The sequence below is a fragment of the Pempheris klunzingeri genome, chromosome 7 (assembly GCF_042242105.1).
Source record: "Pempheris klunzingeri isolate RE-2024b chromosome 7, fPemKlu1.hap1, whole genome shotgun sequence".
Lineage (NCBI taxonomy): Eukaryota > Metazoa > Chordata > Actinopteri > Acropomatiformes > Pempheridae > Pempheris > Pempheris klunzingeri.
This window is the reverse complement of record NC_092018.1, coordinates 22,073,278-22,145,366: the sequence shown is the minus strand read 5'-3', so window position 1 is coordinate 22,145,366 and position 72,089 is coordinate 22,073,278. Positions and strand designations below refer to the sequence as shown.

Below are 72,089 nucleotides of genomic sequence, written 5' to 3'. Positions count from 1 at the left end.
GGATGAGGTGTTGAGATAGATTTATTTTGGACTGAGGTTGAGGGAAAGGGGGGCGGCTGACAGGAGTACCTGATAGAAATTCTGAGCATGCACTGGGGCGGCGGTGAATCCCAGTCCATATGTGTCCTGTAAATGAAAGAAGCCGTCATCTTCTCACTGTAATCTGACCTATTTACAAGCTCTGAGAGAGGAAGTCTACGATGAAGAAGGCCACTGTTTGATTTTAAAAAGAACAAGTGTGCAGCCCCTCAGATAGACTTTGAGAGCCTGAAGGCTTTAATGAGCCCACTGCACAGGAGAAATCGTATTGACGGTGGAAGTTTGAGCTTTCCCTTTCTAATGGTTTGCTCTTTTGCACTTGTGTTGAAGTTGTAATTTTATTCTGCTCACGCACTCTGTCTTTCTAACCGGCGAAGTGCCATTGCTTATCTCTTAGCAGCCAATAAGCACCTGCAAAAACCAGATGTCAGGAGGTGAAATTGAACCTGGGTTATAGACAGCTTTGTGCGTTTTGGCTGATTCGGGTGTCTGTCAGGTGTTGAGTTATGGGTGTTATGGGGAGCAGAGCGGCAGTGAGGTGTCCCCTGGGAAAACCTGGGAAGCACGTGGTAACTTCAGATGGTAGCCTGTAGATTAGGAGGCAGTTTGGTGTGTGAAAGCGTTTTTTTGAATCGCTAAACGGGAAGGGAAATTTAATAAAAAATAATTAATGACATCAGTTTATCCCAGAGAAGGGCATTTGATATCTGATGATGAAATGTGTGATAGTGAAAGAAAGTGTGATAGTCCTTGTTGATAGTAGTTGGTGCAAAAATAAACTTTGATAGCATCTTCTGTTTATTTGACTTGTTATTGACGAACAGTCAAATTTGCTTCCCAAAGGAGAACTTAATGCTAAAGATCTGCACAGACTTACTTCCCATCAGCTGATTGTGGAAATGCACTGATTTAGCCATTTTGTTTTTGAATGCTGGTGTGACTGCACCTTTAAGCAGAATCACTGGAGGATAGGTTATTTTGTTGCACTCATAAAGGGTAATTAATAATCGACGTATGCATTCATATGTGATGACTTAATTTGAAAAGAACGCAGCTTCTTGTCGTCCTTTTTTATTTCTTACAAAGAAAATCAGGTAATTTCCCAAATATCGCAAAATCCTTAAACATAGAATAATATGCATAGTGAGCACGTAGTAAGCACGGCTTACATATAACATAGGACTAGCTATAGCAGCGTACATCGCTGTATGGTTACAATCCTTGTAATGAATATAACAATATTGTTCAGTTAATACAGGACAAGACAATATCTGAGCAGGAACAGATCGAAGAGTCCTTTAGCCTCTGCCCAAATGGTCATCTGATCGTTTGTGGCATACATGTTTATTTGGGACTCAATAGAACTGCTCTTATAAGTACTATTATTTAGCACTAAATTATGTAGTTGTTTCCAGGAAATGTCCTGAAATTTATTTTGAAAATCATTGTGAAATTATGGGCCAATAAAATTTTATCAAATCAAAAAGTATGGTCACTATGAAATTTGAGAGGAGGACTTTTGAAGAGTGTTAATGTGAAAATAGAGTCATTTAAAGAAACAATATCACATAGATTAACTGACTGAATCACATACTAAATAGATACTTACAAATAACTGGCAAACTCAAAGAAATTGACCATGATTTAACTTGATGATGCACAGGTATAAAGAAGTAATGTAGTTTGATTGCTTTGATATATCTCACCTACATACTGTGACAAATAAACATTCCACTAGTGACTTATGGAGGCTGATTCTCGGGTTCAGCAGGCTTATTTGTGGAGACAGGGGTCTCTCCAGCCTGAAGTCACTGCTGATCTGGCATCAGCCTGTCTGGGGACAGGATTAGAGCAAGAGTGTGGAGGTGAGGACTTGCAGATAGATAAACAGCCACTGACTGAGCCTCACATGCAAACAAGCGCATTATCAACAGGACTGATTTACCAAACATTGCTGAACACATGTCCACTGAAGATCGATGTGCTGCTTAATCCCCTCAGTGCACATCCTCAAATACAATGTGATTACTGCAAGATTATGAAATGAATGAGCTGTTGGTTAACCATACGAGTCATGTGCTACAATAGACAGATGAGATTGTATTCTATAGTGAGCCTCTTGATCTCTTTGACCACATTTGGTTCACACTGGAGAGAATGCACTCAGCTTCTCCCCCGTTTATCCCAAAAGATTTTGAGTAGATTGTTATTGTTCGGAACGGCTACTTATTGCATTTAGAGTTAGTCCATCTCATTATCATTTTGTGGTTACAAAAGACCAGATCAGCCCTCATCCTGCTTATGAGACATCCAAATAAGAAGCTGGGATATAGTCTAATTAGATGGGATGCTGGGCATGCATAAACCTTATCCCATTTAGGGGTGGATTTTGCCATTTCTGTTAATTGAGTTTCTGTGGCAACAGCCAGAATATCCGTAAAGCTTGTTGGTAACTAATTAACTAAAATAAATGAATGAACTGTCTGGAGCTTTATGTGCAGGCACTGCTAAGCATTAGCAAGTGTAGGATGTGCAGTCAGATGTGTTCGCTGTTTAACTTTTAAAGCTGCCGACGAGCTGTTTTGTCCCATTTATAGACTTTCAGTGAAATCATTTCTTTAATGTTCAGCCCAAGGCTGCACGCTGATGCAGTGGTTAGCACAGTAAGAAGGCTGCAAGTTCGAATCTGCCAGCTGGCTGGTTTGCCGTTTGAACCTGGGGCCTTTCTGTGTGGAGTCTGCATGTTCTCCCCGCGTGTTCGTGGGTTGTCTTACCTCCCACAGCCCAGAGAATCTAATTTGCCCATAGGTGTGAGTGTGAACGGTTGTCTGTCTGTATGTGTCGGCCCTGTGACTGACTGCTGGCCAGTCCAGGGTGTACAACGCCTCTCACCCAATGGTAGCTGGGATCGGCTCCAGCCACCCCTGTGACCCTTAAGGATAAGTTTGGATGGATGTTTAGCCCAGTCACTTTAACTTTTTAAACACCATTCCTATTCCCATTTCCTGAATTTGAAAATAACAAGTAGTCTGACAACTCAAAGGGAATCTTACACATCTACAATATCTATATGCTACAATATCTCTGCAATATGTAGGCATAAATATGATTCCAGAATTAAATGTAATACCTGTCCAGCTCTCTTGCTCTCTTAGCTCTGGCTTGGTGTCCGCCAACTCCTGAGGGAAATATCTAGATCTTTAGCTGCTAAGTGCTTGTCACTAAGCTTGTCACTCTGTTGTTTGGTGCTGAGCAGGTAGTGTACAGCTGGTCTATCAGAGCATTTTAGCTCGTTGTAGCTGAAAATTGTGGATGAGTGAGCCAAAACAGCAAAGTTAAAGGCAAAACCAAACCTATTAGTGGAAAGATGCTTAAACGCTCCACAGAGAGGAAGTGTCGTGTTGAATGATAATTGTCATTCCCAGCAACCCTTTTCACATTACATGTGCTCAGTTGATTCACTTTGAGAATAGAAATACTAATAAATACTCATAGATACTTTAATTAAATCATGCCCAAGTGCCACTCTGAACACTGGATCTTGCCTTTGCACAATGCATGTCAGCAAATTTCTAAAATCAGATAATGTGTTACCCCAGAGTTGGTCATTTTGACCTTTGACCTCTGCTGGATCAGTCATGTCACTCTGTCTGTACTCAGATACTCCCATATGTCCATGGAACACTTGGTGGTTTGAGACTTGACCGCATGTAACACACTCCACCACACACACGTCTGTCTACCTCCACACATATTTAGGTGTGTGTCAACAGCTACTTTTGTTTTAGCGCTTATCACCAGAGAATCTACAGGGTGAAGTTTAGACTAAAACTGTTTCCCAAGTCTTTGAGCATGAGTGGATGTGAACAAGGGGAAGGATGAAAGGGGAAGGTTAAATGGGGGGTGAAAAATGCTGTTAGCAAAGCCTGTTTGAGGATTGAGGAGGAGGCTGACACACACACACACACACACACACACACACACACACACACACACACAGATGCATGTATGCAAACACACATGCACACACCCCTCTAGCAAGCAGATATGCAGGAGATTTAGTTCCCTTTTGAATTTGTAATGAGTTTAACATGCATGATGAGCCGGTGGTTGATTCCTGGCGAAGCAGCTGTGATCCATGCAGCATATTCAGGATTATCTGCCACCAAAGATAACGGGCAGAACAAAGCTGTGGAGAGTGCTGCAGGCAGAGGAAGCCCTCGCCGCTCAGCTGTGCTAGCCCCTCACAGCTATTCAATTGGAGAATTTTCCCCACATAACCTTTGCATGCCTCCAGGCTGCACTTCACGCTTGGGGGTGGGTTGCTCTGGCGGAGGCATTGTTGGCCTGGGAGGCGACAAAGCATTAGCTAACACTGTGTTTAGAAAGAGTTTTTGGAGTATAGAATATAACTTCTTAAAACTCTGCTTTTCATCAACTCAGCTTTGACCAGTGTTACCACTCCAACAATTAAGAGTTGCGCTGGCATAAAGCAGGAGCTATATCCTGACCTTTTCCCCATGTGTGTAACCACTCATCATGCTGAATTATAAGCCTTCAAACATGCTCTGAGGTCAAAGTTCAAAGGTCAGTATTACACAGCAGGAGCCATGTAGAATCTTCATACTGACCTCTGTCACCCTCCAGGCCGACACCTTTCTAATGATGTATTTAGTTTAACTCTATGACAAAGTTTTCATTTTTTTCATCTCATGGACACAAGGCAACCAAGGTCTAGTTTCAGAGAGCACTTTGAAGACACACTTCATGAAAGGAAAGAAATGAAGTAGCCCAATATTAAAACTGAAATAACAAATGCCAATTGTTGGCAGAATGTAAACGGTGCTATTATACAGCTGCACCAGCAATACTATGAGGGACACCACAGTGGGAGTAGTAGAAGGTGATGTTTAACACACGCTGAACCATTTTCTGTTCCACCAAAACAATCAATGTAAATAAAAAAGATAAAGATAAAAGATAAAACTTTTTTATTGATCCCTCAGTGGGGAAAGTTCGCTGTTACAGCAGCTCAAAGGACAGACAAAAGCACACAGTTAAAGAAATAGAAAATTAAATAAACATAATATATACAGAAAATACCTTATATACACAAAGAAACATTATGTACACAAGTAATACAATAATTATAAAGAAACAACAACAGGGTGAGATGGGATGGAAACGTGATGTGGATTATTGCACAGTTGTCCATGATTGGGTAATAATAAAGTGCATATTGGTAGTGGTTGTGCTTGTGATTGGTGAAGCAGGCTTTAATGCAGCATTGTACAGTCTGACTGCAGTGGGAATGAAGGACCTGAGGAAGCGCTCCTTCTTACACCTGAGGTGTATCAGTCTTTCACTGAAGGAGCTGCTTAAATAAATAAATATTTCATATTAGTTGAGATCAAGCCAGGAAAAATATAGGTTCTATCCTATTTGATGGCAACATGAGCAGTATTTCAGAGGAAATGCGAATGAAAGATCAACAACATGAGGCTTATAGCACAGTGGCAAACATCCTGTCAACAATCCTCGTCCTTCTAACCAGAATCATTTTGAAAGTTTAATGGATCGGCAGGTGCTCACAATCTCAGCTGGAATCTGATTTTAACCTCAAGCCAATGTGGTATAAGGTGATGGTTGCAGAAGTCATCTCTTTAGGGCCACCGGCACCTCAAGTGACAGCCAATGACTGAATTTGTCCAAAGGTGAGTTGGCTGGTTCTGTGGAGGTGTATTTTCTGTTGAGAATGTTTCAATGGAAAAAATGGGGGCTTCAGACTCCAGATAAGACTCTTGACAGTGACAGCCATCGGGTGCATTTCTGTAAAACAATCCTCAGCTTGAGGACAGCATGTCAGGAGAATACTCACCTTGCAAAGTTAGAAAGAGCCCGAACAGCATATCAGTTTAAAGATTTATATAATGGTGCTCTCCATACTGAGTCCATCACAGTACATGATGCAATGGATAAACTGTGCTCTTTTTGTCCTGCGTGTGTTTTTGTTCTAAAAATGAAATTAGGGTTGCTCCATTTTTCCTCTCTTAGTTTTCTGTGGCATTTTAACAATATCTCCAGTGGTTGTTGAGGAGGAGTTTAAACATTCAGCCTTCTGTTGCCTCCAGTCTCCTGCTGGACTTGAATAACACAGTGACCTAGTTAAGAGGAAGCTGATGATCCCCCCCACCTTGTTATCAGCAGCCTTAGACTAACGGATGAAATAATTTCCTGCTACACACGATGCGAAGAAAGAGTAGACTCAGGCCTATCCCAGGCTTGTGAGACACATAACAGCTATCTAATCACGCCAAAAGCAAACGATCCGGCTCCCTGGCGGCTTGGCGCTGGGTGCTGGCAAACCCTTCCACTCATGTGGCTCCCGGCTTTCTCTGGACTGAGCTAAAGACCTGCAGAGAGGGAGGCCTCAACTCGCTACAGTCAAGTGCTGTTGGCAACCAATTAATGTTAGCAAAGGGGGAAAAGAAGGGTAGGAAAAAGCACCTTGCACAGCGCTTTTCTCAGGCTCTTGTTTCCATGGGTACGAGCTCTCCTGGGGGCTGATGTCAGATAAGGACGGGTAGCTACATCACGGCGTGACCTCCTCTGTGCTCAGTTACATCTTTGTAGGATTTTTCACCTATCAGCTGCAAACTTTGCGACCTGGAGACTGCTGGAATGTGTGATTTCTCCTTTTCCCCTCTGGCCTGGTAGCTATGTGATGGCGGATTCTGTCCGAGAGTTTCTTTTACTCCCTCCTCTGTCCCTGAGAGAGGGCGGCACTCTGCCACCGGATGATCTGCCAGCAGATCTGCACCAGTGCCAACTCCTTTTCATTCAAACGGAACAAACGCCTGCATTATTCAGGCTGCCATCTCCCTAGAATGGACAAGCTCTCGCTCTGCCAGGCTGCTGGGTACACACTTACCAACAGATATGTTTGCTGTTCGCGTTAGAAGATATAACTTTTCAACAGTCTGGGATACTACTTTAGGGTTCAAATCCAGAGGCATGTGCCAGAAAGCATACCAGAGGATCAATCCCAGAGCTTAAAACCCAGCAGTGTTGGATGTTTTCTGCTGATCTATTAGACATCAATGAGCCTGAGTGATATCTGAGTCCTGCTGTCAAGTGTTGATGCACTTTACTACAACTCCAACACCAGCAAACTGCCAGTGAAGTAGATTTAAGCATGTCCACACGCCACACATCCCGGGATAAATGTGTTTACATAGCACGCTCGGCTCCACAGTGCACTCTCACTAAGTGGCTGTTAAAACACAGCCCTTCTCCTCCCCTCCACCTGGTTAATGGCCAAGTGATGATGTGCGGAAGGTCAGACGGTGGGCCGCCATGCCAGTGGCCCAGTGTGTCGGTGCAACCTGCCTGCCTGCCTGCCTGCTGATCAGTGTCATTCTCCCCACTGTTGTATTGCCATCAGTACTAATGTTGGGGGAAGTGCTGCGCTCCAAGACTTAATCGGAGTGTCTGGTCCACTCTGAAGGCTACACAGGATTTTGCCTTATTTCTGCTGTACTAACAAAGCAGCCAAGACGACTCTTTTGTGCTGGCAAACTGCATTGATGAGATCATTATCCTCTAGGGCTGCTTTTAACCGGTGTGACAGGTCAGCTCATATAATAAGCTACTGGATTCAGACATGGTTTCAGTGTCTGTGAATCCACACTGTTTGCAGGCTTTTTTTTTTTTTTAAATTGTATATTTTATTGCCCAAACTTAGTGGCTAAGCTCAGATTTGACAACAACATGCAGATGTGTCTGTTCTGCAGCTGCATGACTCATCTCCTTAGAAAACAGTCCAAATCTTAAACTGCTATTAAATCTTCTGATGTCGTCATTAAGTCTAACCTGGAAGTGATTCTCTTCAGCAGAAAGCAGAGCTGCCACATGTATATATACTCGTCATCATGTCATATGATAAATTGGATCGTATAATCTTTGCAGGAGGCAGGAAAAGATCTCTGAGCCGCCACATACCTGCAGTGTGACATCAGGTTGTTGTACTTGTGCATCTTGAAAGTTCATCCAAACCCAGGGTGTTGAAACACTGCCACTGTGTCACACTGTATAATGACTTGGCCTTAAGGAGGTCTTGCTGATCATTTCCTTGGAGAACTTATCCACACAGTGCTGAAGTATCACTTCCAAAGACAGCTATAATGTGTCTTTGTGCGTAACTTAGGAGAATAATAGAACTGCTCCGTCATGTCATGAGCACTGAGGGTGATGAGGCATCGGTGTGTAAGGAGGGAAGCGTTATAAAGAGGTTGTTCTGCTTGGAAAAGAAATGTGTTGACCTGCTCTTATTTGGGATTTCCTCTTTAGTTTCTTTCATATTGCAGAAAAAAGTGTTGCTTGATTGTATTCTTGTAACCTCCTGCCTATTTAAAGTTACATCCGTGGGGTAGCCTAAACATTGTTAAGTATGGTGGTGTTACCCTGAGATCTACCATTGTCTTAACATTATTGCTGTCCTTATGGAAGAGATGATGATATATTAATCAGTGCTTTTGTATAATTGCAAACAGATTGTGGGAAGGACTAGCTGACAGCTCATGGTCCCTGATTGGCCTCACCTGAGAAGGTGCTGGTGTCTGGAACATTTTTTGTTCCTCAGCTTTACCTGAAGGTCCAAGGACCAAAACGTATCTCGAGTAAGGTGTATTGGAGTTCTCCTGTTCACCTGTAACAACAAACTGAAGGTGTGCATGAACCTTTACACTCAGTATTTCAAAATGTTGTGAGCTCCTCAAACAACACTCCATTCACCTCCTCTGTATCGAGGTGGAGGCGGGAATATCAAAGAGAAATATCTCCAACGGTTGGAGAACTACAGTGCCATCACAGATATATTTCTGAAACAAGACTGAGAGAGGATGTTGTTTTTCACTCTGTTACACTGACTATTTGTTTCCTGTCAGCTCATAGAATACATCACAGAACAGATACGAACAATGGTGCTCTATAGCAACACACACTTTCAGAGGCTTTTTTTCTTGTCTCTGGCAATGTGCCTAAAGGCTCTCTTCATACATTACAACCATATGTGAATATTTAAGGAAGCCTGGGTGGCTGCTCCAGCACACATGCTAAATCTTTGACCATACTGTATATCCTGTTACCGTTTATTCTCAGATGAGGATTATATTAGCTAAGTAGGTTGGAATTTAATACCTGATATACATTCCATGGACTAATAAAGCCTAATCTAAATATTAATATGTTATTCTATGCTCCATTTCTGCTAATACAGGTTGGAATTCATAGCTTAGTTTGACATGTTTGTAGGTGTACACTGGCTTTGCAAAATGCGAGGAATCATTGCACCACAAAGGATACAAACACCAAACATGCCCAAACAGAAATGGTTGGTCAGGTAGTGGCGGGGCTGCTGTCAGGCTGTTTATTTGGTTTCAGTCGGATAAATGGTCAGAGCAGGACTGATACAATAATAGCTTTAGGGATATGATAGCTTTATGTGTCCACAAATGCTCCTGCCAGACGCTATATTACAGCCAGTTGCCTGTCTGGAGGGACTGGAATAAATGTGTCTGAGAGTAAGGAGAGAGAGTGCAGGGCTATTCCTCCATCATTTCTCTTCTCTCCTGTGCCACAGCAATTGTGAACTCTTATAAGCGTTTTCACTGTACGTGTTTGAGAAAAGAAGAGGGAATAGATGATCCAGTCTTGTGGACATTGAGGAGACGTTGGGCGATCCATCGAGGCTCAGGCTGATGTCTCATCACGGAGAATCGGTCCCTGCAAAAAGGCCGTCGCTTAGTCAGTGAAGAGCCCCTCAATCAGGCTACGGCTCGATGCTCCCAGCAATTTGATCTAGCTGCTGCAGACCCACACTAGTAGAATCTACCTGGTACTCACTACAGTAAAAGAGAGTGTCCAATTTCCATTTATTTAGGATTAGGGTTATTTTTATGGTAGCAATTGGCAATTTATTGGTGTATATATATATATGTGTGTATAGAGGTGCAGGCGCTTATTGATATATATCGCGGTTGCTTGTGGCCTCCGTTTTCATTTTAAGTTGAGATTTACAAGAAATATTTTAACTGCTACTGTGTAAAGGGAATGCTGCTGCAAAAAAGCACCTTATTTTTTAAAATGTTTGCAAACCAAATGTTATTGCACTTTTGTTCATATAGCAGTACTTTTAAAATAAATACACTACTTTTGAATTCATTATTGAATTTTGCGCATAACGCATTGAAAAATTGCATTAAAAATATTCATCGTTGCCCAGCACTAACATATACATGTAAATACGTTGGGCAGTGAGGTGGCCTCACAGCAAGAAGGTTCCAGGTTGGAATCTGCTGGCCAGCAGGTTTGCGGGGTTTGTGTCTCCCCGTGCTTACGTGGGTTTTCTCTGGTTCTCCAGCTTCCTCCCACCATCCAAAAACATGCAGGTCAATTGGTGACTCTAAACTGTCCGTAGATGTGAGTGGTTGTCTGTGTCTGTATGTTGGCCCTGTGACTGACTGCTGACCAGTCCAGGGTGTACCCCGCCTCTTGCCAAATGGCCACTGGTATTGGCTCCAGCCCCCCCTGTGACCCTTAAGGATACATGGTATAGACACTGGATGGATAGGAGCAACATTAGCATTCACATGCTTGTGGCCATCTCCGTCAGATGTTGAGAGAAACGTCAGATTCTTTAACTGCTAAATACTTCACTATGTTCACCAGGTAGTCTGTAAAGTTGTCTTTCATTTGGTGCCATTTGGTGGATTTTTTTTGGCAAAGACAGCTGTTTGCTGCTGCTTGAAATGGGATAGATGACAGAGGCGAGGCTGAACCACAACAGTGAAGTTGTGGTCCCTAAAAACCAAAATAATGAGCTCAAGGACACTAAAAGGTTGTAGAGTGGGAGGATGATTCTCTGTGGGTTTGTCACTACAAGACCCCTTTCACATTAACCATCGTCATCTGACCCACTGTTCATACAAACATATTTATTGGAGCAGCTTTAAGTTATAATTCACGTTGTACTGCGCGACGTTTGGTTTTCATAAATTGTCTTGCTACAGTGTCTCTTGTTGTAGTGTAAGCTGCTCACAGGATTAAATCGATTTGTTTTGGGTCAGTTGAGTGTGAGATTCACAGGTTGTGGGGGGGGGGGGGGTCATAACTCTGGTAGTTATATAATCCTTCAATGCAACTAATCATCAAGTGTGTGTTTCCTACATTTTGAAAAAATTAATAGCAAGGTGTGCGTTGTGGAATGTTAAGTCATATGTCCTTGTGTTGACCTCAGCTTCCTGTATACAACTACATCATTCCGGTCCCTCTTTTCTCCACCTGGATATTCACACTCTGAACTCTTTGTGTGTCACCCTCCATCAGGCATTAGCACGGTCGTATAGCATAGAAGGGGAAATCAAAGTAAGGACACGGCTACTCTCCATCCATTCAGTCCTGGGACTCTCCCAGCATATCAATGTAAAGGCCTTATTCTGTTTGACTCCACAGATTGCGCCAGTCAGCCATGCAATGAGATTACAGACGCAGCAGTGCTTGCCAATCACACAACAGGACCCACAGCCATACCCAACCCTCCTGGGCTCTCAGTGATGAAAGGGCAAAAGAAAGATGTTTCTCCAGATTCCAATGAAATATGCAGTCTTATCGAAGCATACACCTTAGAAGATGCACACACACACACACACACGCAGAAAGGCATGAATATTAAAGGTTGATTCAAGCACAAGCTTGGTCATATAAGAGCAGTGGTTTGGGAAGCCAAGATTGACATGTAGCACTGTACTATCTTTAATGTGATGAAGTTGAGGGAAAAGTTATGTTTTGCCTCTGCAGGGTTTTGCAGAAGTTCACTTAAGTTTACGCTTTCAACTGTTGCTGTGGCCCAACGGGGTGAGATCACACTGTGAGGCTCCAAAGCCCATTGCAGACAGAACTCCTGAAAATATTTGGATTCAACAAATCCCCGCTGGTTTCACGCTTTACCCAGTTCTGCCGCAGTGTTCTGGTTTTCAAGCCCCGTCCGCAGTCTCAGTGCTAGCAGTAGTCATAGAGATTGATGCACTGATACAGATCTTCTCCAAAGAAGCAAGTCAGGTCAAAATGTATTTGCAATGTGTTTGTTTACATGCTCATCCCAAAGTGTGTTACAGAGAGCATAAATGGATATAAAACACAAGTGACTATTAGAGTCTGCATAAGCTTCCAGGCTCTTCTCCTGTATAATCAGTGTGTGTGGACCCTCTGGATAAAAAAAGTGAGACGAGTCAAGAGAGCTGTGTCGACAGCTGGGCTTTAGCCCTGAAAAAACAAGAGTGCTGCTGAAGCCTGAAAGGAGCTGTGTGCTGCCCTCCATCTTTTACATTCATGTCAGTGTCTTTCATAAATCCCTCATACAAGTGCTGAACCTGATCTCCTTCATGCTCTCAAGGCTTTGGCCTATCCTGCGTGGCTCTTTGTTTCAGTGCCCTCCCTGTCTTTTTGGGGCGGAGCAAGCGAATGCGATTTACTGCGATACGCGCTGAGGATCCTGATGTATAACCAGTTTTTTGCTGGGCTGGTGAAATGGTCCAGGGTCAGAACGGGAAGGATCGCGGCCACTTCCCTGTTGTTTTATTGCTCACACAGCTCAAAGACTTCTGCTTGTAACTTGAGTGGTTGTGTGTCAGCGCAAATGAGCACCCAAGAACACACACAGCCTGTACACAGCTCTAATAGACAGTCCCACACAGGAATCCAGACCAGGAATCAGGCTTTTTTTACAGTTAGGCATGTAGTTCTGTAGTATAGATATAGACGTATAGACAAACATTTACTTTGAATAGTTGGATGTGTTTTTGTTATGCATCTGAAACAAGATATCGTTTAAGGGGAACCCCACCGGGTTTACATATGAAGATTATTAACTGAGGGAGGGGTTGGCTGTGGCTCAATCTCCTCCTGCCTACATGCCCATGTGTCCTTTAGCAAGAAGCTGAACTCCCAATGGCGGGCCAGTGACTTGCATGGTAGCTAGTGGGTGTTCATAAACTTTTTCCAACAACTGCTTATCCAATGAGCTTCACTCTAGGTGGGTGTGTTGTATGGAGATCCCAAAGGAGTGCAGTGTCAAGTGTGAAGGTGTTTGGATCAGCAGCAGTTTTGTAGGAAACTGTTGCAGAGGCTTAAAATTGTCGGATGCTGAGGAAAATGATCGTGCAAATTACAACACACCACTGGGCCACAAGCTGAGTTTGTGGATGATCTCCACAACACTCCAACACGCTCCAGTTTCCATGCCCAAAACAGGTACTGCACCAGTTAATGAGTTTGTCAAGTCACAGGAAATAACCCAGATGATGCAATTGGCATTGGAGACTGCACTGTCTTAACAAAGAAATTCTGTGTTACAAACCGGGGGTGTGGAGTTGTTTGACAGGAATGTTCAGTGGTTCAGTGGTGAAAGCAGTGTGCAGATCTGTTCCTTCAGTGCCAAAACAAGTAAAAGTCCTGCATTCGAATTTCTACTTCAGTAAATATTATCAGCGACGCATACGTAGTGGATCAGAGTGGAAGTACTCATTCTGCAGAAGAATGGCCACTGTGACAGCGATGCTATACGATTACATTATCGCATTGCTATTATTGCTGCATTCATATGTAAGTAGTAAGTAAGTAGGATCTAGTTTTAACTACTGTGTTTATGGTTTAGTTTAGTCCACTGGTTTCCCAACAGAGGGGTCAGATCCAAATGTTCTAAGCATTGGGGGGATTTTATTCATTTTGAATTAAATTAATTTCTGTTTCATATTCAATTCATTCAGATTAAGGTATTACGTTTTCAGGTTAAACAAGTATTTCGAAGAGAGTCAGACTGTGTCACAGGAGGCTGAATAAAATGGAAAGACTCAAAGAAAGTACAAGTACCTGAACATTGTATTCAAGTACTTGAGCACAGCTCAACAAAGTCCCAGAGCAGTACTGCATTCACGTACATCCGATTCGTCATCATTTATATCAATACGATTGCAAACAAATGCATTGTCCAGCAATTTCAACTGCATTTTCTGAAATAAGACATAATAACTACAAAAGAATAAAAAAAAAAACATCTTTGTGTGGGGTACCCAAACATTGCATAGCTTATACAGGAAACATAAAAATATAGCCTATACAATTTACATTTCCAGGACCTCTTTTAGGTGTCAAGAGGTATTCTTGAGAGGAAATATGGGTATCAGAGGAGGCTGAGCTAACATGACCTATTTCAACTGGATGCACTATATTAGCTGAAGAGATGTCATCTACAACCTTAAAAACCCAGCTAACTTACTACAGACGGCTGTGTTTTTGCTCTTTGACTAGCTGTCCGCTGATAGCCCCTCAAATTTGTAACAATGGAGCCGGTTGTATATTTGAGAAAGCAGATTTCACTTGCAGTAAATTGTCAGCCCCCTCACAAACGGCTGCAGCCCTCTGCCAGCCGCTGCGGTCCTGAGGGATGTTTCAGATTTTACTGGCTTGCCGAGGCATGCATGTGTGTCTGTGTGTGCGTGAATTTATCGCCCTGTGCTGTAATTAACTGTCCAACATGCTTTGAAGAGGCCACACCAGATGGACAAGGCTGACTGCTCAGTGTTGCTCGGTCAGGATGTCGCTAACACAAAAGAAAGAATTCACTTTTCATCCATCTTCATTTGTTTTCCTCACATGTATTTTACCTACAGTGTGTTTGCCATCGGTGTTGATATTTGGCACAGATACATCCAGTAGAGGTATTATTTGTAATACACAGTTATATGCTGCCATATTTGAATGGAGAAAATTTAATAGGCAATTAGTTTATCTTTGTTTACTGCAAACTCTCAGAATGAAGGGATTTGGCATTAATGGGTAAGTTTACCAATTTACACATGGAGGTCAGTTTACTTGTCACGGGGGGAGGCACTCAGCTTGAGACAGCAGTTGTATAAAGTCCTCCGAGGCTCTGGAGGAGCTTTCTAAAGTCTAAGAAAATAGAAAATTGTGTCATCATCAGGGCAGCACGGTGGTGCGGTGTCGCAGCAAGAAGGATCTGGGTTCCATGGGACTCGAACAACTGTTTTGGAAGCTGCCTCAAGTGCCAGGAGCAAATGCTTCTCCATTACAGATGATCACACACTTTCTTTACTGGCATTCCAGTGAGCCTAGAGCTCACTGGAGAATTTGTCCAATATGTCTTGCTTTGACTAAAAATACCAACCCAGCTCCTATTCATTTACATGTGGCCCATTTCTCACTCATATCGTCATGTCAGTGTAGTCTCCTATACAATCAAAATGCAAAGTGTTGATTATAATGTTCTCATAAAGGTGACTTTTTCTGCCGTTCACATGCTGCAATCAGACTCGCAGGGCTACAAGTATGTGAGTTTTTTTGGGCTTGCTCAATTTCTGGAATGGCTCGACTTGATCCATTTGAATAAGTGCTGGACGTACAGGAGCCATACTTCCTCTGGTGCTCTTAGTGGCAATTACCCAGCAGGCTCTCTGCTCTCACACCAAAGCTGCCTCTGTAATTATAGGCTGCTGGAACTGAGGCTATCAGTAGCCCAGGCTTGTGTAAGCAACATCAACGTACACACAACGCGCGCACACACACGCACACAGCTGACAAATGTAAAGAAAACTATGGACACGCATGAAAACTCTACATGCACAAAAGCAGTGTGTGAACATAAAGGAGAAAAAAACATGGCTGAGACTGATGATTGCTCAGTGCATTCAGACAGCAGCCGCAGCAGAGGCACATGTTCCACAAGCACATGGAAGCCATTACATCCCTATGCTACTGTTCCATCTCAGCGGTGTGTTATAGCAGTGTGTAGCACAGAAACCTTATTCCCTCTGTTCCTTCCAGGCTGCAGTCACTGTGTTTCAGGCTGGCAGTGCTGGTGGCATACAGATGTGCAGCATAGCTGCTGAGATCCAGGTCAGGCAAGGGTGAGCTGTGAGAGGAACAAAACAATATAATAACAATAGGGGATATTTAGGAAGGATATTTAAGTACAACAGTGACACATAAAATCAAGTGGATTCAAACTGGAGGTAGGATCTTTAATGAAGGGACAGCAAGCGCAGTGATTGTACCTATATCACCAGTGACTTAAACCTTACTGATGATAGCTTCATTCCAATTGTCGGATTATCAGTCCATCATGTAGGCTGTGTAGACCTGAATATAAGTCCATCTGATCAAAATGCAGACTAGCGGACCTTGTGTGCACCCTGAGGTTTAAAAACATGTTGAATACATTTCGTTCCTCATCAAACATTTGCGCAATCAGTTTGTGAATATTTTAAGTCTTGCGTTGTTTACATCCATCTGTGCTCCCTTGCAGTCTTCTTTGCTGCCTTTGTGGCTACATTGATTTGTTTATTTGGATGTTAACTGCTATCAAGGCAATACTGTGAAACCGGAGCGGACGAGTGTGTATCACATCAGTCACATATTTGTGGCCGTGCATGTGCACACTCGTGCATCCACAACACAAACAAACTGGGGCTGAGCACTTCTATTGGTCAAGCTCCTTTATACACACATTCTGAACTTTTTAGCATCTGTCATCATCATTGTTTTAGTTTTATGGCCCGTGCAGTTTCTCTTTTAGTTCACCTCCACCTCTCTCAATAGCAGCAGCCAGTATGCTACTTTCCCAGCACCAAATGGCATACAGACAAAGTTAGTGGCAAGTTAGTGAGTTAGAGTCTAGTTAGTTAGTTGGTGAGGACTAACTTATCTTATTTTATTGCTCTGACCAATAGGCTACATTTCCAAGAATGTGGTTTACTTTTATAACCATTATAACTCAAAGCCTGTATTCTTCTTCTTCACTCTGTTTCCATCCCTAATGTATATCCATTTGAATTCCAACATTTACACAAACATTAAAGACAATCTCTGGGGTACATTTGGATGTAATGCGTGTTTTGCGAGACATTTGCGAGGCTCCATAAGTGAGCACAGCAGGGCTCCGGATACATTTTCTCTTTGTTTCAAATGGCGACAGGTTGTGAGAATAAATAGAGCAGATTCTACACCTCAGGAGATCGCTGGGCCCTCTGGAGTCTCTGGAGCTAGTTTATCATTAATAAACACTTAATAGTCCCTATTTCCCTCCATCCTCCGCCCTCTGCTTCTGTGCCTCCATTTCTCCACCCCTGCAGAAGATGAATCATTACAGATGCCAGTTTTGAACACCTGCAAAGATATCGCATCCTCACAAGTCATTTGAGCATGGCAAGTTTAAGTTTATTTGTAGGGCGCATTTCATGTACAAATGCAATTCAAAGTGCTTTACGTAATGTATTTTAAACACGTTAGAAAACAACAACAGCATAAAACACGACACGGCAAATCAAAATGCTATAAAAATGCGATAAAAACACAGAAATAAACAATAGTTAGGTAAAGATGTAAATGCAGTGAGTGTGATCATGTCCGTTATTTTACACATCTTTTCTTCTATTTTATGTTAGAGTTATCAGTACTTGTTTTTTTTTCCTTTCTTATCTGTCTTACTTACCTAAATACTAAAGCCGATTCCTTGTATGTGAAAACAACAAAAACGATCTGATTGTCTGACTCTGATAAGCATCAGTGATTGAGCATCCTGGTGGCCTAGCACTTTTGCTATCGTCCCTTGAAAAAAAGAGAAATATGTTTTCCAACACCTGCTGCTTTTTGTATTTCTCTCTTTCACATCTCAAGATGAAGACTTTATTGTAAATCAGGTTATTATTTCAACCCACAACACAGTCCAACACAGCATATCAACTCTCCGCTCATCTGCAGAAAATAGTATTTTAAAACAACGTTTGCCGTCTGCGGCGCTCTCCATCAGGTGTGCTTTAATATCTGTGGGGACACTTTGGCAGTTGATGGGCTGCTGTGAAGATTGAAACTGTGACCTTTCAGCTGCACAACTGTGTCTGCAGCCAGTCTGTTGCTGCATATTGCCACAGGCTGGCTTGGAATATCCTCCCACCCAGACAGTGGAAGCGAGCTAGCTAACTTGCTAACGTTAGCACTGATTCCCACACGACATTACATTTTGTGTTCCACCTGCAGCTTCCGCACATGGGCCGCACTGTGATCTCTCAAATAACAACAATGCAGGGAGCGCTCAAATCACTGATGGGGCTAAGTGTTGTCTGACCCCATCGGGAATAAAATGTTTATGCCAGTGGGTGGAGACGTAATTTTTTTAAATTGCTATTCCCAGATTGGTTAAATATGAGAATTACGGAGCACGTTTTCAGGAGAAGACATTCATTCACTGGTCTGACACATGAAAAGTCACAGAATGGCTCAAACCCTGAATGCTCCCTCGCCGCTGATGGGCTGTCCCATCACGTCATGATGTGGCTGTGAATGTTGGACAGTGGCTTTGTCATACAGCGAGATGCACAGATTGAAAGATACAGACTGATGGCTTGTGTGGCCATTCGCAGTGACCACACAGATTCAAAGCACCAGTACCAACGCTGTCAGTCAAAGCCAAACAGTTACATCCACTGGAGAGCACTAATGTAGGGGGGGGTGCACAATCATAGCAGAAAAATACGTAAAAAACCTAAATGTATTCTTTTGCAGACCAAAACAGCCCACGTAACCATCACAGAAACTTTTCTGATCTGCCACCTGTGTGGTTGAGGTTTTGGTTAAATGAAGCATTTTCACTTGTTCGACAAGTTTTTCTGTGCAAAGATGGCAGTTTATGCAATACGCAATTTAAAGGCTGACAAGTGGTTAATTACCACCATTTAGAGAGCATCACTCAGCCATCATTTTTCCTGAGGAGCACAATGATGACATAGAGGAGCATCCTAATAGCTCATCCTTGAAGCTGACTGAGAAAACGCATTGGCTGCAGGGAGCAGCACAGCGCTCGAACCACTTCACAGCTGCTTAATGTGATTTGTCCGAAGCTGCCTCTTAAGGCCGAGCTCCACACTCTATTGTCCGGGGGACCTTCTGCTCTCGGCTGACCTGCCCGCCCTCACCTCTCACCTCTATCCATCACAGCTGTTCCCCCAGAGGTACAGGCTCCCCTCTTCGGCTCGTAGGTTCAGTCATGACAGATAGCGGTACATAACACAGAGCTTTGCATTAGCATTAGGAAGTCTGGCTCATGCTGGCTTTTTCACTGTTTGACAAAAGCAAAGAGAGACAAGACGGTTGTGCAAAGGTTAGAAAGGCGAAAGTACGGCTGGGAGAAAGAAGAGAAGGTGGTGGAGGATGAAAAGACGAGCCTTCCTCGCTGTGTGTCTGCCTCCAGCTCTACTGCCGGGTAATATAAACAGTGGAGATAAGCTATAAAAGTTAACATCCCCATGCCTCAGTTTCCATTACAAACACCTCTTTCATTGTATTTCTAAGAGAATGGGACTCATTAAAATTCATTGCACCACAGTTTCTCTAACAGATATCCTCACAGAGCTTGAATAGATTTGCAAAACATGGCATTTTTTAATGCTATCGCTATCACTATAGCGAATAAAGATGTTGTGGATGGCTGCGGCATTGTGACATGACTGACGCGAGAGCTACATTTCATTCACATTCAGGGGACCTCCAACGGCCTATCAGAGCCTAGTCCCGAGGTGGGCATCAATCATGGGAGCCCAGGCTGTGCTGCCTGCATGCAAGCTCTTCTAAGGCAGAGGAAAAGGCTTTGACAAGGGCCCATTATTCAGCAGCTCATCTCCTGGTGCTTCACACATCACCTGTCATCCGGCCTCGTACCCAGAGGTCGCTGTCGGTCATCAGTCATATCAGTGACATCATTACAGACAGCTCCAGACTGTGTTTTCATCTGTGTAACAAGATGCTGTTAGATGTCACTCAGGAGTACAGGACAGTAAGAGAGAATCAATTAACTCCAGAGACAACAGTGGATTAAACAGCTTTAAAAAAGCCGATTTAATTAAACACATACATATGTGTGATTTATGTAAAAGCCTGAAACGTTCCATCAGTGACCCCAAACACAGTTGAAACGGTTGGAGACTCCAACAAGTCAGTGAACAACCCATATGACTGTTACAAAAGCATGTTTTCAGGTGTGCCCCCTCCTCTGTGGCAAGACATTGAACCCCAAATTGCTCTTGAAGCAAAGTTTCAGTGTGTGAGCGTGTGAATGGTCAGTTCCCTGATGGCAATCTCATCAGCGCATCAGTGTGTGAGCGTGTGAATGTGAATGTTATACTATACAAGTACAGTCCATTTACCATTAAGCCAGGAAAACGTATTCTTCAGGAAGACCATGGACCATTTTATTATTACTTTCTGTGAAATTAGAGGTTGCTTAACCAAATATGTAACCAGTCAAACCCTCATCATACAGTATCACAGATAGACCGTATCTGTACCGTAGGGGCTAATCAATGCATTTGAAAACAACACAGATTGGCAAACAGTCCTTCATCTTTTTCTTCTTGTTCCGCTATAAACAGCTAATATTGTGCTGATGTGGGCTCTGCAGTAAACTTGCGTGCTGTGCGGCTGTTGGCAGGATTAGTGACACAGGAGAAGGGCTTATACAGGCAAGCAGCAGCAGACAAGGAAAACCACAAGGGAGTTGGTGGTGGGGGGGGGGTGACATGGGGACGGTGAGGAGTGTGTGTATGGGAGGAGTAGCGGTGTGCACAAAGAAATGTTTTTTTTACAACAAAAAAAAAAAAAATGAAAGCGTGAAGCAGCAAAGGCAGGCGGAAGAGTGGAAATCAAATGGCATTTGTGATAAGGTGACATTTAAAGAAATCTCATCTCCATCTCCTTTGAGCGAAAAGGTCTTGTCTCGATTCCAGAAAAAAGGTCTGGCTGTTGCTCACAAGTTGTAGTGATGAAGGTCTATACAGCAGCATATGAGGCATCTGAACATTTGGATCATTTAATTGGCAAAAGAAGCAAACAATAGGCATAGAGATTATAATCACTTTTTAAACTGGGAAAACTCCTCGTACCTGTAATCACACAGTAGTGGTTAGTGAGTGTTGTGATAAATAAGATTTGGGTGCAAAATGCAGAAATAAGTGCAAGCTAGTAGACTTTGTTGTGATGATGAGCAGTGTCATGAGAGGTCATGGTTCCCCCCTTTTTATTAGGCTGACATCAGTGATCAGAAATCACAGTTGCCATAGAGAACATGCCATGAGCTGGTGTTTCTCACCCTTTCACCACCCATACCCTCCGTCTCGCTCTCTTCCTCCGTCTGTAGACAGTACGGCCCTGTTGTTGTCAGCTAGTGATGGAGCATGTGCACTGTGTGAAGGGGGATCTCAGCTGTTCATCCTGGAGGACTCATCTCCCCTCCTATTCCGGTCCTAGGTGAGCCTCAATACTTCCCCAGACCTCCCTTTCCTTTTGGCTGCTATTACCCAAACTAAGCTCATTTGTCCCCCCCAATGGACCCATGATCTGCCTTTTGTTCGGGCCCCAACCTCCCATTCATGTCCCCCAGGAGAGCAGACAAAAGAGGAAAAGACACAGGCCTGAACCCTGTGCCCAGACAGACTGTGGTAAAGAGACCATAAAGAGATGCGGGGCTTGAATGGAGCTGCACTGTGACGGAGTTCTTGAGCTTTAACTATAGCTTGCTCCTGTCAGGGTGTTGTCCCTGTCCATATCTGCAGAGTGTGTTGAAGGAAGCTTCAGTTAATTTGTGCATCCTTATAGATTCAAGATTCAAGATTCATTTGTTTTTTATTGCCATATGCACAGATAAGTCAAGTTTCACTGCACAATGAGATTCTTGCTTTGCCCTTTCGCCTTTAAGATAAATAGAAAAATAGAAAAATGAACAACTCAAGTAGTAATTGCACACAGATTTGTCTATTGCACTAAAAGAATGTCTTGCACAGGGAACTTGTGTATGTGTGAGAGGGGTGGGGGGGTTATGGTGGGGCCTGGGGTAGTGGATTGCGTCTGTTGATGAGTCTGATGGCTTGTGGGACCAACCTGGAGGTCCTGGCCCTCACACTAGAGTGTGTGCTGGGGGTGGGAGGGGGTCCCAGATGATGCTGCAGGCTCTCCTGTGGTAATGGCTCCCAGACAATCCTCTCAGCCGCTCCCACCACTCTCTGCGGTCGGCAGCGGTGCTGTTCCCGTACGATGCTCTCGATGATGACGGCGTACAATGTCCGCTGAGTCCTCTGAGACATCCCAAACTTCCTCAGTCTCCTCAGGAAGTACAGCTGCTGATGAGCTTTCATGACCAGCTGGGTGATCCAGAGCGTCCAGGTGAGGTCATCACTGATGAGGACTCCCAGGAACTCAAAGCTGCCGACCCTCTCCACCTCATTTCCCAGATCATCAGTGGTTGATGCAGCCTCCTCTTCCTCCTTGTGTCCAGGTCTTGTCCATGTTGAGTGTCAGGTTGTTGCCATTTCCTTTAACTTATGGCGTAAGTTAGGGTATACCTGAGAGCTCAACGCACTGCAACTAAAGAAAACACAACCAAAAAGAGAAAACAGTTCACAACATGCTGCAAAGATACACAAGCAAATACAGAAACACGCTGCCAGTGCAGACAGAACACCAACATAGAGAAACAGAGTGCCAACACTGTACACTGAGTTTCTAAATGATTTCTCCTCAAATTCCTTATGATCGATGATGATATGATGTGTTTTCTTAGTTGCCGGTGTGCTGATCCTTTAGGGCCACCATAGAGAGCAGTGAGGAGTGCGGGAGCTCAGAGTTGGTATGCTGAGGAAGCAAGACACAGGAATTTAAATTCCTTTTTTGAGACGATGCAACTCGCTTCTGATAGTAGAATATCAGCTCTGGATCCTTGTTGTCAGATTGGATCCTGCAGCTTACGATTCTGTTATGGTTTATGGCACAAATCATATCATATTTAAACCATAAGCTATATTAATGTAGTTTAGGCTTTAAAGGCTTGTGGGAATCCTCTGAACCCCCGACATGCTAATCCCCGAAGCAATAAAGTCTGACACATATACAGTAGCTGTGTATCTGTCTCCACCTGTGTGATGTTAAATACGAGCTCAGGTTCTGCTAGCAGACAACGGGTGGGATCTGCCATACTGTTCTATAGGGACCGCTCTGCACGGCTTAAAATAGAAGAGATAAGGACCAAGTCTCAGAAGGCATCAATGCTGTTACATATTATTAAAAATGATATGTGTTCCATGTAGAAATGAAGGGTGCCGAATTGAGAACTGAACATGAGAGGTTTTAAAATAAAAGATAATCCCTGCTCATACAAATAATGTTGGTGTAGAAGTAAAAATCAACAAGAAGAAGTAAATAACCCCCTGGTGCGGGCCTTTCGTGATACACAGCACCCTGTTTGCATCATAGCAATATGAAAGAACATTCACCAATTAGCTGTATACGAAATGAACTCCCAGCGTAGCCAGTCAGGCATGACGAGTGACTGAACGTCTGCCCACTAGGAAATAACAAACCCATGAATGAAACAATAAACCAGTGAAGTCAATTCTCCTCCCACACCACCAACAACTCCTCCTGCTCATCACCATTTTCACTCACGAATATCAAACTGCATCACCTGCTCAGGTTTCTATGAGTTCTGATCCATCGGTGGGCTCCCGCAGTTTGACCCCACAGTTAATCACTATTGGTGCTGGGAGATGGAGACTCTTCCCAGCCTTGAACAGTTTTATTCATGGACTATTTAGACCACAGCATCCTTATGAGTTTCGGAGGAGCTAAACCTAAAATTTGAACACATTTGGCACAGTGTAAATGTTATTTAATGTATTCTTTAATTATATCTTTGTTTGTTTTTGATGAAAATTTGTCACCGCTGCATCACTTACAATAAAGAACGTCATTTTAATAAAAAACACACTTTCTTAAAGATAAGCACTTAGTTTATCGTCTGTCATTGCATGACGTAGTGCACTTTACTATCTTCTCCACCCCTTTCACCTTCAGTTTTGAGCTCTGTCGGCACTGTGTCACCCTGCGGGAGAACAGAGGAGCTGAAGGATGAGAGTCACTTGGATGTCCCTGTGTGGCATTGCTTTCTTCAGGGGCATCATTTCCCTCAGGAGGTCCCCACCTTTAACTAAACACATTCCACTCAGTGCTGTCTGGGATGGGACAGGACTAGACGGGATTTGCATTGAGATTATTTAACATTGGCTTCCTGCATCTTAGCCAGGTCGCTGGTAATAAAATTCCCATTCACCCTAGAACCCAGAGCTTTTTGTGGATAAGATCAGGTATACTTGTCTTGATATAATCTGCTTGTTTATAGAGGGACGGTGGTGTTCAATGGTTGAAATGGGCCATTTTTGTACAGAAAGACAAATAAGCATAATCATGGAATACTTGAAGGTTTAATAACACGTGGCCTGTAAATCAGTCTGCAGTCTGAAAGGGCTGCTTATATTCTATGTCACCTTGTAGCATTAAACGTCCTGTTTATCGAACAGATCCAGAGAGTAAAAGGATCGTATGTGCACCGTCAGCTTGGATGACTGAAGCAGCTGTCACATGCAGGCCGAGTCAGAGGAAACAGGGTGCCAACTGTAGCAACACAAAAGGTGGGTGGAGAATGGGTGTAGAGTCAAAGGTCAGGGAGCACAGCACAGATACAAGGTCCTGACACCGCACTAGGGATAGTTATTGGCTGTTTATACAGATGAGTGCAGCAGTTGAGGCTGTGTGTGGCCTAACGCGACAGCTCCTTTTCCTTAGCGCTGCCGTGTTTCCTTCAGTGGTGGATTTAACACACACACAGAGAACAAAGAACATTTTATGGCCGCAGTGTACAAAACATGTATATGAGGTAGCCAGATTTAGAGAGACAGTTGCATGGGTTTTGGTTAATTCTGGAAATAATACACAAACAAATCTTTTCTTCTCTTCTCCAGTATAAGGCTATATACTCCGTATACTCGACTGACTGGGCTGCTGCTGGTACCAGGTCTCCTACATACTCACAGCCCTTGGTTCTTCCTGTACATGTTGAACTGCAGCCCGGATACTGAAGAATACTAAATGCTGAAGAAAAAGAGCTTGGGGGCTTCACACCTGTCAGATCTGTTGACGTACCAGAATCAGACAGTAGACTCGGTGCTCCTTTAGCCTGTGGATACTTTAATCTGTATCTGTAGGCCTACGTTGCTTTACTTCCGATCGATTTCAGCCCTTCTTGTTAGTGTGTCCCGCTCTCTTGGAGAGCACAAAGTCACAGATTCTGGTAGGAAACTAATTTTGCGCTGTCCTACGTTGTACAACGGGTGTAAAAAGTTGAATATATTTAGAGGTCCACATTAGATTTCTACTGAAGCAACTCAACTTTCCAGCACTTGTTTGGACTGAAGAGGGCACCACAACCGGCATCGCTGTGCACAGTGACAGCGCTCTGCTGTTGTTCACCAAGAAAAGGGTCCAGCCCTCTCTCACATCCCAAATCATTGTGTTCAGCAGCTTCTGAGGCTTTTGTGGACAGCCGGATGGATGTTTACCATCCCTCCAGTCTTCACGCTAAGCTAGACTAAGCTTAACTAAGCTAAGCTAAAGCTGACTCTAGCTCTGTACAGACATCTCACTCTCACTAAAAAGAAAGGTAATACATTTGGTTCACAAAATATTGAGCTGTTCCTTTTCTTGTAGGACTCTTGACTTCTCCCTCTCTTGAGTTTCCCCGGCCAGAGATTCTACCCTGTGACCTTCAGATCTCAGATCTCAGGACCTTTAAACTACAATTAGATGAGTCCATTTCCTTCACAATTATAGTGCAAGTAGCAACGCAAACAGCTGCAGAAAAGCAAAACAGACACACTTGATTTCTCTGAGCCTCCGTGTCTCATGAAAGCTATCATGGGGCCCACCTATTCCCTGCGGTATGAATTATGGATCACTGCTAATAGGCTGCTTCTCCCTTGTTTAACTTACTGTGGACACAGGCTTATCGCTGATGGCTGCCTCTACTTGGACTCCATACTTGAGCGCACATCACCTACATTGTGCTCCTCATCATTGTGTTATGCTCTCATCTTTGCATTACAGAAGCATTGGGACTCTGTAGCTCAGGGAGGAGGAGGCAGACTGGGTCTGTGTCCAAGTGACCCTCCCTGAGGACTTAACCTACACTATCCCACCTCGCTGCTGCATAATGGATGAAGGACAGACATTGGGATGGAGGGGGAAGGGATGTGGGGCACTTATTACCTTGTGATTCATTTTTAATGAGGTAAACAGGTCTTTCCAGGTCACCTGCAAGCTCACACACACCCATGGCGGGTGGCGTGTCTTCCCCATCGGCTGCCTTATTGCTGCCCGCTTTGACATCCTCTATGGCTGCAGGGGCTCCATAGTATAATTAGGTCTCACTGTCATTGACAGAACGTGTCTCACTTCACACAGAGTCCCTTTCCTTTCCTTTCCCTCCCTTTCCTTTCCTTCAAGTTAGATGCCACCAATTATACAGCGGCAGGAAGACCTTATTATAAGTGCTCCAGGCAACCTTTGCCTCAGTTTTCCTCTTGCTGCCACTAGATAAAGTTTTCCAGCACTAAGATATACGCTGTGAATACCAACACCACAATGAAGTTACTTTCTACTTCTTCTTCTTCTTCTTCTTTGCACGTTGCAGCTCATACATTCAATTGCAAATAGGTTGTGTAGTGGAAACCTGTTTTTGAAAATAGCCTGTCCTTTTCCAGTCGCTGGTGATGTTTCCATCCTTATGCAACATTAGCACTGTAACATTCAGTGCAGGTAGTTGTCCTCCCTCTTCGCTTGACGTGTTATTGTAGCATTTGTCCATCTGTGTATATGTTAAATGACAGCCGATAAAACCGAACACTGTTGTGCTCTAATGGAAATAACATGGGCTCCCTCAAGCAGACGTCTGGTTCCGGAGAGGCAGAAATTGGATGACAGGCGAGGATGCACGTACCGTGTGTCATCTGGGAAATCAAACCCGCTCAGTTCACTCGCTCTGAAAGTCGGTGAACAGGTACGCCTTCGCAAACAGGGAGGTGGAGAACTCCCACAGCAATTCTCTGCAAAACCTGGTGAGGCTGTGAAGGAAGGAGAGAGAAAGAGAGGGAGAGAGTGTGACAGGAAGGTGAGAACAGGAACAGATGGAGAGACGCAGGGAATCTACATTTACAGTCATTTAAAACAGGTGCTATACATAGCCGAGCCATGCAAGCCATCATCTCATCTAAATGATGTCATTACAGCCAGAAGTCATTAAAAAAAGATCTATGCCCCCGGACTGTATAGATTTCCTCGCTCTCCCCAGGGAGTGGAGATGAAAATGAATTTAAGGCCCCTCAAGTCATTGAATTTGCTTTTTACCGCCTGATAGCTGTGCTACATATGTGCCATTGTGCCGTATATAGGATTAGAGAGGATCTTTTCTGGCTGACTAGCTACTGACTCTCAGCAACATGATGACGATCATTTCCCCTGCGGAGAAAAGACTCACTCAGGCTGGACGAAAGCATCAGCACGCACACCCCACCGATCTTAACACGCCACCTCTTTATACCACCTTCATCAACATGTGGAGCATATAAGATTGGAAAATCGTATCTCTTTCATTTGAGTTGGACCTTGACACACATTATTAATACCTTTTTTAAATTTGCTCAAGGAATGATACATGAAGCAAAACAGAAGACACATATTTGTGAAGGTCTTTATCGCTCTTCGCCATCATCCCCACCAGCAAAGCCCCGTATGATCAGACCGGGGGGTCAGATTCTGATGAGTGTCACGCCATCCTCCATATTGGCTCTCAGGGAAAATCTTTTGATGTGCATTTCTCTGCCCTTTGAAGTCAGTGTGATTTCCCTCAGACTGAGTGGTTGATGTGAGCTGTGTGGCAGAGGATCCTCCTTAACTCTTTGCTCCTGTGTTTAGTTAAGGCGGTTCTTTTCTGTTTACATCACATTCTTGAGTCCAGAACAGCTGCTAATTGCAACCAGCGTACACTTGGAACCCTGAGCAAACTCTAACCAAGAGATAGTCAGTGGCATGACAGTGTGATCCCGTGTGCGAGGTTTCTACTTGGTGGTCATCACATGAACAGTTGAATGGATGAGGCTAATAAGCCACTGTTCACCTGACATAACACAAAGCGGCTTATGCTACAACTGCATTTTTCCACTGTGTCACAGTGGATGATTGACAATGTCGTATTGAAAAGCATGCTGTTTTTCTTGCCTTCTATGGGCTACGTTCTGCCAACTTCTGGGACAAGTTCTGGGACATAACCCTTTCGAGGACGTGGCGCTCTTCCTCAAACAACTGTCAACAAAGCGAGACAGGAACGGGGTTGTTGGTCACTGCCACCAAAACCAACTTATTTCAATGGAAGGGTGCAATCACCAGATTCACTTGTGGGGATAAAATAAATCTGCGCTAACAGGTGTCACCAAATTTAACTTGGTGACCACCGACACGGAAAATTAAGTTGTCGACCGACAGCGAACAAACAGTGGCAACCTCTACGGGAGAGGATACCAAAACGGAGGAAGCTAGCATGCCTTGTAACCTGTGCTGCACCATGCACATTTATTGAATCCTACAAATCCATCTTTTTGAACACACTGTGAACTGTCACCTACAGTGGTTCACCGAGTGCTCACTACATCATCAAGCTTGTAGAGACAGTTATTTTGTGAAAATGCGAACTGAACAACTCAACTTTTTTTTTAAAACTTTCATTCTGGCAATTCCAACATTGTTCTCATACATATATTCATTGTTTGGAGGGATGTGCATCCTTAACAGTCTCATAGCCGGAGCTGAGAACGCCCTGTTCACTCGCTGCTTTTAAGTTCTTAAATGCCATGTTAATGCAGGCCTTGCATTCACTTATATCTTGCTTTCCATTGGCTTGCCTGCTGCAATTTGCTGCTAATGGTCTAACCAACCCCCCCCCCCTTCCATCAACCTCCCCACCCAGCCCCTTTCACCCCCCATTTTCCTCTCCTACCCTCTTTCTCTCAGTCACTCTCTCTCTCTCTTTCCAGCCTTGAGGCGTCCCGTTTCAGCTCCTTCGCTTTCAGTCACAATGCTGTGAAGAGGGTGAATGGGTGGGGGGCATTTAAGAGAGCAGTAGGTGGGAGTAGAGTCTGACCGCAGAGGGTCTACTGTTTAAGAGAAAGGGAATTCTCTCTTTCACTTAGTCTCCCCCCTCTCTGCAGCTATCCGCCTCTCTACCTCCCTCTCTCTCTCTCTACCTCCCTCTCTCTCTCTCTCTCTCTCTCTCTCTCTCTCTCCTCACTGGCTGCACAACATCAGCCAGCTCTCTAGGTAGACTCGAGTAAACACTCTAAGAGAACAGAGAGAAGAGGGAAGATTACAGAGCTGTCAGCGCTCTGAGAGATACAGACGGGTGAGAACATTTGTCAGGGCTGGCTGATAAGGCTTTCTTCAACACTGCTTCTGCTTCAATTTTCTAATCAGTGGAGAGGCTGAGGGCATTGTGTGTGAGGTAAGTCAACTCGTTTACCTGCATGCAGCCGCCGTGCTTGGATTGGAGCAGAATGAATGGGCTGATTGCTTCAGTTAATTAAGATCATTCAGAAAGTTGAATTGCAGAGCTTGACACCTTGATACTCTTGATATTCTTTCAGCTTTTTTTCTTTTACCTATATTCATATGAGTTGATGTTAAAACTTTATAGAAGTGACATCTTCAAATTACTTGTGTTGAAAAAATGCACAGTGGTGCAAACATGAAAAAATGTGAAAAGTAGAAACCAGCCAACATTTGACATGATGAATGGCTCAAACTATTAACTGATTATTAAAACTAATGTTCAATTAATTTTCTGTTAATTCATCCACAAACTGTTTCATGGCTCATCCAGTGTTTGTGACCAAGCTGAATGCTGTATTACCACCTCCAGTGAAACACATGTTTTTCAAGTGAGGACTTCAGAGACTTTTCTTAGATTTAATTTTTCTCTTTACTTGTGCGCCTGGGTACCGGTTATGTCTTTACCGTGAACGTTTTTGCTCTTGCTGGTTCTTTTCTACACATGTCCAGAGCAGGTAAAAAGAGTGATGTCTTCAGGGATGGATGTCTGTGATGATGTCCGGAATTATTCTGCTGGCATTAGAGTTGATGCCGCATTGTGGTGTGATGGGATAACAGAAGAAAGATGGGTAGGGTCAGTATGTGTGTGTGTGTGTGTGTGTGTATGGGTGTGTGTGTGTGTGTGCTTCTTGATGGTTTAGGTCCAGCTGTACAGTTTATGGTTGCCAGCAGACAGTAGGCTTGTGTAACCCAGGAGACAGACAGCTGCTCTGCATTAGATGCTGCTGGTTGGTTCCTCTCCCAGATCTCCAGCATACACACTGCCGGCTGTAAACTGGCAGCCTCACTGATACACACACACACCTACACATTTACACACACACACACACACACACACACACATACACACACACCCACACACACTGCACTGCACACTCGAAGAGTAATAATTAATACTCAGGAGTATCAGTTACACTGTATATCTAAAGTTTGCGAACATTAGCCAACATCAGCTACTGGTCATACCAGATCAAGTGATTACGTAGCAGCAACATGATGATGATCTTTAACCCCCCCGAGTGTATTGATTTTAGAAAGTGTGTGCTTTACTCTTCATGATTTCAACTTTTTATTTGGAAGAGAATGAACGCGCTTCCAAAATTGACGTAGTCTCACTTTAAAGTTCGAGCCTCAACTCTAAACCACAGTGAATTCCCCACTGAATGAGTTCATGAAGCTCTTTAAGGTAAGTTAGCATTTCCTGAAGGCAGTGTACAGCAGGATTCATTGCAGGTTTCTAAGATTTACACTTCATACCCCCCCAGAGCCGTTTGAGAAAATCTGTATCCTCATGGTACCTGATAACAGAACCCCTATACACATCTTAGCAAGAGAGGATTGGACGGAGGAGAGGGGTGAACGGGTGAGTCCATGAGGAAAGAGAGTTGGTGTGTATGGAGATTTAAGGTGGGCTGTGATGGAGGAGACCCACAGGATACCAGGGCAGCGTCTGCTGGATGGTGATTGTGTGTGACGAGGAGATGTGGACACAGTGACGGAGCCTGGCTGTGTTTCATAGCTGCGTCTCCAGGTTCACTGCAGGCTTGTCGATTGATCTGAAGTCTCTTGGGAGATTTTGATTTATTTTCGCAATCTAATGATATTCAAACATGCATTCCCGCTCACATGCTGTCTACTTCTGCACAACAGACGTGCTGTCCGATTGTAGGTGGCAGTGCAGGCTCGGTGCATTAATATTTCATGATGCTGTGGCTACGCATAGGAGTAGCCGCTGACAGTGACACTGACACTCGGCACAACGATGAGTGGGAAATGGGCCTTTGTTTGAACAGCTGTTAGCTCCCAATGCTCCATGCCCTACAAAGCTCTGTGAGAGGGTGGCTGTCTTTAACCTCACTTAGCTCCTCCACTGGTGATTGAAAGCAAACCATAATCATGGGTATTCAAGATGACCCACGCTGGGCAAGACTCAAGAGAGATGCAGAGATGTTTTGGTTAAACTAAATGAATGTCATCTTTAATTCAGGCTGATCCAGACTCCCATTGCTGCCTCCCCTCCTGCCCTTCCCCTTGTCTCTCTTCTTCAACATTGTCACTGGTTTCTGCTAAAATGTCTTGCTGGCTCAAGATAGTGTAGTATTAAATGAAATGTGAATGCATCTTAGGATAATTTCACCTGGACTGTTCTCCTCTGTGCATACGAGCACCTGTCGACCAAATGAGACACTCAGCACAGTGAAACTGAAGATAATGTTAAGAGAATGTGATGTTTGTATTTTTGGTCAAACAGTAATACCCAAACGTATTGCCTAGATATTAGAACATGTTTGTACAGATTTCATGGTGCCCAGAGGATACATCCTACTGAGTTTTATGAAGGTGTCACTTCTTTGTATGAATTAGCTCATTTTAGAAAAAGCTTAAATTTGTGGCCGAACTTGAAGGACTGCATCAAAGCGTAATATGACTTTTTCTCCACTGGCTTTGTGTTCAAATAAATGTTTGTAAGGTTCAGAATTTATACCAATGAATATATTATTCCTAGAAAAGTCACCACACAGTCCCACTCAGGCCCAGTCAGATTAATCATCACTGCACAACAAAGACCCCCTCAAAGAAATCCAGTGTTTTAATCATCCCAGATGGTTTGTAATGTTCCTCTGATGCTAATGTGCGACGGGGAAAGGAGTGGAAGTGCTGGAGCTGTGAGATCCGGGATGCCTTTGTATTACCCAGCCCTCCATTGGAACCATCCAATAGATGAACACATGTGGTAGACACTTCGCTCTGACACTTTGCCTCCACCACTGACCTTGCACATTGGAACACATGAGCCATACTGTTCTTGGCACAAGATGGGGGCCCTTTTGAGAGGGGCAAACAATTTAAATTGGTTAAAATGGTAAAAAAAAAAAAAAAACGGGAAGCCGGTGAAGAGCCGACCCCGGGGACTGGGGTCATTAGGCTCATACAAGTGTTTGAATGGAAGGCACTCCCAATTTGGACACGCAACACGCTTTGGGCTTTCATCACAGACAAGGACAAACAGATGTCCGGGTATCACAGCCAATGCTCGCTCCCATTTCTAGTTGAGAGAAAAAAATCCATTCCATCCGGTTAGAATGGAAGTAACCAACAAACCTCAAGTTTTAAGTGCTGAAATATGCAGTTTGCAATAGGCCTTACAAAGTCTTTTTATGTTATGTCTGGATGCCACAGAAAATACAGTGGTAGTAACATGTTCAAAACCTCACAAGGAAAGAAATTTGTGCAAAATGAACCAAGATGCTCTATTCAGCCAAAAGCTCTTTTGAGATTGCAAGGAGATTCTGCTCTTACCTTGCAGCTGATTACCTGAGAGGGAAGGTGTTACTTACATGGTAAGTTTAGACAAGTCCCAGAAGTCGAAATCAATACCTCTGTGTAGCATTACGACACAGGCAGCAGCCAGGTACAAGCCAGATTTTTTATAGTAATTGCAGTGTAGTGCGAAAGTTGAGGAGAGGAAGTAGGTAGAATGGAGGGCTATGCATTTACAAGTGTCTGGAGAAAACAGCAGGTGGATGTGCTGTAAAGGCTGCGCATGAGGCTGCCAAGCCTCCACAGCACCAGGGGTTAGGCTAATAAACACTAGGTCACCAGCACCCGGCATGTTAAAAAGCTCATGAACAATGACTACCATCCAAACTCTCCATCTGGACCCAGCAAGAACAGCAGTGCAAGACGGAGGCACCGCAGGGAAAGAGCCATAAAGAATATTGATGGGCCTCACAGTGAGCCACAAGTCAAATCACAATGCAGTAAAAACTAAATTGAGATTTGACTGTCTGATGTACGATTGGCCCAGTGAGTGCTCTAAACATTTGTTTCCCCCGTATCTTAATGTCAGAGTCGGAAATTGGTTTTGGTTGAAGAAATAGACTTTTTTGGGGCAGTATCAGTCACACGTGTCAACTCTGGCTCCAAATCACTCTGGCGGCTCTGTGAGTGCGATAGGGTTCGGCCTTGGCAGAGAGCTCTCTCCAAGTATCCAGATAAGTGTTTCTGCCGGTATCTCAGATGCAGCTTCGTTGTCTGCCTTATCAGTCATGAACACACTAACCCCCACCACTCCCCCGCTATCTGTGTCATCAGATCCAATGGGGTCACAGCGCAAAGCCAATGAGCGCAGCCTTGGTTTGATGAAACCAGTCTTCTTTTCATCCATCAAAAACAGCAGATTGTCCATTTCTTTTCTGTTTAGCGAGGTAAATTATCTTTCATTTCTTACCACATGGGGAAAAAAACGACAGACACACTTAGAGTGAAAATATTGATTTGCTTAATTTATTTCATGTCACTGCATTCAGTCAGATTTGTTGGGTGTGAAAAGCGATCCAAATGATTTCTTCATTGTGATTTCACTGAATTCTCCATATTTCAAGCAGTGAAAAATCTGTAACAGTTTCCACGAAGTGACGGCAGATCAACCTGGAAACATAACATATTGTCACCACAAAAAGTTATTGCAGATGAGGCGTTTCGGGGTGTGACTAATACATTTTCATTCATTTTGTTTAATTGATTCATCTGCTGATAATTTCCTCAACTATTATTAAAGTATGGTCTATGACATGTCAGAAACAGTTATCTATGCTGCAATCAAAATTTCTTATTTGATCTGAGGAACAGTCCAGAGACTAAAGATGTTCGGTTTCATGAAAAGCAAAGAAAAGCAGCATATATTCACATTTACAAAATTACTCATTTTTGTAATGAAAAATGCAGATTCATTTTTGGATCATCGATCCGTTTTTTTGACTAATTACACACCAAACGAGCAGCCAAGTGCACATGATATTAACCTAAAAACAGCAGGATAATGAGACACAACCAAAACAGTAAATCAAAAACAATAAAGTACAAGACACTAAAAGTCAGCTGGTAGTTTGACGCTGCATACACATTTCTCATTTGACTCATTGTAAGTACAAACATATGGAATAGTGCAACTTTAAAGACACAAACACAGGCATAAAATGATACGATAAAAAGATCTTCTATAGTTTTATACTTCAGACACATTATTCAGTCTATGAAACTGGTTCCATCCCGTAGAAATGACGATTCTTTTTTGTTGCCGTCATTCGTGTTGATCTATGAGGCGTGCACTGACCTGCTGAACCCAACTTGCCTTTGAAACATACATCTGCCAGACATGGTTAGTTTTCCAGAGGAGCCGACTAAGACGAGGCTTGTCTTTGCCCAATTAGCTGTGTCCTAATGTCCTGGCCTGACCACATCACTGCCATTTTTCACCCAAACCTTGCATTCATCCTCATCTTACCTGCTCACTCATTTCCCTCACAAGAAATGAGTCGCAACCGATTACCTCTTAGTCTTGTTGTCTAATGCTGCATCTCTCAAGCCATTAACCAATCGGTTTACTTTTTAATTCCATTGTCGGGGTTTTTGAGTTGTTCAGCGCAACAGCAATGGCCACATTGGTGGTAAAAGGCAGACTGAGAAAGATGCCGTGTGCCTTCCAGAGCGTGAGATGATGAAATTTGAAAAAGCTTTTCTGAGAAACAGCAGCAACCGTACCATCGATCGCACGCAAGCAGTCAACTCCAGCTATGCCTTTTCCCAGAAATTCCTTTCTGTGTTTGAAGATTATAACTCACAGCCATAGTGCTGTCCTCAGCAAGTCGTTGCCTCGCTGGCTGTGACCTTGGTGGAGATACAGGATCCAAATCAATAATCACCTGCTCTGGCTCAGGACATACATGGCAGGCTTCTTTCACCCTGCAGGCAAGTTAATTGTGATAAATATATTTATCAGCAGATTTCATTTCTAGTGGTTTGGGGTTCTTTGGGATATGAGATTGCTCTTTAAAGTGGAATTAGGAAAAGATGTATATTTCACGATTCTTGACAGTGAGTATCCGTGACTGAGGCTCATTTCCTGGTCATTTTCTCCTGTTCCAGTGTGACAGTATCTCAAGGTGAAAAGAGCCCCAGACAATAACCCGTCATTCAGTCCTTATTCCAGCGACCCAGATTTGGATTCTGTACCAAAGAAGGCAAGCTGAGTTTTTGTCGTGGGTGACCTACAAAACTAGGCAAGCTTGATAAATTCTTCAGAAATGAAAAGAAAGCATGTGCATCCTATCAGACCTGTTTAACATACAGTCCTGGGACTTGAGTTGTAGTTGTAGTCATTGAATATTTACAGCTTTTACACACCAAGTGGGGCACGCTGCTTCATTATTCAGTTTGTTTGTTGTCAAGTTATCAGACGGATGCTGTGTTGTCTGTTCACACTGCTGCCATAATCCACTGATAGTTAGCAAGTCTTTCTTTTTCCCTTCATCGAAAGCACTGAGAGCACGTCCATGTTGGTCAGCTTTTAAAGAAACTACCACACGTCTAACACTTGCCTCTTTTGTGCCAAAACACATTGCATGTATGGCTGTATATATAACTGCTGCTGAATGCTCGCCGACCAATAGTTTTCCTCTATGACTTATCTCAGACCTGCCATATGGTAGAGTCTCAGCAAAGGTGAACTACAGTGACGATTAAGTTTGTCGGCATGGGGCCTTGGCTGAGTTTGAAAGAAATCCGGCTTCTGGATATGATGTCTGCGATCCTCCCCAGACAGAACGTCTGCTCATCAATTTCTCAACTAACTGAAAGTATAACTTGCGTCTAAAAGATGGGAGACAGTAGTAGTAAACGAACACTGGTAAAGTAATCATCCACCAGGGATTTATTTATTTCCACTGACACAGTCCTGTCCAAATGGAAACAAGATCTATGCTAAGTGACAGACCACCATAGCAAGGCCGATCTTTACACGCCATGTCAGGCAGGCAGGGGCTGTTCAGTAGCTTATGGGGATTTGTGCTGACTAGACTGTCCTGGTTTTACTTGTATCTTGATCCCCTTGGTCCTTCTTTGTGTGAAATAAATGTATCCTCTTGATTTGCCTGAGGATTAAGATTCTAGACTTACACAACATGGAGGAGGAAAAGAAGCAACATCCAGAGACATGCTTGAAAACACTTGGTCTTGCATGGATGGAGGAAGGTATTGCTGCTTCAGCTGGTTGGATGCGTACCATTTTTTTCCAGTACACTTATGGGATGTAAAGAAGCACTTCTCGTAAACTCTGTCATCTTTTGTTAACTTTTGTTTGGGAGGCTCGGTGCATACCACCGACATGCAGCTTTACCTGCATATTGCCCACGTAATGTATGTAGATGTGTTAATGTCAGAACCTGCATCCTGTGTTGGATCAACCAATCAGCTTGTTTGAATTGTTGAGATGGTAACACTTTTCACCGTGTGGACCCACAGATGTGTATAGGTTTATCTTTGCAGAACCTCAACCCTGTTGTTCTGCAAGTAAGGATGTAGCATGACCTGCATTGTTATGAGGCGACAGAAGGAGGAGGTCGCTGTAGATTGGTGTGACTTGGTGTTCAAAGCATTTTCTGTGACACTTTTACCCATTGCAGTGATGGTTCCCTAAACTTAACTAAATAGTTGTTTCAAGGTCCCATATTATGCAAAACTCACTTTTTAATGTTTTAATGCGATGTAAATATGCGTCCCCAGTGTATCTAGAAACCTTCAAACTCTGAAAAAACACCATCATCTCTCTTTTTCTTCTGCTCTGACTTTCACTAAATGTGCTGTAAATGGTAAATGGTCTGTATTTGTATAGCACCTTTCTAGTCATTTCGACTAATCAAATTGCTTTTTTACATCACATCCTCATTCAGCCATTCACACATCATTCATTCAGGAGGAATCTGAGTTGGAGGATTTTCCAAAAACGGTGAAAATTAATTTGAACCATATTTGACATCCCACCCAGTTGTTGCCTACACTCACATGATACCTGAGGTCAGGAGCTCTCTATAACAGTTGGTCCCATGTGTGTAACCTCTTATCATGCTGAATTATAAACCTTCAAACATGCTCTGAGGTCAAAGTTCAAAGGTCAGTATTACACAGCAGGAGCCATGTAGAATCTTCATACTGACCTCTGTCACCCTCCAGGCCGACACCTTTCTAATGATGTATTTAGTTTAACTCTATGACAAAGTTTTCATTTTTTTCATCTCATGGACACAAGGCAACCAAGGTCTAGTTTCAGAGAGCACTTTGAAGACACACTTCATGAAAGGAAGTAAATAAAGTAGCCCAATATTAAAACTGAATTGAAAGTTTCAAATGTATTTCCTGAGTGGAATAGTAGGCTAGTAGTTAGAAGATGAAGAAACATGAAATGAAATATTGACTGAACAAAGAAAATCTGGACAGTACTATGGATAAACACATGAGGAGTAGCTCTATGAAATATATGAAGGTGACAAAGGTTGGATGCATTTCACAGTCTAAAGTCCAGTTTGATGAAATCTATGAAAGTGACAAGTGCAAAGATCAAATGAGGGATGTGACACACACACACGCAGAAAGTTAATTTCTCAGCCACTTATTCTACGAAATGAAAAATTAAATGAGCAACTTCACATTTTACATTCAAAGCCTTTTTTCAAAAAACACAGCGGTGTTTAGACAATTCTAAATGGGATGAAGCCAACTGATGGCGGAGAGCCCCAAACAATAGTCGAACACGCCCACAACATGGTGAACTTATTTAAAAGATATATCTATTGAATATATGAAATATCTAGTACAACCTAATTAGCAACAACACTGCAGATGATCTATGAAGAAATATAAACCATATAATAGTACCAAAGTAATAATAAAAGTTTTGTAACGTAATGCAAAGCAGTCGATTAGGCTCGTGGATAATGATGCCACCGCTATGAAAAACAGCAACTTGATTGCTTTTAGAATGGAGGAGGAAATAATTCAGACTGGTGGCCTTAACGATAGTTCGCCGTATTGTTGAGCCGTCAAAGACACTGTCATGGTTTTATGTTGGGAGATGTTTAACAGGAAGTGGCGACAGTGAGGAAAAGCAGAGCGTCTTCACCTCCACAGAAACAGTCGAGCCGTAATTCCAGGATGGAAGGAGAAATGAATTAAAATGGATGGTCATAGCATGAACCGCTCGTATGGTTGACTTATCAAACACATGTTGACTGACAGCGGACCCTCCAGACTGCTGCGGACTGATGTGTACTGATAGAATAAAGAGAGGAAACAAAGATAAAATCTGGTGGTTAAATGTTGGGTAATGTATAGATTATAGTTAAAAAATTTATATAAAATGAGAAATAACAGCAGAGCTTCTGTGCTCCCAGATCCCACAGAAGTCCTACTGACAGAAAAAGACGTGATGCAGACAGAAAGATAATCCAATAGAGATACATTAGTCAGAAAATCGTGCTAAAGTACACGAAAAAAAAAAAAAAGAATTACATTTTATGGCTATTTCACAAACTTCGATGGGTTGTTGATCTCCATTGACTTTGTTTCGGTACGTTGTTAAAAAGTTGTAGTCTTGCCACGTATTTCTGTGAGATCTGGCTGTGAAAACAACTGCTGCAGCCATGTCTGGTGTGAGAAAAGTAACATGTTTTTTGAACATTAAACCATATGAAGTTATTCTGGTACAACTTTGAAATACCAAGATGATGTTCAAAATGAGCAGAATATGGGACCTTTAACCAAACTGTTCAAATGTCAGATCAGAAATTGAACCACGTCTGTAGTGGGCAAATTTTAAATGACAAATGACACATTAAAATTTTGGTAGGAATATTTTTGGTTTGAATGGAAGATTAGTGGATTTGGATGATATGAAGAACTCTTCACTTTTGTAGTCATGGGGGCAGGGTTAGGACTAGGGTCATGGTTAGGGTTAGGGTTTGCTATTTGATTGAGGCACCCCTTTACTTTAATCCCCAAACAACAATACTGTAAAATGAATTCAACATTCCTGACAGCAAAAGACTCTTTTGAAATGGACCCCAACTGGATCTTGAAAGCGTTTCCAGCTTTCCACTGTTTGAGGTGTAAAACTTTAAGTGTTTCGCTAGCACTCATTCACAACAGGGTAATTTAGATCAGTTGCACTAAATGTGTGTGTGCCAGCTAGTTTCCCCTGGTAAAATTCCCCTCACATTCAAGCACAAGGCAGGCACCAAGCTTTGTTGGTGTTTGAGAAACTAACTATAGAGCAAAACCAAGTGAGGGGGTAACAAAGCAGCAGCAGTCAGATTGTATCAAGTCCATGTCTACAGTGCCAGAAACCAGCTGCATTAGCATAGTGCCAGGGCCACAGGGTGCTCATGAAGGAAGTCCAAACAAACGGATCGGCTCTGTGTTCTCAGGGTCACACTCAGATTCTCTTATTGTGATTGTTCTGCTTCATATTAAAGAGTAGTATATGGCAGCTAGGAGGAGAAAAGGCCAAATCAGAATTTTTCTCCGACTCTATGGTAGTCTATTCTCTTCATCTATTTCGGAATAAAGCCACGTTTTACCAGAGCCACAGATTCTCACACAAAGCCTGCTTTGCTCTCTCAGTTGCCTCGCTCAGAGGTCCATGTGGAGAGCAGCCAGCCTTCAAAGTGAGAAAGCTAACCATCCGCCCAGAACTAAAACCTTAACAGCAACTCAAAGCAATTTTCTGGCTATTTTGTTGATTTAATCCCTAGTTTGTGATGCTTGGGCACAGCGGTGTGACTGTATTGGTGAGCGTTTGGGGGGTGGCGGGTGGGCAAGCTACATTAGCACTTTTACAGTCTACCCTTCATGGAAGCGTTCATCCCTGCCTGTCTAATCAGGGGCAGAGGGTGGCTGAGGAGGGAGGGGTGAAGCCGTGGGATCCCTCCAAGCTGAGCTCATCTGTCAGCTTGCCTAATCACACATCAGGCCGGGATGAGGAGATCAAGCACCTCTTCCTGGAATATCACCTGCTGACTGTCAGCCTCCCTGTCCCTGCACGCATGATGACAATGAAAATGGCCAGCAAAGATGCCATGTGTTTTTACTGCATCCACATCAGTGTGCCTAAGTTAGGCGTAGTGGAGGAAATGAAACCCCTTTATACATACCCCACCACAGGGCTCGAGCACACTATGCATGGCTGCAGTCATGCATTTTCATGTCTGCTTATCCAGACATTTTCATGTTGGCTGTAAAGAGCTGCTATTAACCTTTAGAGCTGCCAAGGCAAACACTGGTTTTATTACAAGGAGGAAAAAAAGGAGATGTGTCAGCATCTCTGACAAGGTGTGGTAAAAAGTGAAATTATATAAACTTAGACTGAGCCAGTCACTTTAAAAAATGGGAAGTCTATTGCCGTGCGCAGAATCTATACTCACCATTTTGTTTCCCCTTTTGGTACTAGTTCTCAAATGAATAACTAGAAATCTGATTATAAGAGAAACAAGATCCTTTATGAATCAGTCCTCTTATTCATAAGTAACACCTAATGTTAGATATAAGTGACCCAGACTTGCATGCAGCAAGGACGTACAGCAAGAGAAAAGCATCAGGATTTAAGGTTACTTCTGTAAATTTTTCCAGCAGATTTTTTAAAAGAATCCCAGAAGCATTTGGTGAAAGCATAAGACATAAAAGAAAACCAGAAGAGCGGTCTGGGAATGCTGACCTACCGTTTTGTGTGTAGCAGGGAAGTTTGTGCAGACCTCTGTGCTTCACAGGAAGCCCACAAATGGTTTGACCATGCATGGGTGTTAATCTGTCAGCTTGGGTTGTGGTCTGGACTGCAGAGAAAAGAACAGGCTCCCCACTGTGCAGGTGTTGCAGGGCTGTTTGTGGAAACCTGTCTAAACGTGGTCAGAAGAAGAGCGCTTCAGATCCCCAAGGTCACACGCCACCCCTGCAGTAATTGCTGCTCTTGGTCCTTGGACCAATTGTGAGAAGAATGCCCCAATGTCATCCGCTAAGTGAGTGTCTCCTCCGCTGAGAGCATAGGGGCTAAAATGGGTTCGAGGCAGCAACAGGATTGGAAGAGGTCTTTAGTTAGGGGCAACAGGAGAAGGTTAATTGCTTTTTTAGAGTCATACTATAATATTTCAGTCCAGCTATGTTCCCCATTGTGAGTGTGTGTGTGTGGGCGGGGGTGGAGGGTGAGTTATCGGGGGCTATAGTAGTGAATCTATTCTGAAAGACAAAGGCATACCAGAAAAGTGAATATCCAACACTGTGAGAATTGCTCTGTGTTGTGTGAGACTACATGTGCCTGGAAAGTAAATTCTCAAAATGGATCAGTCTTCCTCATTTTGCCCTTCTGTCTTTTACTCTAGGACAAGAACATCTGTTTGATACCTGAATAGACTCTGTCCTACGTTTGGTTGATTCTTCCACCAACGCTGCAGTCTCAGTGGCCATCATGGGGGTGAAAGGCTTCCTCTTAGGATGCGTGACCGTGGCCCTGCTCCTCCAGCTGTCCACCGCTGGCCTGGTCCAGAAGGTAATTCGCCACCGTAGAGAGGCTCTAATGCCTAAGAAAACCCAGGAGAATCTCACCCTACCCCACCCTGACCAGCCGGTGGTGTTCAACCATATCTACAACATCAATGTCCCCTCCACGTCCCTCTGTTCTGTGGATCTCGAGTCGCCTGGAGGCACCGAGCTCAAGCACAAGAACGCTCCGATGGACATGCAGAACACCGAGCACATGGAACACACAGAAGATGGTGACAATCAGATTGTTTTCACACACCGCATCAGTATCCCCAAGCAGGCATGCGGCTGCGACAACCAGCTGCCAGACATCAAGGATATCCTGAACAGGCTGGAGATGCTAGAGTCAGAGCTGTCGAGTCTGAGAGAGCAGTGCAGTAGCGGGACAGGCTGCTGTGGAGCTCCAGTTACAGGTGAGTCTCTACCTTTCAGTGTGTCTGCTGCTCTGCTGCAATTAATGTGTTAGATTGGCGCTGTGTTTATTGTTTATTCAACATGTGGTCAGCTCAAATGAAGTCTGTTTCTAAAGTTCTTCCAGCAAATTGTGTATAATTTTTTATACACATTTATTATTTATTGTTTAAAATCATTTTTTGGCAGCAATGGCTTTGCATCTTTTAGCCCATTAACCACAAATGTATTTTGCATTTCTCCTCTTTGCCATTGTTTTCCATTCATTTTACTACAGTGTGGAAGTCAACATGTAAAGACATGAAATGAATTAAGATAACTAATACAATACAGTGAGATTTATGGTCGGTAACATTAGTGTCAAATTGTGATGCAGTTGTGAGGTTTGACTTCTTTGAAAACTATCCCTTTCCAAATACCCGAGTCTTCTTTTTGTTTTTCTTCTTTTTGTCATAACTTGAACATTGTCAATACAACGTTTCGTGGCAGCCATTAGTTTTGGAGTTGTCAGAGCATCCTTGCAGGCAGTTAGAAACTAATATTGCAGGTGGTATCTCCAAATTCAACACGAAATGCAACTTTTAATGACTACTGCAGTCTCAAAATTATCCAACCAGAATAGTAGCCTTAATAGGAGCATGCATTTGCAAATCAGGTCTCAAGCATACCTGATGCTGAACTAATCAAGGTCCTCATTAGTTGCATCAGGTGTGCTTGAGACAGAACACATCAAATACCTGGACTGGGTTTGCTCACAGTGATGTTTGGCTGCATGTTATAAATATGGATAAGTCGAGAGAATTGTCCAACAAGTTAAGAGAGGAGATCGTTGCCTTGCACTAACAAGGTAAAGGATAGAAAAAGATAGCAAAGGCACTGAATATTCCTGGATATACTGTCGGAAGCATAGTTCACCAGTTCACAGCTAAAGGAACACTGGCTACACCACCTGGACGTGGCAGAAAGAGGAAGCTATCAACGGCTGTCACCAGGTTTCTGAGGAGGCAGGTGGACAGAAACCCCAGAGTGACTGCAAAAGACCTGCAGAAAGCGTGCATGTCAAGAAGGGGTTGAATAAAGAGACTGCAGTATTGTGTTGAAATTTGCGAAGCCACCTGTAATATTGGTTGTGTTAGTCTATTTCAATTGTTCCTGTTTGAGTTGTTCATTGAACGCAGCTGAAAGTTTGTAAATCTTGCCAATACACCTAATTTGCAATGAGAGTTGAATAATTTTAGGTGCAACTGTTTACATTTCTGGAAATGGCAATAAAATAATTTGAAGTTAAGTTTGAAGTTGGACCAAAACATTTAGGACTAGATATGTCAACATAAATTACAAAGTGCAGCTAGGGAGGACAGAGAAGAGTGGCACATCTCCAATATATGCTATTTATTTACCCAGTTTGCAGTAGCAATGTCTCTCATTCAAATCTAATTCTCACTTTTGTTTGAATGAACTGTTGTCCTTTTGGTCTCCTTTGATCCAAGGACGAGTTCCCCCTAATGCAGCTTGCATAAATTAGGCTAGAGTTTGCATCTGTTTTGTACAAGCTGTTTTAGTGAGGGATTTGAGATGACATTGAACTAGTTCAGAAATACTTCCTTCTCCTTTCTTGCTGTCCCACCAGGTGAAGTGTCCACAAAGCCCTACTGTAATGGCCGTGGGAACTGGAGCACTGACTCCTGCAGCTGCATATGTGAGCCTGGATGGAAGGGCCCCAACTGCACTGAACCGGAGTGTCCCAATGACTGCCAGGACCAGGGCCGCTGTGTGGATGGCAAATGTGAGTGCTTTGAGGGCTTTGGGGGGGACGACTGTGGTGTCGAGCTCTGCTTGCTGGACTGCGGCGACTATGGCCACTGTGTCGAGGGGTCCTGCCTCTGTGAGGAGGGCTTCATCGGTGAGGACTGCGGCCAGACCAACTGCCTCAACAACTGCCTGGGCCGCGGACGCTGCGTTGACGATGAGTGTATTTGCGACGAGCCTTGGACTGGCTTTGACTGCTCCGAACTCATCTGTCCAAATGACTGCTATGACCGCGGACGTTGCATCAATGGCACTTGCTACTGTGAAGAGGGCTACACTGGAGAAGACTGTGGCGAGCTCACATGTCCTGGCAACTGTAACAACCGTGGCATGTGTGTGAATGGCCAGTGTGTGTGCCAAACCGGTTACAGTGGAGAAGATTGCTCAAAGCTCACCTGTCCCAAGAACTGCAATGAAAGAGGCCATTGCTTCAACGGGAAATGCATCTGCGATCCAGGATTTGAGGGTGAGGATTGCTCCATCCTTTCGTGCCCTGACAACTGCAGCAACAAGGGCCAGTGCATCAATGGACAATGTGTCTGCGACGTAGGATACCAAGGCGAAGACTGCAGTGAGCTTTCCTGCCCTAACAATTGCCAAGACCGTGGCCGCTGCATCGATGGAGTGTGCGTATGCGACAAAGGCTACACTGGAGAGGATTGCAGCACAAAGACCTGTCCAAAAGACTGCATGGGACGTGGAGAGTGTGTGGACGGCAAGTGCTTGTGCTTTGTTGGCTTCGCGGGGAAAGACTGTGGTGAGCTGACTTGCCCCAATGACTGCCTAGACCGTGGTTACTGTGTGAATGGACAATGTGTTTGTCATAAGGGTTTCACCGGCGAGGACTGCAGTGAGAAGACATGTCCTAAGAACTGTCTCGATAGAGGCTACTGCGTTGATGGCAGCTGTGTGTGCTATGAAGGTTTCACTGGGCCGGACTGCTCCTTACTGACCTGCCCAGGAAACTGCCAGAACCAGGGACGCTGTGAGAACGGCGTGTGTGTTTGTGACGAAGGCTTCGTTGGGGAGGACTGCTCTGAGGGTAAGACAGACCATGCACGCATACAGTCTACTCAGTCAGAATTTTTTCCACGCTGTTTGCCATTGTCTTTTTATCATACTACCGGTAGGTGCTGCAAAAGTCCGAAATATTTTTGGCCACTTGGGGTCACAATTTTACAACAAGCTTAACATGACATGTGTCGCCTTCCACATATTATCACCCTGTATAGTTGATATGGCTGATGTGTTAGTAAAGTGTTGCCCGTTTACACATCCACCAGACACAGAGCAGCATTATCAGGAGGAGTTTTGCTCCCGGTGACCTAAATGGTCACTCTCCCATTAGCTCTGCTTTACAATTTAATTTAGATTAAAATCTAAAAATGCACACAGGGTGTTACTTGATGTTCTTTTCTTCTCTAGAGATGTAACCACCACGTGGCATCGGACGGAGCCTTTATATATCATTTCTTTACATTAAAATCTATATTCTGGATTCTATATTTTCACTTAACAGTAAAATAGTCTTAATTTCCCATTCACATAAACTAGCTGTTTTCTGTAAAACCACATGGAAAAAGTTGAATTGTGGTTTTGGAAACTACTGACTGAAAAAGTGCCCATGGTGACAGGGACAGGCAGAAAGCTCCAAAGATCTCAGGTTGTTCTCCCACTTATAGGGAACAAATTGTGTACAATAGGGTCCAGATTGAGCAATGCAAGAAAATGTCTATGAGAACAACACTCTTTCCATGTGTTAAATATTAGATATCTGTTGCATAGCACTGAACTTAGTATCACTGCACTTGGTTTATGGGTAGCATTTATGCATTAATTTTGTCCCTCCATAAATTTTCGCCATCTTTGATTAATGAAAAGAAATCTCCAAAATCATGTAAACCTAAAACATCAGCCTCCAGTGACATTTACAAAAATGTCAACATGACTCTGAATCCTGCACTCATATTATATTAATATTTTCTGAATTGAATTAGTTGAGATAAAGTTGCTTATTTCCACAAGAAAAAGTCTGAGTCATCAGTCTGATGTTATCTGATCTCTTCTTTCAAAATGTCACTTGTTGTTTGGACAAATATTCACCATCTCTTTCCATACAAGACATGGAGAAATCTCCCTTTTCTATGTTTCTAACATTTTAAAACCCCTAATGCAGATCACTGACTTTCAATGTCTCTCCACAGTCTCACCCCCCAAGGACTTAACAGTGGTGGAGGTCACCCCAGAGACAGTGGACCTGTCCTGGGAGAATGAAATGCGTGTGACAGAGTATCTGGTCACCTACGTGCCCACGGCTCCTGGAGGTCTGGAGCTGGACATGCAGGTGCCTGGAGACCAGAAGATGGCCACTATCCGGGAGCTTGAGCCTGGTGTGGAGTACTTGATCAGCGTATATGCTGTGCTCAACAACAAGAGGAGTGTTCCTGTCAGTGCTCGGGTGGCTACACGTATGTTAATCCTCTATGGCAGTTCACAAAATGCAGAGAACAAGTCTAGATGAATTGTAGTCAGAGTTTTGCTCTATGCCCCCCAGATCTGCCTGAGCCAGAGGGACTCAAATTCAAGTCGGTCCGAGAGACGTCAGTGGAGGTGCAGTGGGACCCATTGGACATTCCCTTTGACGGTTGGAACCTCATTTTCAGAAACACAGTGAGTGCTGCTCCCCGGTATGTTAATGGAGCTTTTGTATTCCAGGACGAGGTTGAACTCCAGAGCCTACCACAGCCTCTATCATTATCCTCATTCTCCTACGATAGAGACCATACACAACCCACTGCAAATTCAGTAATTGCTTAATGTGCCTACGTGAGGGTCAGGCTGAGTATCCTGTGGAAAACGGTTTGGTCAAGCCAGAAGGAAGAAACACAGGAGTTAAAACTGTGCATGTCCTAACAGCTCCAATGACCACACAGCACAGAGCGAATGTTACTTTGTGTTACACTTTATTTTCTTTTTTAAGTGCTCATAGGAACACTTCCAAACAGTGCTACTGGGATCTACTCAAAGTCACACTCTATTAAACCATTAAAGTCCACTGTCAACTCTAAAGTCCAAACACCACCCAGAGCGCCATTATGTCTGATTTGGCACTTTTTCTCCTCCCACCCCATGCGTAATGCCAGGACTAGTCTTTGTAGTGGTTGATGACTGGTGTGTTTTTTGGTGCTGGCAGAAAGAAGAAGATGGTGAGATTCTGAACTCCCTCGGCCGACCAGAGACCACCTTTGAGCAGTCAGGCCTGGGCCCTGGCCAGGAGTACGAGGTCAAACTGGAGGTGGTGAAGAACAAGAATCATGGACCGCCTGCCTCCAAGAATGTCGTTACAAGTAAGTGTACGCATTAACGCTGCTAACTGGAATGGCCTCTCTTCTGTGAGCCTGCACTGCATGAATTTATCCACATAAAACAGTTAGAATCCATATTGTACTCTGTTGTTTCAGGCATTCATTCTTAATATGCAGAGGAGACTCAGTTTTATTTAGTCAGCAGTTTGTAGTGGAAATCCTCAGGGTAGCCAGAGGAAAAAGCAATAGGGATGAGATAATGGGACTGATTTTAATCCACAACATTGTGAATAAATGACATGTCCTCGGCTGCGGGTCTGCCCTATCTTATCAGTCTTTATGCAAACTTTGACTGCTATTATAAACTGCTATAAAAACAGGGTTTTCAGAAACATATTGGCACAATGGATGGATATGCCTGACTGATGGATTCTACAAAAGCAGGTCAAACTTGAATCTGAACCTCGTGGTACTAAACCAAACCATCATTAGGAGAACAGCCTAAATTCCCTTTTCACCAATCTGGCCCAGTGCTGCAGGTGGAGGGGGGTTGATGTCCCAGAAATAGAGGTTACTGTGGAATAAATTGTCACTTAGAGGTGTCAAAGTTAAATGCGAGAAAAGGCTGTCACCTTCATTCCATGCGTAGCTTCACTGGTTTCTATATCTGGATTATCCATATTGTGGCACCCAACGGAGTATTGAAAACAACCTGGCGTCTCAATCCTGACTGATTAGCTCATTGTATTTCATTGCATTGTTGTGATTTAGCAGAGGTAGTAAAGAGAGATATGGATTTCCAACCCTATTGGCGAGGTATAAGATATCTCCATGGCCCCATCAGGCTATAAAACCCAATGGCTTGTAGCGCTCAGGATCTCAGGGCTGGGAATGTAAAGAGAGAAATCAGGACTGAGTTTGTGACTTCACCTACCAGATAAACACCAACCACCAGGCTATTTTTAGGGTTATTTTAGGTGTCCGGTATGGGAGGGGGAGGTGAGGCTAAGACACTGGTCCAACTCTTGTTTAAGTTGTTAAATGTGTATTTTCTTTGAAAGTAAGCCTGTGGCTGGCTTCCCGGGCTGAAATTTGAACCTGGACTCAAACTGTGCAAGCTGTTCCCCCTGGGAGACTCCTGTTTCAACAAAGCTGATTCAACAGGAGTACTAATGTTCTCCACATTCAGCAGCTCCCATCTAGCAGTGGGTCAGGCCACTCTATGCTTATTTATGGTGTGAAAATGGTCTGCACTGACAGGATAAACAGACATATGCATTGAAATGCCACTGGAGGCCAATCACAACCTTTTCTTATCCATCCAGCAGTAGGAGCAGGGCTTTCCTGACAACTACATGCAGAGCATATAAGGCATTTTCATTCCTTTTCTGTCTTCTATAGTTGAACCAAAGAAACGAGAAGTGCGGTGACAATACCAGCTCTGTAGCTTCATTGTAATTTTTTGATGGTTGGATCCTTCACGCCTACAACTAGCACACACTGCTCGGGAAGATGCACCCTACACTCACGTACTCACTCCTTTTTACGTGAATGGAATAACCTGGAAAATGACTTTCTAATGAGAAAAATCAAATTGAGAACTTTTGGAAAAGAAAACACTTAAAATTGTATGACAGCACATTACTACCACGATGAAAAATCTTCTCGTTGAAACAAAACATTTTCCCATTTTAACTAAATCCTGAGACACAAGGAGTTGAACTGAATACAGAAGCACGTCAACATCTTCGCTACCTAAGAGTTAGTTGAGAAAATCGATAACACTCTCATATCTATAAGCTAAATACAGTATATGGAGCTGCCAGGAGACTGTTGTCATAGCGTGGCAAAAGGACTGGAAACAAAAGGGAGGTGGGGCTTTATCACCATGAGGTTGCAAGGCGACTAGCAGAAACTCAAGGAAGTTACTGTACACGATCAAGAAACACCCCACCACAAAACCCCTGTCTAAGCTAATCATCTCCTGCCTCCAGCTTCATATTTAACAGACAGAATATGAGCGTGATATTGATTTTCTGTTACACTCAGCAAGAAAGCAAATATGTGCATTTCACAGAATGTCAAACTGTTCCGTGAAGCACGTCAGCATCGTCATTACTGATGGCGGCTGCAGCGCGTCCATTATCTGGGCTACAGTTTCTCTGTTTAGGCTCTACCGACTGGATCGTTTCATGTAGAGGTTTTTTGTTATAACTACATACCAACTTATGTTATACCGAGAAATGGTTCTTGTTTTTAATGAGATACAATTGATTTTGTGTCACGACAAGAATATTTTGTGATGTAACAAGATAAAAAGTGTCTCTGGGAAAAAGGGATAGAATTATGTAGGTTGCATAGTTGAGGAAATGAGGAAAATGTTTCCTTAACATGAGAAATCTTGTTATACTGTGATCATCTATATACCTATCTATAGCTCTTTGAGTGTTTGTGAAAAGGGATTTGGCCATTTTTCACATCAATCTTCGACAATGATGGAAAAAGTCAAAGGGGGATGAACGTTTCTTCTATCTACTTTTTATGCATGCACTCGTGCACACGTGTCAGCACTACTTGGATTACGAGGTTCAGAGTTCTCCGTGTCACTCAGGCTCTCTTAATGTCTCCTATTACACCGGCTTGCGGGTGCGTACTGTGGGATTTTCATGCTGAGGGGCTAATTGTGTGAAGAGAGTCCCTCCGCCCTCTCCCCTTCCCCCTCCAGCCAAGCCCACCATGTGTGGGAGGCACCAGTCAGTCAAGCAGTCAGGCTCAGAGGGACGCCAGCCTCCCAGGAGAATGGCATCGTGACACACAAACCACTCACAGCCTACTCAGAAGGCAAATCTGTGTTAAGCTCAAATGCAGATTCTTCATTTTATCAGCCCTGCACAGGGCGCTGACTTTCCTAAAGTTGCTTGTGTGTGACAAATCAATTTCAGTGCCAGCGAAAAGGCGCCCTTCATGGTGCGGGGATTTGATCTGTAAATAGTTTGAATAACCTCATAAATGCAAGACGGCTGTCACATTTTTCAGCACCTGCATTGCTGAAATGAGCGTATTCACGCATATATACACCCTGACATTTTATGCCTCTACGCCACACCATCCCTCCTGACTCAAACATGTGCTCCCTACCGTCATGCTCAATGGTCAGGGTGTAAATCCATCTGTGGGTAGAGCACAGCACCAACTCTACCAGACTCTGACAGGTCTACTTCTACTCAAAGACAAATTCTAGCTGGAAAGAAATAAAACTGAGACAAAGTTTGGCAGTAAAACAAGTATGTTTTTAAATCCACTGCATCCAATCAGCTTTCACAAGCTGTCTGTGAGCACAAACATCTGCTGCTATGTCACTGTGTTAACTAGAGCATGACCTTTGTTTCACACTACGTGATGCAACCAGTTGCTGTATTCAGCTGGTTCTGCTGCTCGTCTTCATGCTGCTTAAAATAACTGAAGCGTGTTCAGGGAGAACATGAAGCGATCGCTCGACTCTTTGTACAGTCTGTCTATTCGTGTGTGTGTGTTCGCTCATATGACAGCTCAGACTGTGACTGAGCTCCATTATTTCATGAATAAGACTTATGGTCTTCATCCTGTACCCGCGAATAAACCATTTGTCTACATGTCAAAGTGTCCTTGGGCAAGACACAGAACCCCACCCTTCTCCTGAAGCAGCTTCAGTGTGTGACAGAACAGTCTCCTCCGACTTACATTCCTCCTGTATGAATGATGTGCGAATGGGTGAATGAGGATGTGATGGAAAAGCGCTTTGAGTAGTCGAAATGAGTGGAAAGACGCTATACAAATACAGACCATTTACCATTTACCCCCCACCTCTTCAGTGATTGATGCCCCCAGCCAGGTGGATGTGCGTGACGTCACTGACACCACAGCGCTGGTGACCTGGTTCCAGCCTGTGGCCGAGGTGGACGGGGTCAGCGTGTCCTACGGGCCCAGCATGAACCCCGCTGATCGCAGTGTGGTGGAGCTGTCCTCCACTGACACCCAGTACCACCTTGGAGGTCTCACCCCTGACACACAGTACGAGGTGTCTCTGACAGCTCGGAGGGGAGAACGGACCAGCATACCTGTCTATGAGTCTTTCCTCACAGGTAAGACAGAAATAACAATTTGATGTTGTGTGTTCAGGCCACTAAATAGAAGTTTTCACATAAAATGTTACAACCTTCTTTCCAGAGGAAAAACAGTCACAGCCATTAGCTGTTTATTGTACCTCAGTTTAATGAGCTGTGTGTCAGCTGGTGGGAGGGGTGTGGTGTAGGGGTGGGGACCACACATGCTTAACGTATGCCTATAATTTTACAAGCTAGGATATCCTGCTGATGTGTGTATGTGGACGTGTGTTCCACAAAAGGCCAAATGTCCCTCAAAGTATAGAATAATGAAGAAAATCCACAATTTAAAGTTTGGGCCTCAATTAGAAATAGTTAGATTTAGTTAGGGGTAAGTCCGCATTTCTCCATTGTCCATTTCTTTGTTGCAGACCTGGACGCCCCCAGAGACCTGCAGACGGTGGAGCTGACTGACGAGAGCATCACTCTGGAGTGGAAGAACAGCCAAGCTCCTGTGGACAACTATCGCATCAAGTATGGGCCTCTGTCTGGAGGTGAGCACGGAGAGCTGCTCTTCTCCCCAGGACCCAAGGACAGCACCCAGGCCAAGATCAGCGGTACTCAATCCACACGCTTGCACGCACACATTCCACGTGATATTACTGCTACGATTGTGGAGGTTCTAAGTCTATGAACAATAAATGAATCCGAACAGCTTTACATTGTTGCATTAAGTGAATCTCTGTTCAGACGGTGTGTCTGGTTATCTAAGACATTTCATTAGGAGGGGAGACATTTTTAGGAGAGCAAACAGGAGCAGCGGGCACGAGTGTGTGATACTGGTATGGTTCAGAGTTCAAAGGATATGGGATTTTATCACCCTGCACCCACTCACCATGTCAGAGTAATTAGGCTGAGACTGATTGCACCTACAGTAAAATAAACAACCAAGTCCTGCTCGGCAACATGCACGGGCTACTTACTGTCTCATTCTTTTGTCTGCTTTGAGTTCACATTAGTCCATTACCACTTTGCATCCAGATGGCACAAGCTGAAAAGCATCTGTGGGAAAAAAATGATTATACAGTGTGAGGTGTTTATTCCCCGAATTCTTCAAGCAAGTGTTTGTGGTGCTCCCTGTTAAATGGTCAGTGTTATATTCAGCCTGTTCATTTCCACAATGGGTTGCCTTTGTTTTGTGTCGTGAAATGTTTTTGCCTGTCTACAAAAGGCCTACTTTATTAGAAAACCACCCAGGGGGGTTTGGCATTCAGACTTTAAATGGAATAACACTGCTGCTTGTTTCTCTGTGAGAGTTTGCCCAAACAAGAAAAGCGGGTGCATTTTCATCTATCTGCACTGCTGACATTATAAAGCCATGCTTTGAGGCGGATGTGTTTTTTTTTTTTTTTTGCTGTTTGTTTCTACACTGTGTGTTGTGGCATGGCAGGATTAGACACCATGAGAAACAACAAAAAAGCTTCTAAAAAAGGGCTAATAGTGTCTTTGTCTGGCCCAGTTCTTTGTCCTTGGGAGGCCCATCCCATGGAAATAAAGCACTGTGTCCATTCAGCCGCCGTCCCCCTCCGCTCCACACACACCTCAGCACTTCTTTCACACAGTTATTATCTGTAATTGCCTTCACGCTCGTGATTTTATTGATAATGAGTTTCCTTGCCATTAGGTGTAATTTCATGCTGCGGGAGTCTGTGTGTGATGACCTCTGTGGGAGTTAATAAAGGAATTAAAGACAATCAGGCCGAGAGAGGGCGTAATTGTAGAGACCAAAGGGCCTGCAGAGCTTGCTGTATCATAGCACGTAGTGTTTCTGCTCTGCGATAAGGGCCCTATACATCCATCAATGCAAATACAACAGTAATGCTCCACAGTGAGGACAGGCTGACCATGAAATGCAATTAGGCTGCAATCTATTGTGCAATCAAGCCACATGAGAGCGTTTTTGTGTTTGCCATTGGCACTAGAGCCATTAGCTGAAACAGCTGGCCACTTGACTACAGAGCCTCCCCATCGTTCATTTGCTGACACCTCAGTGGATTTGTACAAACAAAACATGACAGTGCCTTTTATTTCCGTATCACAGTGTGTCTGTTTGGCCCTGTTCTGTAGGTCTGAGACCTGGCACGGAGTACGGGATGGGTGTGACTGCGGTTAAAGATGAGCGTGAGAGTCTGCCAACGACGACCAACGCAGTGACTGGTAGGTACTGCACAGTACCCAAACCTGTATAACCCCCGTTCTACAGCACACAGGTCTTTGTCTGGAGCCCCGGTCTTCATCACGTCACTCAATAATAAATCAGTGTCTTTACATCGAAAAAACAGAGACCATTCATCGCTCATCTCAGAGTCACTGACACGTCAGTTGTGTCATAAACTGTCAGTTTATGAGGCAGATCGTAAACTTCCAGGATTCACACAAATATTTTTGCACGTTTTGTGCGTCTTCGCGTCATCTTCCTCCACCCCATGACGAATTTGTGTCTTTCCTCTGACTTTGTGTCCCCTCTAACATTAGCTTCCCCATTTGTCTGAAAGCACAGTTGCAGTAACACAACAAGTTGTCGCACCTATGTTCTTTAGAAACTGTATAAGAAGATGTGAACACACAATTCAAACAAGCCAGTTGTGACAAATGAATAATCCACTTATAAAGAGATGGTTCCCCTTGAGTCTTCCAGACCCCCCCCCCCCCCCCCAATCGCAATGCTAGTCTGGATTATATCTGATGCTCCATCATCTGCTAACCTGCTAATCTTCATCTTTTCACTCATTTTATACTGAAGTGATCTCATTTTCCTAGTTGTCATAGTTTCACTATGTACTTTCAGTTTTCATAGTTTTTCACTGTGGCTCAGAGGAAGAGTGGGTCGCTGGTTCGATCCCTCAGCTATGAGTCTGCATGTCGAAGCATCCTTGGGCAAGACACTGAACCCCAACTTGCTCCCGAAGCAGCTTCAGTGTGTGAATGTGTGTGAAAGAATAGTCTCCTCCAACTTTAGATTCCTCCTGAATGAATGATGTGTGAAAGAGGACGTGATGTAAAGGTGCTCTGAGTAGTCGAAATGACTAGAAAGCTGCTGTACAAATACAGACCGTTTACCATTTAATTTCTTTGGTGGGTTTTTCATGTTTTCATGTGTTTCATTTCACAAGGATAGTCTGTGAGTCAAACATTACTTTTCCTGTACTTTACATCTTATCTTTAGTTCTTCTGTAGGAAAAGTATGGTAATGCTTTCTTTGACTGTACAGCCACTGTGCTGGTGTTCCAGCTAACAGCCCTCTTCTTTTGCTTCATGAGATGGCTACTGCTTGAACTTATTTGGTGTTGTTGTATGTGGACTGGCACTCAACTAACCTATCAAACCTCCATTCACAACTCATCCTCTACCCTTCTAACTAGCCCTGGACGCTCCCAAGGATCTGACTGTTGCAGAGGTGACAGAGACCACCATGATGCTGGAGTGGAAACGCCCCCTGGCCAAACTGGACTCCTTCAGACTAGTTTATATATCCGCTGATGGCCACAGGGCTGAGGACGTGGTCCCAGGCAGCTTGGAGTCACACACCCTGAGGGGCCTCACACCCGGCATGCTTTACACCATCAGCATCACCGCCGAAAGGGGCCGCAGGACCAGCGCACCCACCACCATCTCAGCACCCACAGGTCAGCGCTGCAAAATCTCTCCCTCCATCCACCCTCACAGGCCACGTTCTTGACTGAGCCGGAGTCGGTGCCCTGTTTAATGTTGTAGAGTGTCGGAAATGTCTGGGGGGCAACAGTCGGAGGCAGAAGAAGCTGGAGGTTTCTAGTTATTATCTTGGCAATTTATTAACATAAAAACACTCATTTCATACTTTACTCTTTAGAATTATCCAGATAAGAACTCTGGCAGTGATTATTTTAGGTAGATTCTGAATTTGAAAGGGCCAGTTCACGCAAACTACAAAAACTTTACTTTCTCACTTACCTCAAGTGGCAGTCATGCAGATAGTTTTGGCTCTGCAGAAACACCCTCTGGGTTATTCCAACCCAAAGACCTTATGTTTGGGTTGGACAGTGGAACTCTCTAGGCAACAAGCTGGACCATAGCACCGCTGCAGCATAGTTGAGCATCTAGCAGCTAAACAGTGAGATGGTTGACTACAGAGCTAGAAGGAAAATCTTAACATCAATCAGTTTTTCAGAAACTCAAAATGAATGTTAATGCTGTCTCTGTTGGATCCGTTGGTTAAGTTGCATCAGCATGATATAATGTAAAGAGATTTCTGAGTCGGCTGCCTCGGTTAGCAGCGCTAGTTCACAGGACAGTGGAAGGAAGTGGTGCTTCCTGCCTCCAAGACTCAAGCAGACATGACCACTGTGCTGCTTTGCCTCTGAAGTGGTGGAGAAGCTTTGCCTTCGTCTCAGTGAGTGGCAATGCTGAGACTGGGCACGCAGGGTACTCTGTAAAGTCTCTGAATGTAGCCCTCTGTCTCTATGAGGTCTAAGAGGGAAAAAGAGAAGTTCTCCAAATATGAACCTACGGTTAGTAGGTTTGTCCTTTGGCACTGCAGCCAAGCAGAGGTAGTGAATCAAATTCATTGTTAGCCTCTCAGTGTAAGTCAATCTGTCTCTACGACCCCAACCCCTTCCCCCCAGGCTCATTTATAGCCAATTTTTTTAACCAAAACAAGAAAAGACAAATGAGGTGACTGTGGCATATTTTTTCATGCTGCAGTCAGGGTGCCTCAAAGGCAAACATTTCACAACTAAATCTTCCAGTTATGTAACGAGTGCCCATTAAATGCATGGCTACGGGCAAAAATCGATATGAGGGAAAAGTTGGTGAGCATCGGAATAACTGTCCCTTGTTGGATTCATTTGGATTGCATGCTGCCAACATAAACAGAATACAAGCTTCTGTGTGTGTGTGTGTGTGTGTGTGTGTGTGTGTGTGTGTGTGTGTGTGTGTGTGGGTGAGAGTACCAGTACATGTGTCTACTCTTTATGTCCGCTTGTCTGTGTGTGCCATGTATCACTGAGAGACTGAGCGGCTAAAATGACCGAGATAGATTGAAACTGTATGTGTGTGTGTGTGTGTGTGTCTGTGTGAGGGTGGGGGGTGGGGTGGGCAGTGTTGTATGGACATGTGTGAACCCTGCACAATGTTCATTCATGTGATAATTGTTGGCGTGAGCCCCGCTCCCCTCTGGTTTTGTGTGATTTGACCACGATGAACTGTGGCTCTGTCAGATAAAAGGCCACATGCTGGGACTCCTGTTAAAACATTGTCTCTGAAAATCAGCAGCCCTCTAATCCACAGCCCGGCCGATCTGCAGCCTTTATCGTGTCCAGACACATAGCGCAAACACAGATCACACTCGTTCTACAGGATGGATTGAAGGGAAGGGGAGGGGTGGAGCGAGGTGAGACTGGTTTTGGAGGGAGGCAGGGAGTTCTCCTCGTGCGTGACAGTCATCGAGTTGACAAGAATTTGCTTCCATGTGTTTCAGAAACTGGCCGTACTCTTAGAAGAAGCAGAAAGAAAGATGTAGAAAGAAACTGATATAATTGAATCGGGGAAATTAGGAGACAAAAACTGGGATTATCATAATTTAAACTCATTAGCTGAGTGAAAGAGAATCACAGGCTGGATGAGTTAGGCTCCGAGGACAATCACAAATGTAATGTAATGTAATGGGACAGAGGATGTTAATGAACATCAGTATAAAATACACAATGTTAACATAGCAGATTTAGCAAGATTGCTAATTTACTGTTGTCTCTCAAAAGTGACAACATTGAAATGCAAACACACAAATACATCAGCAGTAGTCCCAACATTTAAACCCCAAATGAAAAAAACTGAACACTGATGTTGTCTTAAAAAGGCACAACCACTCCAAACATAATGGCCGGTTTCTACGTCCAGTGCCATCATTTTGGGCCCGATGATGGGATGTCTTACTTCATGTGGTGATGGTGCATGAGCAGCTGATTCTCTGCAGAGAAAAACACGGAACATAAAGCACGAACAAAGCAAGATCATCGTCCTGCATGCACGGCCGTGATCTTTGCACTAGACCTGGCCTGGGCTGCTGTGCCACGCGTGGATGAGTGTGAGTCAAATGGCAGATATCAGAATGAGCGGGTGATATCTCAGGTGGACCATCTGAGTGAGTCAGGACACGCTTCTTCCGCTGCATGTGACCGTGTGACGCTGAAGCTGAGTTTAAAGGGTTGGTTCACTCAAAATAAGGAATATGGAATAAATAGAAATGAATATTCAGACTAACCCTGGTGGTATCTGAGGTTTCTGCTTTCACCTTGATACAATGGAGATGAGTTGTTGCGGTGCTCTCAGCATTGAAACATGACATCTTGATAATTATACAGCAGCGTCTCTTTCCAGGGATCCCTTTACTCTGGATGCCCCAGAGAACTTGCTGGATTTTTTTTTTTTAACTTTAATGGATTTTTTTTAAATTGCAAACACCACAAATGAAATTCCATTCGCATTAAATGGTTGGGGTTGAATGGCCCTGTGAAGTTGAGGGAGGGGCTTTGATATTAAGTGAAAATGTATTTCCTCAAATGGATATACAATCACCCATATATCAACATGTATCAAGTGTCATCATGCAACTTGGCCTGCTTCTTGTAGCGCTCGTTGACAAAACCTCTCAACTTTTAGCTTTTGTTAGTTAGCTTCGTTAACAAGACGTTTCTACGCTTTCCTTTACTTTCCCCAAACTGACGTTTAGAGCTACTTAAAAGGTCTCAGATACATTTGGTCTTAAGGGTAACGCCCCTATTAAGTATTTAGAAGCAGTGTACACGTATCTAACAAATGGTTCATAACACACTAGAATGTAGTTATATGCTGTTATAGAAAGTATCTTTTATTATATGTGTATATCTACATATATTTACTATATTTCATTATATAATATATTTTTTTATTAGAATGTTTTATGTATTCATCATCTGTTAATCCAGCAGTCTCCACATATTGATTAAGTTATAGTTATAGTTAGAATTGAATGAACTCCTGCTCCTATTTATCTCAGAAATATTTGCAGCATTGCACACAGCGTCCTGCCCACACTACGGGGCCACACGCTCATCATAGAGTAAATGTATATTCCTTGTCCATGTGAGCTCTCATAATGGTGATCAGCCCCGACCACCCCCCCCCCCCCATCGCATTCTTCTTATTGTCTACATCCCATTTGCGCTCCACTCTGCCACACAGAGGAAAGAGGATAATGGGAGCTGATGTTTACCTGCGCCATCCATCTCCGTCTCTGTCTAATCTGCTCTCTGAATGCTTGCACACTCAATGGACTCCAATTACAGTCAGCTGCACGTGGCTCTGCACGGCTTCCCCATAGGTTTGAAGTGGACGGCGTACTTCTGCCATTCTGGCCGGGCTACGCTGCACCTTCAAATGTTAATGGCTCATTCACAGCCATTAATGCTCGCTAGCTGCATCAGCATGTCTGCCTGCTGCTTTCTATCTTTAAGTCTTCCCACTTATATGGTAATATGGAGAAGATGGCTATAGGCAGCCATTGATAATGAGGCAGTTTCTTCCCTCTGGCCTTTTGTAGTGGAAATAAGGGAATATTTCCACTACAGGAATAAGGGAATATTTCCACTCCAGACAAAGCGAAGGCCTTTTCTCTTTTTTTCTTTTGACAGCAAAATGATTGAAATACAAATGAGATTATCAATGTCGACCCCCTTTTTTCCAGCTGATATTGTCACTAGGATTCATTCACTGTTGAGAAGCTCAGCCTTGTTTGTTTTATATGTTTCACATTGTACACTGGCTTCAAGTACAGCCCAAGCATTTGTGCTCAACGTTTGTGTGTTGTACGGTTGGGACCGATTTATGAAGCTGAAACTGGATTTTCTAAAAATTCTAATCTGCTGCTCCCTCACAGTCCAGGATCAGCTTTGAAAAATAACCTTTGGTCTTCATTTTGTATGTCTGTCCCAGTCCTGTAACTCCATGATGTGTTTGTCATCACCCAGAGGAGGAGAAGCCTGTGGTGACCAACGTCACTGTCAGTGATGTATCGTGGGACAGCTTCCTGCTGTCCTGGTCTGCTGAGGATGGGGCGTTCGAGGGCTTTTTGATCGAGGTTACAGACGCAGAGACGGGCGCTGAGTGGCAAAACCACACAGTATCCGCTGATGCTCGCAGCCTTATCATCTCTGGCCTCTCCCCCACCACCTGGTACAGAGCCAATCTGTATGGGTTGTACAGGGGGCTGCTGTTAGACCCTGTCTTTGCAGACACCATCACAGGTATTAACACCGTCAACGCTGGGGCCTCACTCTTTCCTTTGCTTCCTGTTTCTTCTGCTGAACACAGTGAATTAACTAGCGTCTTTCTGTGCAGACCCTCTGTGTGACAGTTACAAATGGGGTTTATCTCTTCCCCGAGCGCTGGGGTGGTTAGCGCTGCTGCTTTTCCCATGCCCTTCTAAAAATGGTTGTCTGGAAGAAAAAAAAAGTGCCACAGTCGAAGCCTTCAGCAGAAGTTCAATTGATTTCAAGAATATTGTAGAAAAAAGGTGATCTGGCAAAAGTGGAAGTGAAGTGATTGAAAGCAAAAAAAAACAAAAAACTGAGAAGCAACATTTCCAAAAGGGTGTGTAGAAAGACAATCTACCTATCAGCCACTGTGGTGGACGCTATTCTTCACCGGGTAAATAAAATCTCCTTGCCATTCAGATGGTAGGCACAATCCAAATCCCAAACAGCACCTCCTCATGCGCCCATCCATCATGCACATATCCCTTCCTTTGACGCAGGGATCGTGAAAAGGGCTAACACTCCACTGCAGCACCTACACAAAACCCATTCAATCCGTATTAGCCCAGCCGCAGATCTGCGTTTGATCCACCTTTAAGCCCGTCAGTCTGCCTGTTGGTACGAGTCCAGCCTGAAACAGCACCTGGTCTGTTATGTGAACAAGCGAGAACACATAAAAAAAGGTCAGCGTGCTGTTTAACTGGGGCACAACAGGTGCGCTGGTTTCCCACCCACTACTCCAATCCCAGTCATTACCAGTGATTAACGCGCTTAGAATTACAGTACATGTCTAATAAGTGGGCTGTAAACAGTGAAACCAAAATCTGCTAATGACGCCTTTTAAAGCCCTCTGAGCACCTTCACAACCAAAACAGATTACTTTTTGTGAACTAACATCTTCTCCATCACCTTGTAAAACCATTTTGACAAGACTGGAAGGCAAAAATAGGCAGTTTGGAATTGGTTGACTTTTTTTTTTTTTCATGTCAGCATCTATTCCAGCATTATCATTCAGCATTTCACTGATGAGGATCAGTCAAGTGGAAGAAAGATGGGTGGACTGACAGAGGACAAAAAAAACAAAAAAAAAACCCTGAGGCGCTTTTGTCACTTTGTGTGAGGCCTCTCTTCTGTATGCATCCCCAGTTCCCCAAGCCTGGACCGCTCCTCATTCTCATGCTGCCATTGCCCCTGGGCTCTGGTGCTGGGGTGCCAGGGGCTTCTGGGGCCACGCAGAATATGGCATGCGCTCAACACAGCCCATTGTCTGCATGCTAATGGCCGGGGAAGCTATTTTAACATTTTTCATTAGCATCACTTAATCCATAAAACATTCCAGCGTGGAAATACAAGCTGACTAATTTGATTATGTTATGCACCGTGGTCATCGGCGGCCTGGTGGAGGAAGACGTCGCAAAGGAAAATAAAGTCCTCCGCTGACAAGGGAGGGAGTTTTATGGAACGAATGACTGATGGAAACACAAAGGGACGTGGACAGAGCCTAGAACAAGCTTGATTCGGTTGTGATTCATCTGACCACAAGCTGCTCTCGTAAAGTTATCAGGCGAGACGAGAACCAGCTCAGGGCTTCTGCTTGCAGACTCCCTTTTCAGCAGGTTAGCTGGCGCTGCTGCGCACCTCCTATAATAACAGGCTCCCTTTTGTGAGTGGGAATTGTGTTCCCTCAGGTCTTTGGGGGTGTAGAGGGACATGGGGTAGAGGGGTAGAGGTGGTGGTGGGAGGGTGAAATCAGTAGCAAGCTAGCACATGTTAGCTGATGGATGTGGCCCTCCCTCTCTTCCACTGACCAGCTAAAGCTGCCCGGCGGCTAATGAAGAGTGACAGCTCCCTGGGATTTGTCTGCTCTGCTTCTCATTTCCACCGCTTCTTCTCACAACAAATGCCTCATGCGTTTTCCCCTAGTAATAAAAAAAAAAAAAAAAAAAAAAAAAAGGGGGTTTCAGGCTTGTTCAAGCACCCCTGAGACCCTCACATTTGGTGTGGTGTTTTAATGAGCAGTGGCGCTTTACTGAGGCTTTTCTGTGCCCACTTATATCTGCTTATATCCAGGCTGCTTTAAAAGCTCTGTCCGGTCCATGTATCCATCTGTGCTGCTACCGGAAGTCTCTCTAGCTAATTAGCTTCAGCAGACTCATCCTCTGGAGAAACAGAGCTTTTTTTTTTCCCAGCAGCTGTAGACTCCTGCTGTCTCTCAGCCTCTCTTCCTATCACTGCCATTATTAGCTGCTGCTAATGACTGCCTAACTACCAGCTTTTACAGCGCCACATGCACACACTCTCATCTGTATGCACAGTTATATGTCTGCACTGTACTGGATTTGAGCACTATTATAAGAGCAGCTGTTGTTTTACAAAGCTCCTTTACTTTGAAATCCCTGGGAATGCGATTGGTCAGACCAGGGCTCTCACTTTTTCAAAAAAAATAAAGCTTGAATGAGTTTGAAGAATCATGTAATTTGGTCAATTTGATTAATTTCAAGTGCAGTCCTTTCCCCCATTTTGAGTTAGTGAAAAGAACAGCAGCAGCCCAGTTTACTGGGTACATTGCGAGCTAGAGAGACAGAAGGACCTGCTGCTGCATGCAGGCCGTGGCCTCTGGCCTTCATACACTCATGGGGAGGGGGGGTTAAAGAGTGACTGCCCTGTTGCTTTACCAACATTTCTTAAAAATTAAACGAGTTCTGGTCACAGTTACAATCTTGACTCTTGAATCAGTTTGTGATCTGACTAACAGCGGCTCTGACGGGTCAGTTGTCCAAGCCTAACAACAATGCAGCTGGATACAACAGCCTACCCCATGCTGGTCACGTCTTCCCTCAATGTTTTCCACCAGATTGCATTTGCACCTCTTCTCCTTTCACTCTGCAAACTTTGGCTTTTTACTTGTTGACTGCTGAGCTTCCATATAACCAGCCCTGGCATCACATCATAGACTGCTACACTCTCTCTCTCACTGCCCTGTTCCTCAAATGTCAAAACACTCTTGAGTTCCACAGAGGAGGAAAACTGACTATCCCTTGTCACTCAGAGACCGAACCAGAGGTGCAGGCTCTCCTAGTCTCAGATGTCGCTCCTAACAGCTTTAGTCTGGCCTGGGTGGCTGAAGAGGATGCCTTGGACACCTTTGTCATAATGGTCACTCCGACTGAGGGCCAGGGCCAACCAAGAGAGCTGGTACTGAGTGGCGAGGAGCGAAGCACAGCCATCACAGATGTCGCCGAGGACACTGAGTACAAAATCGAAATCTTTGGGCTCATTTTGGGAAGACGCACCAAGTCTGTAACGGAGTGGGTGAGAACAGGTACACGGCGAAAGGACGGAAGCGACAACCCAGAGATTTGAACTCAAACTCTGCACTGGTCTTGTCGTAGTCAATGTGGAATAACATATCTTGTCGGTTTCGTCTTTTATGGTAACAGCATGCAGACATGGTCATTAACTCACGTCAAGTAACATTAGTCTTTTATATCACAGATGTTTTTGTCTACTAACCTGGTAACAAAGTGCCATGGTGTCTATCCAAGCCACCCGTGCTGTGTGCCCTGTGTCCTCGGCTCTGTGTTGAGGTGATCCGTGTTTCGACCTCTCTGTCACTGCTCTTGAGTGGCTCCAGCAGATAGCAGCAGAGGGCCTGTCATCATAACCCAGGTTTACCGCAATATTCAAGAACACACACTTATATAGGGGTATATGGGTTTACTGATATCAGTCTGACATAATGGATATGAAGCAGCTATGCTGATGATCCATTATTATTATTATTGTCCTGGTCTTAATGGAGCATTTATGTGTCCCTTGATGGTTTATGGACGTTCACTCCCCAAATGAATCATCATTCTGGTTAAAAACGGCCAAATTTAAAGATGCTGAATATCTGCACAAAACTGTTATGTCGGCACAGCAGCTTCAACATCAAACTACCAGAAAAGGCCTGAAAAGGACATTTACTCAGCTCTGTACTCTGCTCCTTTCATTGTGTCGTCTCCATCCGGTCATCCTCCCGAATGCTGTCTTTGACTGCCTGGCCCCATGTGCTGGAGTCGCTCTTTGTAAAGTGTGTGGTGGGTGTCTATGGTTGTGTCCCCTGTGTCTCCCTGGGGGTAAGACTTTACTCTTGGGTTGTGTTGCGCATGCTTCACTTTTGTGTTGCCATGAAATGGGGGCAAGTTAATCTCTTGAGGTCTGTCACGCAAGATACTGTGGCTCGCTGTCAGCTCGGAAGGGTCTCTGCGAGCCCAGGCCTCCGCAGGCCCCCTTTGTCTGTCTACCTTGCTTTCCCTTTTACGCGCTCTCTCTCTTTTGCTCTCCTCTTAAGCGAGTGTTGGTGGTAGATCGGCTCTGGCTACAGTAACATAATATATGTGTGTCTTTTCTTGTCTGCTCTCTAATTCTAAAGCGGAAATACCCACTAGTATGTGTCAGTTCTGTGTATTTATTGATGTTCAGTGATACAAATACTGTATGTTCTGTATTCCAGCAGTCAGAGAACAAGACACATATTAATTAAACCTTCTGTTTTTTTGTCTGTTGTTTCCCCCACCCGCTGTTTCTGTCCTGTTTGTGCCAGACCTGGGCTCACCCAAGGGCATCCGCTTCTCAGATGTCACCGACACATCCGCCACCGTTCACTGGGTGGTTCCAAGAGCTCGAGTGGACAGCTACAAAGTCACTTATGTGCCTGCTCATGGAGGTCAGAGTCCTGATGTGTGAATGACACTCTGGCCACTTACTGATTGAGTTATTGATTCACCCCCAAACAATTTCAATTCACAACATGAAGATTTAGCCTCAAACAGGCTTGGAGCTCTAATATTTTCCCTTCTTCCAATAAGCTGAGTTCAAAACAAGTAAAAGTTTCTTCGACTTCGGCTAGATTGACTGCAGAGCAAACTCGTTTCTCCAATGATGGACTGATTCTGCCCCCTAGTGACTACTTACAGGGATTTCTAGTGAATGACGGGCTGAGAGGTTCAGGGCCCATGAAAAGAAATATCAGAAAATCAAACAAAATGAAAAAAATCTAATAAAAATCATTATTAGATCTTTGTTCTTATATCTAAGAATTCTTTATTCTTTATTCAGAGTGAAGAAAATAAAGTTCATCACTGATGTAACACTCTGACATTAATGGATAGCACTAAGCATTATATATGGATGGCATATAGACTCTCACACCCAGCCTCACATTTTGTAATGAAAATACACTGTTTTAAAATCTGAATTTGGCCCCATCACTAAATAGCTTCTGTTTAACTGACAAATGTCAAGTTTACCCATGTAAGTTGCCAAGCAACAGAGAGAGCTATGACACAACTCACAGTTTTTTTCACCTTTGAACTAGCTTAAAGCCATGCAGGCCTTGTTGTCTGAAGATACAGAAGCCATCATAATACGAGTTATTTTGCAGCAAGCTTTTTGAAAACAGCACATTGTAGGCATCCTATGCGTACAGGTAACACAAAAATGGTCGAATGGGAACATCCATTGTTATGTTTTGACTGTAATCTAACAAGTCTTTACAGTTTAGATTTAGCCTCCTTTCTACACGAGCCAAGATTTCTATGAGTGGGAAAAACCGGACCTGGCATCAGGCCGTACTGTGAAACCTGAGAGACTGCCATTATCTAATCAATGGCAAATATCAGAATTTTATTGGCTCTTATGGCGTGTTGTTTGTCCTCCCAGGTAATGCTAAGACGCTGACGGTGGACGGCTCTGAGTCTCAGACTGTGCTGCCCAACCTGACCCCTGGGGTCACCTATGAGGTCACCGTGGTTGCCATCAAGGGTCAAAGGGAGAGTGAGCCTGGATCAGACAGCGTCACTACAGGTAGGAACTATGACAATCTAACACAGATAACAAAGTGTTATAATTTAGCTGCTGATTCATAAAATGTACAATGACAACAGTCATTAAGAATGGTAGTGATGAGCCGACACAATAGCTCTGTTTACGGGGAGATACTGTTTACTGACTGTGTGTGTGTGTGTGTTACAGCTCTGGATAAGCCCCGCGGTCTGACTGCAGCCAACATCACAGACACCGAAGCTCTGCTGCTCTGGCAGCCGGCCATCGCCACTGTCGACGGCTACGTCATCACCTACAGCGCAGACTCAGGTATCTACGGGAGTCTGACGCACACAATACATTTAGATAACACACAAATAAATGCATGTGCTTTGACAGCCTTTTAACTGAAAAATGTTTTCTGTTGACAACAGTTGGCTTTGTGTTTTAATTCTTCTCCCACCATCCATTGTTAAATCACGATCAAGACGTGCAAAGAAAGTTTTCCAGAGGGCAGGGAGGAATCTTTGCTTCGTCTTCTTGTGTCCTGCATGCTGTCCTTTGATGTGGTAGCTTAAGGCCTGCCTGTGTGTGTCGTCCCAGTGGCTCCAGTGATGGAGCGCGTGTCCGGAAACGTGGTGGAGTTTGAGATGAGCTCTCTGACGCCGGCGACACACTACACCGTGAAGGTGTACGCTGTGAGGGACTTGGCCAAGAGTGCAGCCACTACGACTGAGTTTACCACGGGTGAGCACTCCTGCCTAAAAGCTGATGAGTTTGTCTAATGAGACCTGGACTGTTAACTTTACTGGTTCTAACATCACGTTCAGTACAGATGAAAAGAAAAGATCAGAGAAGGGCCTGAACAACAGAGAGGAAGATCCACTGACAGCAATGCCAAAACAGTAAAAAAAAAATGAAATAATTGAAAGAGCTGTTGTGTTTTTAGATGTGGACGCCCCCCAGGACCTGGCAGCCAGTAACATCCAGACAGAGAACAGCCTGCTGACCTGGAAGCCACCTCGCGCTGACATCACCGGATACATCCTCAGCTTCGAGTCCGCAGACGGCACCGTCCGGGTGAGTAGACGCCAGAGCGCCACACAAGCTGCTCTGAATGGTCAGTGGTACGTTAAATCCATGAGATGTGTCTGGGAATAAAATGTCTGAACATGCTGCTGCTGCAGGAGGTGGTCCTGAGTCCCACTGCCGTCTCCTATAACATGGCTCAGCTCAGCGCCTCCACGCAGTATTCAGTCAAGCTGCAGGCCATTGCTGGTCCGAAGAGAAGCAGAGTCATCACCACTGTCTTCACCACCAGTGAGTGGATCCAAGCACACACAGAGCAGGTTTAGATTCCTGTGGGTCCATTGTAATAGGAATGCAGATGCTGCTATTTCAAATTCATGGGTCCTGAACTTCCAGTATCCATTGTTGCAAAGTCTGTCGGTCCACTTTGTTGATTAGTCCATAATATCACCTGTTTTCTGTGTGTGTGTAGCTGGTGTGCTGTACAGATACCCCAAGGACTGCTCCCAGGCTCTGCTGAATGGAGACACCTCATCAGACCTGTACACCATCTATCTGGGTGGAGATGAGAGCCAGCCGCTGCAGGTCTACTGCGACATGGCGACCGATGGAGGCGGATGGATCGTAAGTCTCTAAGCTAACTGGGACATATGTGCTTTATGTGTGGTCATAGCTGCCCAGCTGATATTTCTATACTAGGAATGGATAAACTAATGTGAAAGGCGTCGCTTGAAACTGTTAAGCAACATATTCACCATAATAACTGTATATTGTGATAATACTGGACTGTATAATACTGTACAACAGCTTCAATGCAGTTTTGATATCTTTAATATTTAAGAATGAGTTCATAGAGAACTTATTGAGAGCATTGAGATGTCTATGGTGACTATTCTGCTGTGGCTGTGCACCACAAGTGGTCAGCGTCAGATATTTCACACACTCCTCATAAGCAGTGGGAATGCCCGGTGATCATTGTTCATTCCTGTTCCGTGTCTCTCTGCAGGTTTTTCTCAGGCGCCAGAGTGGCAGACTGGAGTTTTTCCGCAACTGGAAGAATTACACAGCTGGCTTCGGTGACATGAATGATGAATTCTGGCTGGGTACGTTCACATACGGCAGAAGGATAGGGTCATATATCAACACTTTCAGTCTTGTGACGAAGGTGGTTTACACAAGTTGAATGCCGTCCTGATGGGATGTATTTAGTGTGGTTTGACATCAGCGGCACGATAGATCAGCACAGCCCCACAGGTTGTTTTTCATCAGACAAAAGTTCTACATTGATTTTACTAACACTAATAATTGTTTTTTTATAAAGTTCTGGTTGTTTTGGATAATTTAACACATAAAAAACATACACATGCTAGATAATGGAATAAAATAGATACACTTTGAAGCTTGAATCCAACATCAGATGGTATTTAGCCTTAACAATGATATGTATTGTTTCTTATTTAAATACAAAGTGATGTATAATCTGATGATACATTCTTGTGAAAGCCATCACCGACAGTTATTGCTATCAGTCCAGTTTAAATATATAATCTCCCCTCTCACTCAGGTCTCTCCAACCTGCATAAGATCACAGCTGGAGGTCAGTACGAGCTGCGAGTCGACCTGAGAGATAAGGGAGAAACAGCCTACGCTCAGTACGACAAGTTCTCTGTCTCTGAACCTCGGAGCCGCTACAAGGTCCACGTAGGAGGATACAGTGGAACAGCAGGTAACGCTGACTTCTGCATCCTGCAGCCAAACGTGTCCACAGTTCTTCAGCCTGTCTCTCAAAACCTTCTGACTTCTCTATGCTGTCTCTTGCAGTCAGCCACAAACACAGCAGCTCCTGCTGAGGGCATGCAAAACATATTTCACACAGCTCACATGCAGTATATATCACATACATACTGTATGTATTTATGTTAACAGCAGCTCCCTGTAGATTTTATCAAATGTTACTCAAACACGAGGAATTAGTGCACTTTAGGGGACTATTTTCAGCAGTGGACTAATCAGCTCCAGTGAGTGTTTGGGGCAGCAGGACGGTGTGTGTGGGAGTGAGTCAGAGGAAACTCCAGTGTGTTCCTGTGTTCACGGTGATGAAGGAATATGTCAGCCAGTGAACAGTGAAGCTCACTGATGTGGATTTAATAGTTTCTGGACAAAAGAGGAGCTCTGAGGCACAGGCTGTGACACACACACACACACACAATACCTGTAATAACAAAATAATAATAAGAAAAATATAGACCATCTCCGGCCTTATCCTACTTTTTAATGGGCCATAAGGACTTAAGGCATCACCAAGAGTCACATGCATGTCTTATGTGGGTATTAATCATCTGCACCAAAAGATGAAGAAGACACAACACACTATCTTTCTAAAAGATGTTTCAAAAGAAAAGACAAGAAATGAAGCCATCAAATAAAAGCTCAAGATTATTTCAGTGTTCAGTGTGAGACAGGCTGGTGCACTGGAGCACTAGACCCAAGAAAGCAAAAAACATCCAACGAGTGGCGCCCTCCTCCTTTTATAGAGATGCGGTCGTTGTTCACTTTGATTGCATTGACTCTCTCTCTCTCTCTCTCTCTCTCTCTCTCTCTCTCTCTCCCTGCTGTGTCTCTGTAGGTGACTCTATGACCTACCACCACGGACGTCCATTCTCCACTTATGACCACGACAATGACATTGCCGTCACCAACTGTGCTCTGTCCTACAAGGGAGCCTTCTGGTATAAAAACTGCCACCGTGTCAACCTCATGGGACGATATGGAGACAACAGTCACAGCAAGGTACAGTGTGACTGCGTACTCATGCCCTGAAATGGAGAGTGACTCTCACGTTAGGCTCCCTGAGGAGCTCCTGGGGTCGCTTTGGGTCCTTAATGGCGTCTTTGAGATGAAGGTATTCCAGGATCCATGAAGAGCGTTCAGCTGTATTTGAGAGTTTTCCTGATGGGGTTTCATTGGAGGTTGATTAGGATCACTAAGGCCTTCAGAGGGTTTAGAGAGTCTGTGATAGTGTTTCATCAGGATTAGTTCTTGAAAAAGTTTCGAGGATTGCTGATGTGGTTCTGTGGTTATCTTATCTTATCTTATCGGGATTGTCTGATATTGATGTCCTTGCCTTGGCTGTCATATGAGTCTGTACTTTAACTTCTGTTCTGACTAACATCGTGTGTCCATTTCCTCCTCCTCCAGGGTGTGAACTGGTTCCACTGGAAAGGCCACGAGCACTCGATTGAGTTCGCTGAGATGAAGATCAGGCCATCCAACTTTAGAAACCTGGAGGGGAGGAGGAAACGATCATAAACGACCCACCAGAGCCACCACCAACACTGCTACTACTCTGTCTGGACTCTCCATAAACCACCTCAACTCCCACAGCCACACACCCTGCAGCGACCAAAGCCACTGCCAAGAGCCCTGCTGCCTCCATGCAACACCAACACACCTCCCCTCCTCCCATTCGCTCACAGACCAGCCGCCACCCCATAGGCCCCTCCCCATGTGATTCGGTTGTGGAAATGCTGCCAGTGCGGAAACCGATGTGCATGTTACAAACTGGACTTAAATCAAGCCCACACAGATTCTACCCACACACCAAAGAGAGCAAAAACAATTCCATCTCACCTGATTCTGATCCTTTGTCTTGTGTTGCAGTTTGTGGGGAGGCGAGTTTGCAGCTTGGGCATCACGTTGTGTACAGTAATTAACACAGTTCCCTATTTCACATCCAAGCCACGTTTGGGGTTTCACAGGAAGGACGGGCTGTTTATAGAACAACGTGGTCTTGTTTAGGTTCAGGGCCTCGTTGCTTAAACCAATAATGGATTTATCACAGAACTTCTGCTCCTTGTACAGTACAGTACAGTACATGTATACATCTGACTGAAACATTTGAAAAGGGATATTCCTCCGATGGCACTGCTCAGATGTCAGATATCTCCATCTAACTTGCCATTCGTTTGTCTTTGTGCAACTTAACTCGTCTCAGTGTCACTTTATCCCCCCCCCCCCCCCCAGGTTCCCTCATCTCCCGCAAGACAAGCCGACATCTGGTGTGGAAGACATGGAAATGAAAAGAGAAAAAAAAAATGTATGGAAAAGTACTTTACCCCTCACATCCCATGTTGACGTGGATGGCAATGTTTCCATTCATTATGTGAGCCCCTGAAGACCTTGTGCTACAGCCACAGTATTAGTATTGTTTTTAAAGCTAAAGAACAGAGAAAAGACGAGCTGATGTGTTTCGATTTGTTTTGCTTATCTTTTGAATCTGAGGCAGGACCTGTTATTATTCAGTATGTATTGAAATGCGGTGATTACATTTTTTCCTTCTTTTTGCAAAATGTGAATTGAGTACATATATGTGGAACAAGAGAATGTTACGTGTTGTTGACACAGAAGATGTTTATGCTAAGCACATGAAAAAAAAAAACCAATTCCAATTGGACTCAGTTTGACATAGTAAGCCCCCCCCCCACCTCCCCCTCCCTTGCTACAGCAGCATACTAAACCACTGACCACCACCTGCAGAATGCCTGTGTAAATTAAGTTTGTTTCTATAGTTTGGTTTGTTTATAACTGGGTGAACAACAGGTGTTTCGCTGTAAACTGTATTACAATAAAACAGTTTGTTTAAAAGGAAGATGTTCAGGCCTTTCATTTGTTGAGCTCAGTGAAGAAGAAAAACCTCCACGCCACACTGAGTCCAGCACTTGCACACATGCTTAGGTGCTGAATGGTTTTGGTGGGTGATGATGAGTCCTGGCCACCTGCAGTCTGTGACTGGATGGCCCACGGGGCCGCCTCTGGTGGCCCCCACCGACACACAGGAAGCACTGAGTGTGAAGGTCCAGGACTGTGGAGTGGGCAGAGAAGAGCTCCGAGAGAGAGGCGACAGGGAGACGTGCAGTATGAGGGGATCTTCAGTGAGCGGTTCGTAACTGTCTGTGTTTCTTCAGGAGTGGTTAAATGTTTAAACTAGTGACTAGCGCTTAGTGATTATTCATTACTGAGTCATTATTACAATGTATGTCTATGAGCATCCTGTCCCACTCAATAACAATAATAATAATAATAATGATAGTAAGAATAATGATAATGATAATAATAATAGTAGTAATAATAATAATAATAATAATAATAATGATAATATAATAGCAATAATAATAATGATAGTGATAATGATAATAATAGTAGTAATAATAATAATAATAATAATAATAATGATAACGATAACGATAATGATAATGATAATGATAGTAATAATAATAATGATGATTATGATAATGTTAATGATAATAATAATG

At 43.9% G+C, this 72,089-nt stretch overlaps 1 protein-coding gene across 2 annotated transcripts; it reads left to right on the top strand.

The window, feature by feature from the left end:
• Positions 1-41,932: 41,932 nt before the first annotated feature.
• Positions 41,933-70,097, top strand: tncb (tenascin Cb). 2 transcript variants are annotated; one of them, XM_070833782.1, is made up of 22 exons: positions 41,933-42,419; positions 44,048-45,268; positions 46,431-46,694; positions 46,781-46,896; positions 47,420-47,573; positions 51,383-51,652; positions 52,045-52,230; positions 53,741-53,830; positions 55,036-55,299; positions 59,656-59,931; positions 62,990-63,262; positions 64,529-64,651; positions 65,647-65,790; positions 65,959-66,078; positions 66,352-66,495; positions 66,698-66,828; positions 66,936-67,068; positions 67,250-67,401; positions 67,784-67,880; positions 68,342-68,503; positions 69,404-69,567; positions 69,976-70,097. In XM_070833782.1, exons 1-22 carry the CDS (start codon positions 41,933-41,935, stop codon positions 70,084-70,086), a joined length of 5,082 nt encoding a protein of 1,693 aa, XP_070689883.1. In that variant the 3' UTR covers positions 70,087-70,097. The 2 variants fall into 2 exon arrangements, with proteins under 2 accessions (XP_070689883.1, XP_070689884.1); XM_070833783.1 differs by lacking the exon at positions 62,990-63,262.
• Positions 70,098-72,089: the final 1,992 nt, after the last annotated feature.

Excerpts from the sequence above, each read along its gene's own strand:
- tncb (XM_070833782.1), top strand. The coding sequence starts at position 41,933 with ATGGGGGTGAAAGGCTTCCTCTTAGGATGCGTGACCGTGGCCCTGCTC. Across the intron at positions 45,269-46,430 it reads TGGGGAGGACTGCTCTGAGG|TCTCACCCCCCAAGGACTTA; the intron begins GTAAGACAGACC and ends GTCTCTCCACAG. Across the intron at positions 66,496-66,697 it reads TACGACTGAGTTTACCACGG|ATGTGGACGCCCCCCAGGAC; the intron begins GTGAGCACTCCT and ends TTGTGTTTTTAG.